This window comes from Lutra lutra, chromosome 2 (genome assembly GCF_902655055.1).
Source record: "Lutra lutra chromosome 2, mLutLut1.2, whole genome shotgun sequence".
Taxonomy (NCBI): Eukaryota; Metazoa; Chordata; class Mammalia; order Carnivora; family Mustelidae; genus Lutra; species Lutra lutra.
Window position 1 is genome coordinate 197,914,771 of NC_062279.1, and position 72,089 is coordinate 197,986,859.

The following is a 72,089-nucleotide window of genomic DNA, read 5'->3' on the forward strand; positions in this document are numbered from 1 at the left end:
AGTGGCCAGTAGGGATATAGAAGGATAATGCAGCAGGAGAGGTGGTAAATGTAGAACTGTGCACCAGAGGAGGTTAGGGTTGACAACTGGTGTGTGTTTGAGTAGTAGACTATGTAAGATTGAGAAAGAAATGGGAAACTACAAACATTTTGGTGCTATATTAACTCCTTTTGTGTGTGAACTATTTGCTTTCCCACCTCTAGAGGCTGGGTTGCCAACAGGATTGATTTTACTGCCTTGAAGACACTTCACAGGGTTTGTGACTGCTGGGGTTCTAATTTATTTATTTATTTATTTATTTATTTATTTATTTATTTATTAAATGATCTTATTCATTTATTTGAGAGAGAGAGAGAGAGCGCATGAGAGCAGAGAGGTCAGCGGGAGAAGCAGAATCCCTGCCAAGTAGGGAGCCCGATGTGGGACTCGATCCTGGGACTCCAGGATTATGACCTGAGCTGAAGGCTCAGTTAACCAACTGAGCCACCCAGGCGCCCCTGGGGTTCTAATTTATATCAGGAAAAAAAAAATTGGCAATGTGTTCCACCAGGTAATGCATGTATGCTTTAATAGTAAAATGTAAGAATTGATATTTGAACTTCTTTTAAAAAGTATTAGTGAGCCATTTGAAAAAATCAAGTTGAAAGATAACTGATGACAGGTCTTTCAAAACCCTTCCAATATGCAACATCGATTTCTGCCAAAGCTGCCTGTAAGCCCATGTTCATCAAAGAGTGATCCGCCAGCAAATGATTATTTAAAATGCACATTCCTGGGCACCCCCAGCCCAAATGTATGAGGGTTTGGGAATGGGGTCCAAGACAAATTGTTGACAAATGGGCCTGGTAAATTTATAGACCCTGAAGTGTGAAAAACATTGTTCTAAGAGTATTTTAATGAGTTACAACAATAACAACAACAAAAATCTCCAGGAGCTAAGGACATTACTGTTTATCCTTTAAAATTGTACAGGGTTTTAATCCTGAAAGGATGAGACCAGTGGTTTTTGACATGTACTGAAACTAGTAAAAGAATTATTAGTATCCCCTTGGGTACACAGCTGCCAGATTTTTAAAGAATCCAAATAAGTTCTGTGGTTTAACTAATAATACTGGACTAATGTTATTTCCTATTCTTGGTAGTTGTCTTATGGTTACACAAAATATTTACATTAGACACAGTGGGGTGGGTAATTTAATAGAACACTTTTTATTGTTTCTGCAACTTTCTATAAGTCAAAAATTAATTTGAAATGAACTGTTTTTTAAGCCCCTAAAGCCTTTGAATAATCCTCAGTAAGTCTTATTGCAGAAATAATAAATTAGTCAGGTATTTTGAACTACTATGGCTGTATTGTCAAGCCTAAAAATTAAATAGCTGGTTATTTTACCAGCAAAATGAGTTTATTAGGAAATAGAATATTGTGATTCAGGATAAGCCAACCAAGGCACACCTTAGGCAAGTCTGAAGAAACAAAGGGAAGGCTTTTCGAGGTCCATCCCTTCGTACCATACCTAGTTCGTAGTATAACAGAGCTACGGTGATTGCTCTCTTCCTAGAGCAGGTCATCCTTCTAAATTTTATTTTAGGCAGTTGAGGGGGGAAGTAAAGAGCTCTTCCTGAGTGTGCTGGGTTTTAGTGGGTTTTTAATCCAAAATAGATGGCCCATCCTGGGACCACCTGCTCCCCTTAGGAGACCAAATATACATTAATTAGTATAAATCACAATATCACAGTTGGATTAAGAATACATTATTAAAATCAATTCCACATGTTTCTTTTTACCTTTTAAAAATTTATCTACTAAAAAATTAAAATACATGTGTGGCTTACATTATATTTCTGTTAGCACTGATCTAGAGATGATAGTCACTTTTATTATTTTGGCTTATTTTTTTATTGAACCTTTTAGAATGTAATGAGACTTTGAAATCTATTCTAAGTTTGGTGGAAAGCCATTATAAGGTTTTAAAACAGAAAATGATGTGACCAAACATATTTCAAAAGGCTCCAAGTGGTGGTTGTGTAAAGCAAGAAACAAAATGTCAAGGCTGAGTAGGAGCAAGAGACAGAAAGTTAAAAGGTCATTGTGGTTGTCCAGGTGAGAAACATGGCTATTGGGACTGCAGAGGTCATAAGAAATTGTTGCAGTCTGTTACGTTTTGAAAGTAGACCTGGTAGGATCCACTAATGGATTAAATGTGGTGGAAAGTTTGGGGTCTGAGCAATTGGGTGCATGGTGATGACACTGAGATGGTAACACTCAGAAAACTATGGAATGGAAGTTGGAAATCAAGACCTCATTCTCAGACACGCCCTATTAGAGAGGGCTTTTAGGTCTATGGGGAGCTGTTAAATAGGCAATTGCTTTTATGGGACTGGAGTTCATTGAAAAGGTTGTAGCTGGAAATACAAATTTTGGCAGTTGAGAAAACTGGAGACCAATTATTGTCACTGAATGGCCAGACACGTTGATTATTCCAATTGCTGTCTAAAGAGAGTTAGCTGCAGATACAGGTTTCCAGTTACTGAAGGAGTAAGTCACAGGGATGAAATGTACAGCATAGGAGATACAGTCAGTGGTGTTGTAATAGTGTGTGTAGTGAGAGATGGTAGCTACACTCACCGTAAGCATAGCATGATGTAAAAACTTGTCAAATCACTATGTTGTACACCTGAAACTAATGTTAGCATTGTGTGGCAACAATATTTCAGTAAACAAATAAACAAATAAGCTGCAAGTTAATGGATATGCCTTGACATGAACAGGAAGCTAATTGTAAATAGCAGAAGCTCAAATGGAATGAAAGATTTTAGGAAGCTACTCTGCTATTATAAATGCTTTCATGTTTGCTTTTCCAGAATGAACTCTATTCCACAGTAGTAAGAACAACTGAAAATGATTACTGAACTAATGAATCTAATGTCTCTGGAATTTTGGAGCTTCAGAGAATAAAGGAAGTAGCAAATGATAGTTTTTTCAAAAGGAAACAGATGATTAATTTACAAACAATGGACAAGTGAGGTTGAGTTTAGGCAAAATTCTAGAGGATGTTATTATACTAAAAAAATTTCAGATGTGGGATATGAGAGAAAGAGAGGAGTCGAGAGGTTTAGAGCCTGAACAATTGGAAGAATGGCATTGACTGAGACGAGGAAGATATTGGGTATCACCTGTTTGGAAACAAGACACGTGGTGTTTGAAATGGTTACTAGACATCTTAATGAAGATACAATAGGCAATTGGACATAAGAATTTGGATTTGAGGAGAGAGTTCTGTGGTAGAGATAAGAATCTGGAAATATCATCATGTAGATGGTATTTAAAACCATGAAACTGGGGGCACCAGGGGGCTCAGTCAGTTAAGTGGCTAACTTCAGCTCAGGTCATGATCCCAGGGTCCTGGGATTGAGCCCCACATGGGGCTCCCTTATCAGCAGGGAGTCTGCTTTCTCCCTCTCCCTCTGCCACTCCCCCTGCTTGCACGTTCTCTGTCAAATAAATAAATAAAATCTTAAAAACAAAAGCAAACAAACAAAACAACCCCCCCCAAAACAAAACATGAAACTGAATGAGATCACCAAGGAAGAGTAACAAGGTCTTAGACCTGGAGTCAGCCAATGTTAGAAGGTCAAGGATGAGGACGGCAAATGACAGAAAATGAGACTCACCTATAAGTACAAACTCTGAGAGTAGTAGGAAATCAGGAATATGCAATGCCCTGAATGAAAAAGAAGGTTTAGGAAGGAGGAAGCAGAGATCAATGGTGCCAAATGCTGTTGATGAGACATTTAAGATAATTTAAGATATTCTACCATTATATTTAGCAACATGAAGACTACCAATGTCCTTGCAAAGAACAGTTTTAGTGAAATTCTGGAGCCAAAATTTGATTGAAATGTGCTTAAGGAATAACAGAAGGACAGGTATAGGAGACAGTAAATATAGACCGATTTCTTCAAAAAGCTTTCCTGCAAAGTCTTGGAGCAGCAACTGGTGGAGAAAGTGGAGTCAAGATAATTTTTTTGGGTGTATGTGTGTTTGTTGTTTGTTTGTTGAAGATCAAGGAAATAACAAAAAGAAAATGACTAAGTAGGAAAGGGAGGGAAGAGTTGCAGGAGCAAATTACTTAAGTAGGTGAGAGAAGGTGGGAGCTGGTATATAGGTGGAGGGATTGGCTTTCAATCAGAGCCCCTGGGGCAACAGGTAGGAAGGCCAACTGTCAGGAGCAGCTGCTGACATGGGAATAGAGGTGGTGAAGGGTTTCTTCAGAGAGCTTCAGTTTTCAGTGGAGGGGGTGAGAAGCGAGATCATCCATGGAGAACAGGGATGGAGAAGGAGGCATCACGGGAACTGAGGAGAGGAAAAAATGTGAAATAGACATCTAAGAGAACAGGAGGGTGAACAGCGAAGGGTCACATGATGTTGGGGAAGCACCAAGAGTCTACTGGAGGCTTGTGATCCTGAATTTGAAGTTAGACCTGTCAGTGTGGTTTTGTGTTTTTCTCTAAACATGTTCAATGGCATGGTATAGGAAGAGAGTAGGGGGAGATTTGGGTTTTATCAGGGTTGTGGTAAAAAGCAAGTGTCATATGGCGGTGAAGCAAGACAGAAGTCCATGAGTCAAAGGTATGTGTGGGGATGGACTGTGGTGTTTACCTAAGCTGGGTACAGCTGTGCCAAAGTGGTACCGATTAATGGGTCAGTGTCGACTAAGGAAAATCTCCTACTTGCATGTCACAGGTCTCTGTCTTCCACTCCACCCTGAGAGTTGTACACTACAAACTTTATTAGGACAAAAAAATTGTAGTCATGATTATTAAAATTGAGATCAACAATATGTATGAAGTATTTCCTTATACTGGAATCCATTCCACACGTACAGTGTAGAAATCGATACAGATGTGTCAGAAAACCACTAAGGACATTATGTATCAAGAAATAAACAGGCACAAGGATAGGATCCTCATATAATCCATACCTTTTATTCTGTATTTGATTGTGTACCCTGTGGGAAAGTGTGGGGAGCAAGATTATTTATCAAGCATTACGAGATACTTGGAGGTACTGTGGTAAAGCCCAGAATTATAAAAATTATAGCATAATACACTCATGAAGGCAATATTATTTTTTTCTGTACAAAGTAATTCCTTTTTAAAAATTTCTCATGTATTGCTATGTTTGCTTATTTTTATTACTACCATCATTCTTTATTTAATAAATCTTTATTGAGTATGTGCCATAAATAATATACTTTCCTATGAACTCTGAAGTTTATAAAAGTGAATCAGTCATGGTCCCTACAGGGGACTGGCTAGTTGTTGAAATCAGATCTATTCACACATATCTAAAAGCCATGGAAAGCGAATATATGTACAGAGAGATTAAAAAAAATGGTAAGAAGCCACCTGCAAAGAATTTGGCAGTTTCTTAAGAAATTAAACATGTGCTTATCAAATGATAATGCACTCTCAGCTATTAATCCCAGAGGAATGAATGTTCACAAAAAATCCTATACCGCTGACACACAAATGTTGTAGTAGCTTTAATCATGATAGTCAAAAATTGTACACAATTCAAATGCCCTTCAATGAATGAATGGTTAAGCAAATTGTGGTATGTCCCTACCATGGAATACTACTCAGCAATAAAAGAAGGAACCATTGACACACATGAATTGGATTGATGTCAATGGAATTATGTTGAGTGAAAAAGCTAACCTCTAAAGCTTTCATATTGTATGATTCCATTTATATACCATTCGTGAATAGACAAATTTATAAAGATCCAGAACAGATTAGTGGTACCAGGTGTTAGAGACTGAGGACAGGTATAGGGAGGAAGCCAGGTGGCTGTGGGTAGCTTGAGATCAAACTATGCTATATCTTGTCCGTGGTGGTAGTTACACAAATCCATGCATGATAAAATTGCATAGAATTAAATACACACATACACATATAACTGCATGTTTTTAAAACCAGTAAAATCTGAATAAGATTGATGGATTGAAGGATGATCTCAATGTCAACTTCCTGGTTGTGGTATTATACTATAGCTAAACAAGATGTTTATCATTGTGAGAAACTAGGTAAAGTATACACAGAACCTCTCTGGATTATATTTTACAACTGTATGTAAACCTATGATTTTCTGAAAAAAATTTTTAAAGTTTTTTTTTGTTTGTTTGTTTGTTTTTAGATGGTAAGGAATTTCAGAATAAAGGATGTTATATCCACTTGAGGGAGTCAAGGAAACTTCAAGGAATAGTCATCATTAAACAAGAAACCAGCTCATTCTGTTAGTCTAATTATCTCTTCATTTCAAAAATATTTATTCAAACTATTATGATCAAGTACCAATTGCTTAAAACAAGATTGCAGTTTAATTACAATAGTTTTAATAGATACCATTTCTGGAGCACCTACTATATTCTAAGAAGTGTGCTAAGCGCTTTCCAACAGTATCTGATTTTAATCCCTACAATCAATCGTTTAAGATAAATATCATTATCTCTGTCTCATAAGTGGGTATATTAAGGCTTAGAGTGTTCAATTAGGTGGCTTAAGTCACACAGTTAATATAAAATCTGGATTACTTCTAAAAATCAATGAGTAAACAACAATAAAGCTGTTTTCTGCATAATAAAAAAACAAATCAATACTTATTGAAAGCCTGTTACATACAGAGCACTTTACTAAGTACTAGAAGGAACTCCCTATCTCTTACACAATTAATAAATATTATTCCAGTCATGACTTCTTAGCTTTCTCCAATGAGTTAAAATAGACATGTTCAAGAATGCTGAAGCTCTTTACATGTTATCTTTCAAAAGAAATTATTTTAAAAACATGATATACTGTATTATCTATTTCTCTGTGCACATTAAGTTTGAACTGTTACCCATATTTTCACTGTGACCCAATCTCTGTTTCTCACATTTTTTTTAAAAGAAAGTATCAAAAATATTTCTCTGAGTACTATGATGTCATTGTCAAATTAAACTTCTAAAATTTCTCCTTAATTTAAGTCTCTTCAAGTTTGTTTGCAGAAGAAATTACTCAATTACCTATTATAAATTTTTAGTTTGGAAACTCACCCCCAGAAATCTGGAAAATATTAATCATTATGTACATTTATATTTATTCATTTTTAAGTCACTTCAGAAAGAGAAATTGTATTTTGTTTGCTTATTTTTTTATAAGAACTTAATACAGAATTTCTACTATGGTTTTTATTACTTCAAGATCCAGACATCAGTTTCCTTAGATCTTTCTACAGCTTGTAGGTGCCACCTAGAGGCCCAACTGCAGAATGTACTAAAACAGGGGAATCCATTTGGAATGGAACACAGAGTGATTTTGTTTGAAATGTATTTAAATTTTTGTTTAAAATTCACCACTTGCATCAATTTTGTTTTTTTCAAAACATCTATTAAATGAAACAAAAATAATTTACGCAAAATATTTCACACTGTCAATTCATGTCAGTTTCCATTTTATTTTAGCCAAGCACCTAAATCTGACCCTTTCATATGCCAATATTATTTGGGTGAGTCAAAGTCAAATTTTTCCTGCTAATGTTGGTTTTCAAAGTGATTATGGTCCAATACAGAACTTGGATGAGTAGCTGTATATGAGGAGGCAAGGGTAATGGAAAAATTTAGTGTAATCTCACCATGTTAACATAGCATAGATAATGGCATGAGTTGTAACTAACTTCATAATGGCCTAGATCATCTGCATGCTGTGTCTCTAACTGCTCAGTAGTTATTTACCAAAACTAAAATTATGAAAGTGGTTAATATTTGGCTTTTACTCTTCAGTTTTGTCTGCAAGCAATTAGTAATTCAGTGCTATACTGGACATAGCAGGGTGCCAGCTTCCAGGATAAATTCCTATGATACCTTCCCATCTCAGTCCAGAGAAGTCCAAGAGGTCAGTGGTCCAATCCTGGGCTGGAAATTCAGCAGCAGGCAAAGGCGTGCCATCATCTCAAAATGGAGTTCTGGCCTCCATTTGCATGACTGTATCTACACCCTAACACCTGGACCTTATTTCCTTCAAGGCTGTGTATTTGAAAAAAACTTTAAAACACAAATACAGAAGCACTTGGTGATAATCCTATTTCCTTCAATATTCTGGACTAATTCTCGTGTCATTCTCTTCTATTCAACAACAACAACAAATCTTAACACATAAAGTATACTGGTTGTTTTCAAATGAATTTTCATAACCTCAGATCTTAAAAGAACTTGAAATGCATTGAGTAGTAGTATTTTCCCATCTTCCCCTTCTTCCTGAACTATCATAATATCAACCAAATGGATGATATTATTATTATATATTGATATCCTCAACAGTGAAATATTAAATAAATATTATTTGCTTTAACTTAGAACAAATACATTATATAGAGTTTGTATAATTATTGTAGGCCACAGGAAAACAGAATCATCCCTACACTTATCTCTGTACTTGTTAGCTAGAAATGAAAATAAAACTGTATCTTGGTTTCTGTGCATTTCCTTAATTCCCACTCTTTTTTCAACATTAAGTATTTGGTGTTCTGGGGTCTGTTTGATTGACCTGTTGTAACAAATGTGATCATTTTCCTCATACCATTAAGGGGGGAAAAAAAAACTCTTAATACTTCTTTGTGCATAAAAATATGTAGTTCTTTCCTTTTTCCATTTCCTTCCACTCTGTCCTGCCCCTTGAAAGTGGAGATTTATTAAGATGAGAGACTCTGGGGAAATGAAAGAAGGAATCACTTCAAGTTGTATATATGCATAAGAAATTTATGTCAACGAGCCAAAATTTTGATGACAAAACTTCTAGAAAACAAGTGAATGCAAATTGGGACAGAACATATCTGCAGAGCAGGATGCTCAGGGTGAAGCAGAGCTAGGAAAGAAACATGCACATCAAGCAGACAGTTTAGTTAGATGGGTCCAATCCGGGTGATCTGCAAGACTTCTTTTGGGATTCTGTCTCTCTGAGAACGGTCCATACACAAACCATGTGTTCCATTCTACTAGGGTATTCTCTCTTAGATACAAGTTTTGGAACGGATCCAGTCCCGGAAAGCAGTCACTCTAGTGTAAACACCGGGCTTATTAGGTTGGGCACATTCATCGCCCCAGCTCACTATTCCAGTAAGATACCAGATATCTCTGGCATCTGCACTAACCAGTGGTCCTCCGGAGTCACCCTATAGGAGAAGGGAGAGATTAGTCATTAATAGTTCAGTTGATTACAGCAGTATTCTTTATTTTTCTGACTTGAGTTTAATGAAAGGGGCAGTTTTCAAAAGTTTTCAGTGTGCTCAAATGCAGAAGCCATACCTCTGTGTCAGTAATTCATATAAGGGAGAAGGTCCATTACCTAGGGTATTGGCTTACATTCAGGGGTCAGCACACTGAGATTAAAGGCACCATCTCTTTGGAGAACAGTATTCTTCTCTGGTATATCTGAGAAGATAATTCCTCATATCCCTTATCACTATGACATAGCTCCCAAAAGAAGGGTGAAGAGTCTATTACTGATAAAAGCACAGACACTAGAGTCAGACACCTGGGTTTAAATCTCAAGTCTGGTTCTTCCAGGTAGCTAAGACCTTTAATTTATATTTAAGGCTCCTAATAATACCTACCTCCGGTGATAATTTTGAAGATTAAGTAAGACGGTAAGTATCAAGTGCTTAGCATAGAGCCTGGCGTAAAACAGAACTTAGTAAAGACATGTTTGAAATCAGAAATTCCAATTGTCTATGCATTGTGAACTCTAGAGGCCTGTTTCTTAAACAGGTCATAAAAACTAGGTACAAGCTGATTTTTCCTCAAAATCCCAGGGTCTCTAATATTGACCACCCACTAAGTGTTCAGCACTCTATGGAGCTCTTAATTAATTACATATTATCTCATTAACTCGTGTAATTCTGGTAACAAAATGTGAAGAGAGGTTTCATTTTCTCCATTTTAACAATAAGGAAACCAAAACTCATAGAAATTAAGTAATTTGCCTGATGGCACATGCTATTCAGGGGCAGAAATGAATTTGAATCCACAGCGATCTAACTCAGAAGTCCAGATTTCTTGACCTGCATTGTGTTAACTTCCCTGTGCATTTACTTTTGTTCATGTAAAAATATTAGCTAATACTAACAGTAACTGAATTTGTAATAATGTGTCTGTAATTTTTAGATCCATTAACAGTAAGTGTTTACCTATACCCTCAAATGTCAAAAGATAGTAAATACATGCACTCAGGTACGTACAAATAAATCATTTTGGTAATTGAAACCCAAGCCTATATGAAAGCACTGATTAGGATGAGGAAATAGAAGATTCCAGAGATCACAAAATTTAAAGCTATCTAAGAAAAGGTACAAAAGAGTCTGAGAAATAAGTAACCAAAGAAAAAAGATAGCAGTGTACTTAACAGCCTTATAAATTGTATCAGGTGATGTCTACTGACAAATATCAAATAGGCAAGGATTGTCCTACTAAAACTAGTTAGCTTACACATGATTAGTGAATGGAAGAGTTAAATCAGTGTAAGATAGAGATTGTGATGGTTTATATGTGTTTTGTCTTAGGTAGGGAAGCCAGGGTAATGAGAATAGAATTATCATCTTCAGAAGAGGAAAAAGCTCTCAATTGAGCTGTTGCACAAGCAGAGGTCCTTGGGGGCTCTACTTTTTTTTTTTTTTTTTAAAGAATGTATTTATTTATTTGAGAGAGTGAATGAGATACTGCACAAGCTGGGGAGGGATAGAGGGAGGAACAGACTTATCCCTGAGGAGGGAGCCTTGGGGCTCTACTTTAATAAAATATTTTAAAAGTACCTGTGCCCTGGACTCCCCCTGCCAGAGAAACACACCACAACTTCACTCCCTTCATGGATCCTGGCAGGTTACACTTTCTCCTCTACTCAGGGCTACCCTCTCATGTGCACTGCCTTGGCCCCAGCAAGCTGGTCCATCCACTCTGTCATTTCTCTGCGTTTTTAACAAATCCCAAGTAAGAAACCAATCACCCTGGGCTTTCTGCCTGCCCACACTATCCAAGTTATTTTTCAAGACACAATTCTGCTGCTGTTGTTAATTCTCTGGATAAAAAGTTGCATAGCCTTTGAGGGATCTGTTGGTCTGTCTCTGGCACTTTTTTCCCATAAATCCTGTTCTTTTCGGTGAGTGGTTTAGTGCGAAACAGGAAGTTTAATCAGGATTACATATCATAAGAGAAACTTTGAAACTAGAAGCCAAACCAGGAAGTTAATTTAGTGGTTACGATATGAAGTAATGAAGGAATAGACGAGGGTGTTAAACAAAAAGAATGGGGGCAGAGATACATTTGGGAGACATGGTAAAAGGGAAAAATATCTCCAAAGACTTAATCAATTAGATGTGAAGAAGATCTAAAAGTAAAAGAAGACTTCATCAATGAGGAAACCCAGTAACATAAAGGAGAAACTTGAAAATGGAAAAACAGATACAGACATACCTCATTTTATTATGCTTTCTTTATTGTGCTTTACAGACACTGTGTTGTTTTTTTTTTTTTTTAACAAATAGAAGGTTTGTGGCAATCCTTTGTCAAGCAACTCTACCAGTGCTGTTTTTCCATTTTGTGTCTCTGTGTCACAGTTTGACAATTCTCGTAATATTTCTAACTTTTTCATTATTATATTTACTATGGTGATCTGTGATCAGTGATCTTTGATGTTACTATTATAATTGTTTGGGGGTGCTATGAACTGTGCCCCATATAAGAGGGGAAACTTAATAAATGTGTGTATTCTGACTGCTCTACCAGCGAGCTATTCCCCCATCTCTCTCTCTCTCTTCAGGCCTCCCTGTTCCCCAAAAAACAATAATATTGAAATTAGGCCAATTAATAACCCTACAGGGGCCTCTAAATATTCAAGTGAAAGGAAAATTGTGTGTTTCTCAGTCTAACCAGAAGCTAGAAATAATTAAGCTTAGTGAGGAAGTATGTCAAGAGCTGAGACAAGCTGAAAGTTAAGCCTCTTGCATCAAACAGCCAAGTTATGAATGCAAAGGAAAAGTTCTTGAAGGAAATGAAAACAGCTACTCCCGTGAACACAGGAATGATAAGAAAACAAAACAGACTTATTGCTGGTAATGGAGTTTCAGAGGTCTGGATAGAAGAAACAAGTCACAACATTATGTTAAGCCAAAACCTAATCCAGAGAAAGGCCCTAACTCTCTTTAGGCTGAAGGCTGCAGGAGCTCAGGAAGCTGAAGAAGGAAAGGTCAATGCTGGCAGAGATTGGCTCATGAGGTTTAAGGAATGGAGTTGTCAGCATAACATCAAAGTGCAAGGTGACAAGGCAGCTGCCAATGTAGAAGCTGCGCTAGAAGATGTAGCTAAGATAATTCATGAAGACGGCTTCACTAAACAACAGATTTTCTATTTTTTTTTAAAGATTATATTTATTTATTTGACAGAGGAAAAAGTCTGAGAGAGCACATGCAGGGGAAGCAGCAGAGGGAGAGGGAAAAGCAACTCCCTGCTGAACAGGGAGATGGATGCTGATCCAAGGACCCTGGGATCATGACCTGAGCCGAAGGCAGATGCTTAACCAACTGAGCCACCCAAACACTTAACCAACTGAGCCACACAGGTGCCCCAAAACAGATTTTCAATGTAGGTGAAACAGCCTTCTACTGGAAAAAGATCCTATCTAAGACTTTCATAGCTAAAGAAGATAAGTCAATGTCTGGCTTCAAAGCTTGAAATACAGGCTGACTCTCTAGTTAGGAGCTTATGCAGCTGGTGACTTTAAGCTGAAGCTAAGGCTCACATACCATTCTGAAAAATCCTAGGAATCTTAAGAATTATGATACATCTACTCTTCGTTTGTTATAGAAATAGAGCAAGGCCTGAATGATTGCACATCTGTTTACAACGTTTTACAAAATATTTTAAGCCCACTGTTAGGAACAACTGCTCAGAAAAAAAGGATTTCTTTCAAAATATTACTGCTCATTGGCAGTACATCTGGTTCCCAAGAGCTCTGATAGAGATGTACTACAAGACTAATGTTGTTTTCATGCCTGCTAACATATGGGCCAAGGAATAATTTTGACTTTCAAGTCTTATTATTTAAGAAATACATTTTGTAAGGCTATAGCTGCCATAGATAGTGATTCCTTTAAAGTAAACTGAAAATCTTCAGCAAAGAAAGCACCATTCTAGATGCCTTTAAGAACATTTATGAGTAATGGGAAGAGGTCAAAATATCAACATTAAATGGAATTTGGAAGAAGTTGATTTCAATCCTTATGGATAAATTTAGGGTTTGAGACTTGAGTGGATGAAATCATGGCAAATGTGGTACAAATGGCCACAGTCGCCAAACTGTGAAAAGAACCAAGATGCCCTTCAACAGAAAACTGGATAAAGAAGATATGGTCCATATATACTATGGAGTATGATGCCTCCATCAGAAAGGGTGAATATCCAACTGTTGTATCAACATGGACAGGACTGGAAGAGATTATGCTGAGGGAAATAAGTCAAGCAGAGAGAGTCAATTATCATATGGTTTTGCTTATTTGTGGAGCATAAGGAATAACAAGGAGGACATGGGGAGATGGAGAAGAGAAGTGAGTTGGGGGAAATTGGAGGGGGAGACAAAGCATGAGAGACTGTGGACTCTGAGAAACAAACTGAGGGTTTTGGTGGGAGGTAGGAGGCTGGGTGAGCCTGGTGGTAGGGATTATGGAGGGCAAGTATTGCATGGAGCACTGGGTGTGGTGCATAAACAATGAATTCTGGAACACTGAAAAGAAATTTAAAAAAATAAATAAAAATTTTTAAAAAATAGCAAAAGAACTAGAATTAGAAGTGGAGCCTGAAGATGGTACTGAATTATTGCAATCTCACCATATAACTTTAATGGACAAGGAATTGCCTCTTATGGATGAACAAAGAAAGTGGTTTCTTGAGATGGAATCGACTCCCAGTGAAGACATTGTGAAGATTGTTGAAATTATAACAAAGGACTTAGAATATAAATTTAGTTGGTAAAGCAGTGGCAGAGTTTGAGATGGTTGACTCCAATTTGAAAGAAGTTCTATGGTGGATAAAATGCTATCAAACAGCATTGCATGCTATAGAGAAATCATCCATAAGGAAAAGTCTATGTGGCAAACTTCTTTATTGTCTTATTTTGAGAAATTGACTCAGCCTCCCAACCTTCAGCAACCACCACTGTGATCAGTCAGAAGCCATCAATACTGAGGCAATATTCTCAGCAGGAAAAAAAATTACAGCTCACTGAAAGCTCAGATGATAATTAGCAACTTTTAGCAATAAAGAATTTTTAAATTACAGTATATGCATGGGTTATTTTATACATAATGTTATTGCATACCTAACAGAGTACAGTCAAATGTAAAAATAACTTTTATATGCACTGAGAAACAAACAAACAAACAAAAACATTTGACTCATTTCATTGTGGCAGTCTGGAATGGAACCCACAGTATCTTCAAGGTATGCCTATAATGTTTCATAATGCCTGTTGAGTTTGAGATGGCACATATACAAGTTTTAATCTTATACTAAAAACTTAAAACTTATAAATGAAAATGTTTTTGGAGTAGGTGGAAATGTGAGACTGAATTGGGCAAGAGTTTAATTCTGATTATGTAAATTTGGAAGTCATTAAAGGGACAACTGAGTTCAGAGAAAAGATAGTTTCTTTCAGTGAATAGATAGAAAAGAGAGAAAATTTCACCGAAGACCTGAGTCTTAATGGATAGTAAGTCTTAAACAGGGAGAGAGAAAGAGAAACCAGGATAAAGAACCAGAAATGAGTGGTAGGAGAAAGAGGAGGGGAAATCAGCACATTTCAGGATTATAGAACCCAAAGAAGAATCTATTTTAAGAAAGAGGAGGTAGCCAAATGTCACTGAGAAGGAGATCCAAGTAAAGATTTTTGCATATGATGTTATTGATGAATTTTGAGATTTTAAAGTATATGGAACTGGTCAAGTGTCAAAAATTGTGAACACTGGACCTAAAATGGGGGAAAAAAACCTGGTGCCAGAGATAGGAAAAAATTGGTTTTCAGAAGTAAGAAAGCAGGGTTTTATAATCACAAAGTGAAACTTTGTTCCTTCTCTTTAATTCCCCAAATTTATAAGGAAAAGGAACATTCACATCAAATACCATCATGGAAGTGGCATTGTAGAGTAGAGAGCATATTTACAGATGAAATTATATGACATCTGGGATTTACTTCAAAATAGATCTGAAAAAATAGGGTGGAGAAGGAAGAGATGAGAAGATTGTGTTAAGATATATAGGGATGAGGGACGCCTGGGTGGCTCAGTGGGTTAAAGCTGCCTTCCGCTCAGGTCATGATCTCAGGGTCCTGGGATTGAGCTCCACATTGGGCTTTCTGCTCGGCAGGGAGCCTGCTTCCCCCACTCTCTCTGCCTGCCTCTCTGCCTGCTTGTGATCTCTGTTTGTCAAATAAATAAATAAAATCTTAAAAAAAAAAAAGATATATAGGGATGAAGTAAAATTGGCCATGAGTTGATAATTGTTGAAGCTAGGTGATGAGCACATTGGGGTTCATTATATAACTCTCTTTACTTATACATACATTAGAAATTTTCTGTAATAAATAATTTAGAATACGAAAGAGTCATACAGCTCTTCCTTTCAGACTTTTAGGAAGGAAGTAACCATAAATAGAAGCTGAAATATTTGAATAAAAATCATAAATGATGATCACAAATGCAAAATTATACGTTTTGGTAATGTTAGAGGCAAGTAAGACCAGAGATTAAGGCAAGAGAAGATCTAGAATATCTAAACTATGATTCTATGACTATCAAGAAGCCAAATAAAATATAATTGATTCTTGCTATTCATAGCAGTTCTTTTTTATGAAGTTGCCATAAACCCTGAATTAGTGAATACTGAATCATTGCTCCAGGGGGAAATAAAGGGTTTGATTTCCATGAGCTTCTGGTCCTATCTTCATCAAATGATCAACACATAACCATATTTTATGTATGTTTCACTTAAAGACACATTAGGATCTATTATTAATTCATTAATGTGGAACTCATAGCCAACAGCACTGTAACTCATGTCTATATGACGCTTACCTAAAACACAAATTTTCTCCATATGGCACATCACAGCCTTCTTGTACCTTACTTCAGCACCACACTTGGGGACTATTTTAAACAGTGAAGTTACCAACAAAAAGCACAAAAATGAGGAAAATGTGGCACTAAATAGACCAAAAAAGAGACACAAATTTATGGTATGAGAGCTGAAACAAGAAGGCAGCGCATCTCCTTTTGGACCTCAGGTGGGAACATGCACATTGGGTGACTCAAATTTTTGCCACTCTGCCAAATTTTTGCCACGAATGAACACAAAAGTGCCTTGATAATTGATTTGGGATTTACAAACAAATTTTAGCAAATACGTGAATTCATAGGCACAGAATCTGCAAATAATGAAGACTATGGGTATGTTTTCATGTGTGTCTTTTATTAAATTGGTTTTATTTTAGTATTTTATTCACAAGATCAACTTGAATTTTCTGTAGAATTTTGTAATGGGAACTATCTATATTGTTCCATGTCTTCCTCCAGGAATAATCAGGGTCTCAGAATGGACAACGAAACACAATGAGTTAGGTCTAATCTTGAGTGTTTGCTAGGAAGTGGAGAAAGGTCAGCTGGGTGAAAAAGTTTAATGTAGCAAATTGAACAATGCTGAATTGACGGACCCAGAGGTAAAAGTTGGGAAAGGACAATGATGAAGTCATCATGGATTAAGGGAAGTAAAGTCAATGAAAGAAAAAAAAATGTAGTGTATATGTGAGAGAGAAAAAACATGAAAAGTTGAAAAAATTCTTAGAAATGAATAATATACCACTGTATGGATCTAGACTGCAAAATATACAGAATAACATGTAATTTCAAAAACAAATTTGAAACTTAGAGGAGTGCACATTGAACATAAGATCTGTCAAATCACAAAATTAAAATTATAGGAGTATTTACAATTGTACCCATGGAATCAGTATTGGCCTTTATTCTATCAGCAATGTAGATGAAGACATAGAGATCATAGCTGTCATAGCAGGCAAACAGTGCTAGCTTATGTACTGGAAAGCAAAAGCAGGGTTCAAAATGATGTCTATGCTCTGGACCAAGATAGAATAGAATTACTTATTTTTTCACCCAAACAAAATTTAAAAGATAATAATTAATTAATTTTTTAAAAACTGGACTTCACAAATAAATATAAAAAACACTGAAAAGTAGACATAAGAAGCCAGGGGACCTAGGAACCTGAGGACTCAAGGAATGATAAAACAATGAGCTCCCTGAATTTACTTTTTTGCTCTACTTATCCTGAACATAGAGCTTATAAAAATGTTAATCTAGCAACCTGCCAACAGATATGGATGAAAAAGTAGCCCCTTGGGGCGCCTGGGTGGCTCAGAGGGTTAAAGCCTCTGCCTTCGGCTCAGATCATGATCCCAGGGTCCTGGGATCGAGCCCCACATCGGGCTCTCTGCTCAGCAGGGAGCCTGCTTTCTCTCTCTCTCTCTCTCTCTCTGCCTGCCTCTCTGCCTACTTGTGATCTCTGTCAAATAAATAAATAAAAATCTTTAAAAGAAAAAGAAAAAGTAGCCCCGTGAAAACCTTTCTTTCTCTAGTCAAAGAAACTAAAGTGGGGCAACCTATGGAGGACAAAAAAAGCCTTTTATTTTTTATTTATATATACTTTTAAAGACTTTATTTATTTATTTGACAGAGAGAGAGAGAGAGAGGGAACACAAGCAGGGGGAGTGGGAGAAGGAGAAGTAGGTTTCCCACTGCGTAGGGAGCCTGATCCCAGGACACCGGGATCATGACCTGAACCGAAGGCAGATGCTTAACAACTGAGCCTCCTAGGTGTCCCTGGAGGACGAAAGCTTTTAGGTACTACCTGCTCTACTCCAACCAAACACAGAAAAACTGTGGCCCTATCCTAACCCCCATCAGCAAAGGCAAAGTGGGGAGCCTAGACTTCTATCCCTACCAGGCTGTAAGAAGGTCCCCTCCTCCACCAGAGAAGGCTGAGTTGGAAACTAAACTTTGATTTCTGCCAGGTGATAATGAAACCCTTCTCTTTCTTTCCCATGGTGACCAGCTGGAGAGCATAGACTATAACCCTGTAGAAATGAGGCCTACCTTTCTCACTTAGGGTGGTGTCAGAGGAGACCTAGTGCAAAGTCAGGGCTATCCCCACTGCCAATAGTAATGAGGCCACTACCCCATGATGTCTGTAGAGGCCTCAAAGGGAGCAGTAACAAGGTTCTCCCGACCACACTGGTATCAGAGGAAGCTTAATACAGAGCCTAAAATTCCACCTCCATCCAGCAGTAACAAAGCTCTTCTCCCTTATTTGGGTGTCAAAGGAAGATGAATAGGAAATGAGGTAAAACCTACCTATTCCAACCAGTGTTATGTGAGAGGAAGCATGCTAAAACAGAAGAATTTAAATAAGATCCAGAGTTTTATAATACTCAAAATGTCCAAGATATACCTGGAAATCACTTATCATACCAAGAACCAGAAAATCTCAACTTGAAAGAGAAAAGACAATCAACAGATATACTGAGATGAGACAGTGGAATTTTCTGACAAAGATTTTAAAGCAGGCATTACAAAAATGTCTTAATGAGCAATTACCACTATGCTTGAAACAAATTAAAAAATAAGAAGTTTCAGCAAAGAAATAGCAGATATACAGAAGGATCAAATAGATATACTAGAACTGAAAAATGAAATAATCAAAAACCTGATTGGATGGGCTCAATAGGATAAAGATGACAGAAGAGAGAATCAGTGATCTTGAAGATAGAATGGCAGAAATTACGCAATCTGAGCAATACAATCAGGAATGGGGGTGGGGGAAATGTTCATCATCACTAGCCATTAGGGAGATTCAAATTAAAAACCACATTGAGATACCACCTTACACCAGTTAGAATGGCCAAAATTAGTAAGACAGGAAACAACATGTATTGGAGAGGATGTGGAGAAAGGGGAACCCTCTTCCACTGTTGGTGGGAATGCAAGTTGGTGCAGCCACTTTGGAGAACAGTGTGGAGATTCCTTAAGAAATTAAAAATAGAGCTTCCCTATGACCCTGCAATTGCACTAATGGATATTTACCCCAAAGATACAGATATAGTGAAAAGAAGGGCCATCTGTACCCCAATGTTTATAGCAACAATGGCCACGGTCGCCAAACTGTGGAAACAACCAAGATGCCCTTCAGTGGACGAATGGATAAGGAAGATGTGGTCCATATACACTATGGTATATTATGCCTCCATCAGAAAGGATGAATACCCAACTTTTGTAGCAACATGGACGGGACTGGAAGAGATTATGCTGAGTGAAATAAGTCAAGCAGAGAGAGTCAATTATCATATGGTCTCACTTATTTGCAGAGCATAACAAATAACATGGAGGACAAGGGGAGATGGAGAGGAGAAGGGAGTTGAGGGGAAATTGGAAGAGGAGGTGAACCATGAGAGACTATGGACTCTGAAAAACAACCTGAGGGTTTTGAAGGGCGGGGGTGGGAGGTTGGGGGAGCCAGGTGGTGGGTATTAAGGAGGGCACATATTGCATGGAGCACTGGGTGTGGTGCAAAAACAATGAATACTGTTACACTGAAAAGAAATAAAAAACAAAACAAAACAAAGCAAACAAAAAAAAGAAGCTCAGGGACCTCTGCGACAATGACAAAACAACTAACATTCCTATTATTAGGCTCCCAGAAGGATACAAAAAAGAAAGTAGGGCTAGGAAATTATTCAAAAAAATAATGGTGGAAAATTTCCCAAATTTGTCAACAGACATGAATCTGCACATCCAAAAAGCTGAGTAAGGATATTTTATTTATTGCTATAAATAAATAAATAAACAAACAAACTGAGTAAACCCAAAACAGGATAACCCAAAGAAATCCATGCCAAGACACAATCAAACTTTTGATAACTAAAGAGAAAGAAAAATCTTGAACACAGCAATAAAGAAATGGCAGATCATCTATAGGGAAAAAATAATTCTAGTAATAGCACATCTCTCACCAGAAATTCACAGAGGTCGTGATCTAAATGCTGAAAGAAAAGAACTGTCAATCCCAAATTCTATATCTGACAAAATTATGGTTCAGGAATGAATAAGAAATGAAGAATTTTGTAGACAGAAAAAGTGAGGGAATTTGTCATTAGCAGATGTACATTAAAAAAAAAGCTAAAGGAAGTTTCTAAAACAGTAAGGAATGGTAAAAAATCTTAGAAAACCAGGAAAGAATAAAGAACAAAATTATGAATAAACAGACTTTCCTTCAACTCTTGAAGGAAAGTGGAACTTGAAGCAAAAACATTATCTAATGTTGTTCTCAATGTATGTAGAGGAAATATTAAAATTTATATCAATACTATCATTTTAAATGTGGAAACATAAAGAGGCTTAAGGCGAAGTAAGTTTTCTATTCTACACTACACTTGAACTAGTAAAATCTCAACACCAGTAGACTGTGATAAGTTATGTATATACAACTGAGAGGAACCACAAAAATTTTTCCACAGAGATAGCCTAGTCAAAAATACTAATAGATAAATCAAAATGGAATTCTTAAAAAAAGCTACATTATGATTCTATTTATATAACACTGTCAAAATTACAAAATTGTAGAGATGGAAAACAGATTCATGATTTGTAGGTGTTAGTGATGAAAGAGTGATACAGGATTTACATTGGCCATAGCAACTGCTTTCTAGATAATGTCTCTAGAGGCAAAGGAAACAAAAGCAACTTCATCATAATAAAAAAGCTTCTGCACAATGAAAGAAACTATCAACAAAACTACAAGGCAACCTCCAGAATGGAAAAGATTTTTGCAAATTACGTATCTGATAAAGGGTTAGTATCCAAAATATATTAAGAACTTATAAAACTCAACACCCAAAAAATGAAAAATCCAATTTAAAAATGTGCAGAAGACGGGGTGCCTGAGTGGCTCAGTGGGTTAAGCCTCTGCCTTCAGCTCAGATCATGATCCCAGGGTCCTGGGATCAAGCCCCACATCGGGCTGTCTGCCCGGTGGGGAGCCTGCTTCCTCCTCTCTCTCTCTCTCTCTCTCTGCCTGCCTCTGCCTACTTGTGATCTCTCTCTGTCAAATAAATAAATAAAATCTTTAAAAAAAATGTGCAGAAGACATGAATGGACATGTTTCCAAAGAGGACATACAGATGGATAACAGACATATGAAAAGATGCTCAGCATCACTCATCATCAGGGAAATGCATATCAAAACCACAATGAGATAGCACCTCACACTTGTCAGAATGACTAAAATCAATAATACTAGAAATAGCAGGTGCTGGCGAGGATGTGGAGAAAGGGGAAAAACACTCTTTCACTGTTGGTAGGAATGCAAACTGGTGCAGCCACTCTGGAAAACAGTAGGGAGATTTCTCAAAATGTTAAAAATAAAATTACCCTGTGATCCAGCAATTGCTCTTCTAGGTATTTACCCAAAGAATACAAAAATACTAATTCAAAGGGATACATGCACCCCAACGTTATAGCAGCACTATATACAACAACCAAATTATGGAAACAGCCCAAATGTCCATCAACTGATGAATAGATAAAGAAGATGTAGGAGTGTGTGTGTGTGTGTGTGTGTGTGTGTGTGTGTGTGTGTGATAGAATATTACTTAGCCACAAAAGAGAATGAAATCTGCCATTTGCAATGACACTGATGGAACTAGGGAGTATTATGCTAAGAGATACAAGTCAGTCAGATAAAGATAAATGCCATATGATTTCCTCATATGCAGAATTTAAGAAACAAAAAAAGCAAGCAAAGGGGAAAAAAGAGAATGTGAGGTAAACCAAGAAACAGACTCTTAACTATAAAGAACAAACTGATGGTTACCAGAGGGGACTGGGTGGGGGGATGGTTGAAATAGGTGACAGAGATTAAGGAGTGCACTTGTGATGAGCATGGGGTGTTGTGTGGAAGTGTTGAATCACTGCATTATACACTGGCAACTAATATTACACTGTATGTTAACTAACTGGAATTTAAATAAAAGTTTAGGAAAAAAAGAAAGTGATAGAGAAATAGGTGTTACTATAAAGGAGATCTTTGTGGTGATAGAATAATTCTCAACTGCAGTGATGGTTACACAGATCTGCATATGTAACAAAATGCCATTGAACTAGAAGCACACATTGCACCAATGTCAATTTCCTAGATTTTATTTTGTACTCTAGGAATTTGAGAGATAACATTTGGGGAAAATGAATCAAAGAATATGGGAGATCCCTCTGTATACTTTCTATAGCTCTCTAATAAATTCAAAATAAAAAGTGAACAAAAATTCTGCAGCATACTACTAGGTCAAACCACATACCTGGCACGCATCTCTTTTTCCTTTCAAGGAGCCAGCACATAACATTCTAGGAGTTATGGCACCATTATAAGATTGGGGTTCATTACAGGTTTGAGTGTCTATGAGATCCACCTGTACTTGCCAAAGATGATTTTGACTATTACCTAAAGGGAAAAAAATAGTCTTTATATTTGTATATGTACATATATTCTATAAACCTCAGGAAAATCAAAATTATTGGATGAGATGGCAATATAGAATATTTTTTTTCAGGTACAGTCATATTTTGGGAAAGAATTACTTCCTAACTACTTTAAATGAAAAATTAGGTACCTATAAGAGAATCTCAAGTTGTTCAAGTGACTTCCATCCCGTGGCAAAACTTGGAATCTTATCTCAATAGGGAGAATGGTGACCTTATGATTCTCTCATCTTCACAATTGCGTATATTAATGATACCCAATCTCTTACATGGTTAATACCCTATTAAAAAGTTCAGCCATGTGGCGCCTGGGTGGCTCAGTGGGTTAAGCCTCTGCCTTCAGTTCAGGTCATGATCTCAGGGTCCTGGGATCGAGCCCCACATCGGGCTCTCTACTGAACGGGGAGTCTGCTTCCCTCTCTCTCTCTGCCTGCCTCTCTGCCTACTTGTGATCTCTCTTTAAAAAGAAAAAAAAAAGTTCAGCCATGTTTATTGGACACCTTACCAAGCACCATTACTACAGTAATAGTGAGGCGCTTGATAATAACCTATAGCAATGAAGGAATGTGTGTGTCTTCTAAATGATCTAGTTCACAAATAGGGTCAGAGTTGCCCAGGTCCATATTACCAACCTGCCAGCATATTTTGGCATAATGACACTCCATTCTTTAAATGCCTTAGAATACCAAATTGAGTTACTATGGTTTGACTTCTCTTCAAATGCTCACCGTCATTTTGCAGTGCTCCAAATCCTGTCACAAACATCTCACTGCCTGGGTGAAACTCATGGGATGCATCAGGGAGACAAATCCTATGTACTGCATTTGTGTAGGGAACAGGGCTAGAAAGCTCTGCAACTGAAATATCATAGTCATGTGATGGATACTTATATTTTTCATGGACAAATATTCTTCTAAGGCTTCGTTTCATCTTTGGAGGGTCTATTGTTACTCCAAAGGAAACAGTCCATCTGTCTGGGTCCTTATACCTGAGGGAAAAGTACAAAGAATAAATTCCACTTTACCATACTACCAATGTAATGACATATTAATAATAATTTAAGCTGTTGGAGTCAATATAAGTTTTCTTTTTAAAATTACAGTTTCTATGTATAGAAACAAACTCTTTCTAATCTGAGAATCAGGCTCAGGAGTACCATCAGGTAGAAAAGCCACAGTGGCGTGGTTGTTGGAAGACACATGCCACTCTGCATCTGAGTTGTTCAGCCCAGATCGTAGGGCTTTTTGACATTTCTAGGAGTCAGTGACCCCAAGAAACATATAGGAAGCATATTTTGTACAGAATGAAAGAACCAAATGTATTTTATGCACCATGTTCCCTACCCACAAACACACATTTCTCTGAAAACTGAAAGAGCTATGCATAAATATAACAAAGTGTTACTATCCTATATATATACCTATATATCCTATATATATCCTATATATCCTATATATATATATATATCCTATAGTATATATCCTATATTCTATCCTATATAGTATCCTATATATATCCTTATATCCAGGCATTTTGCATTGGGTTGAAAGGTCTCCATTCTTTGGCCTACAACTAGTCAACTTACTCAGCTTTATAACTTACTACCAAATTTCTTCACACTTAATTCTTTCTTGCCACATGGTATTTCCCCACTGAGATGAAACCGACTATCCCCAAACCCATATCTCATAGATATACAGCAACAATATATATATAACTCTTTGACATCAAGCTCAAAGTCAAAAGATGACGTTAACATTTCTTTAAAACTCTTGCTTCCTTTGACAACTTATTATTTATTTATCAATGGATACTTTATCTACATGTACTTTGAAGCCATTTCCATTTCCAGACTATTAAACCTCTTACTAAGGATTATGAGTGCCCCCTCTGTGTGACATATATTTTATCTTTATATTAAACTCATCTCTTTCCAACTTCTTGAGGTGGTTCCTTCCTGGCAAGCCCCACTGCACTTTGCTTATCCCCAGTCGTTCACAAACCAGTCATTCAGGACTTACGTTCTAAAGCAGTGAGCAGCACTCACAAGCCATGTGCTATTAATTAAAGTTGCCCCACAGCGATGGATTCCATCCCATTGCAGGCTAGCTTGCCAAGGCCATTCGCCCTCTTCTACCTGTGTCCCACCAACGATCCGCAGACTCTGACTCGCAGTTTTACTCCTCCTTGTCCCGCAGCCTGCCAAGAGAGATGAGGCCTTACTTAACTGTGCTTTTAAGTATCAAATTGTGTCACTATCTCAAATTTCTTTTGTACTTTGTGCTCCAACAGTATCAAACATTTTCTCTTCTTACTTTTCCTTTAGGTAGAGCGGTTCATTAATTTAACAATTACTCATCTTGTAAGATTTAAGTCAACCATTACCTCCTCTAGGAGGCCTTCTCTAACAATTCCTCTGCCCCCAAACTGGATTAGTTATGGCTCTTTTGATTCTTCCATCATTGTTGTCATCTTCATCATCAACATCATCATCTGTGTGTGTGTGTGTGTGTGTGTGTATAATTATACACATAGCTACATATGTCTGTCTCTATATACATGTATATATGCTAATATAGTTACCAGTACTAATTATATATACTAGTTATATGTATTATATATAGACACTACTTATATATATTATTTATATATAATAACATACAATGTGTAACAGGTTTTATTATATATATACACTAGTTACATATACATATATACTATATATACATTAACTCTCTATATACATATATTACATAATTTTATATATAACGTATATAAAGTTTATAAAGGGTTTCTCAACACTGACACTATTAACATTTTGAGATGGATAATTCCCTGTTGTGGACAGCTGTGCTGTTCCTCGCAGGATATTCAGAAGAACCCCTCGCCTACGCATATTAGATGCCAGTAGCATCCCCCCTGCGATCATGATAACCAAAATGTTAACCAGGCATGACCGTGTGGGAGTCAAAATTTCCCGTTTGAGAACCACTGCTTTAGAATTATGTGTTCATGCATTAGTCTCATACATCTAGTGTCATTAGAGTATGAGCTGTTTGAGACAGGGATTATATCTCATTCATTTTATATCCCTTTTGCCCAATATAGCAGTAGCACACAACAGTTTCATAATAAATATTGGTGGAAAGAATATACACCATTGAGGGTAACAGGATTATTCTTGTTTCTCATGTTCAATCAAGTTTGTGAATTAACCGATATTCTAAGCTGGTGAGTAGCATATTTCCTTCCATCTTTTAAGATAAATACATTATGTACTAATTCCACAATTATCAAATGTATCCTCTAACTCATGGCAGGGTACTCTGCTGTAGAGGAAGGGAAAGACTAGGCCTGGAGTCAGTACTTTTAAAATATGGGTGAAGATATTATCTGAGCCTTTAGTAATTTTATTGATATATACTCCAACCCCATAATTGCTTAAATTTCCATAATATGAGATTAATGACATCATGCAGATTTTATTTAGTGTAGAATAATAATAAGTTTCTGCCTGTAGCTAAAAAATACCAACTTAAAGATGACTTCATATAATCTTTAAAAAATGTTTATGAGAGGGTATTGTAGATATCTGCTATTAGAACATTGAGTCTTTTCTCCCTTTTTAAACAACGGTACAACTCATTTCCACTACACACCTGCTGGGCAGCTATATATCCACTCCATAGTTCTCCAATTTTTTTTTGTTCTTTAGTAATAAAGTGTGTCTTAATGATAAGATAAAGCATCCTGCGCTTTGCACAGACCAATCAAATTTTATTCTGACCATGTAATATCACACAAAGTAAGCCTAAATGACCTAGTGTTAACTTTTTACATTCCGGTAATGCAATTTTAATAAATATATTACACTTACAATTGTTTAGAAAGTTGTCTGTTTCTGTCTTGTTGATTTCTGAAATACACAGAAATGGTGAATAGAACAGGGCCAGCACATCAGAATTTCATAATGCCTCTGAGTACTTCAAATAGGAAAGGCTGATTAATTCCATTATAAGACAGAACCTCTAGGTTTAAAAAAAAAGAAAAAAAGCAACACTGTTAGAATATCATAGACAGAGCGTGTTCATTGCCTTGGGAAAAGGGAGGTCCAAACACTGTTTCTTAATCTTAAACATTAGCATGGATAATAGTCACATAAGGAGCATCTTTAACCTGTCAATTCCTGTTCCTCTTCTCAGTAATTCTGATTAATTGGTTTTGAGATGAAACCCAGAAATCTGAGTTTCATACCAGAAAGTAAGATGCAATATGTTCTCTTTGTGGGGAAACGCTATTCTAAATCATAGTATTGATTCCCGAAATGCAACGATATTTTTACTGACTATTACTTCAAGTTTTTTCTTTTACTGAATTCATAGGAATAGTCTCATTGTATAACATATATGAGCTCCAGGTCCATAAATCTGTTCCTCATTTAAAAATAATGTTATACCTTTCTAAAAATTTTTCTTTCTGCTGAAATTTAGAAAGACAATTTTGGCCTCTTTGCAATTCTACCCCATGGCTCCTTAACTTATTGACTTTTCAACAATCAGGCCCCAATCCTATGCAAACACTAAGCCAACTAACAGATATATAAATCTTTAAACATTTGGATGCCTGGGTAAGTTAAGCTGTCGGTTAAGCAACTGTCATCAGCTCAGGTCATGATCCCAGGGTCCTGGGATCAAGTCCCATATTGGGCTCCTTGCTCAGGAGGGAGCCTGCTTTTCCCTCTCCCTCTGCTGCTCATCGTGCTTGTGCTCTCATACTCTATCTCTGTTAAATAAAGAAATGAAATCTTTAAAAAAACAAAACCAAAAAACAACAAAAAAAATTCTAAGCATTTAATGTCCTTATTCAATAGATTTCCAAAGACTGAAAGTGTTCTCTTTGAATATGCCAGAATAGGAGTTCTAAATACAGAAATTTCAATGTTAATTATTCTTTTAGTATTTAATAGTATTGATATGCTAGAAGTCTATAGTCTAGAAATGCTTCTTTTTGACCTTCTCCATTCTGGCTACTTTTGGGGGAAATGGCTCAAATAAGGAAGTGGTCATTTTTCTCAGTAAATATTAAGTACTATCACCACTGATCTCTCCATTTCAAATAACCTGTTCTTCTCTATCTCACCCTCTTCCTAGTTTTGGATTTGCATGTTGGTACTACTAACAGAGCCAGCTTAATGGATGTATATCTATATCGGGTCCTGGACTCAGCATGATTTTCTACTTGGTTTAATGCTCACTGTCTTGAAGTTCTTGATATTTTCTTATTTTTTATATATTTTTTATATTTTTTTTAATTTTGTAACTTGTACTTTAAAAGTGAAGTCTGATAGAATAATGGGTGATGGATGGCATGAGCAGAGGAGATACACACAACAAATGTGTCCCTAGATTCTTGGCACCCCATTTGCATACATCATTTGTGATACCCTACGAACTCAAGAATTCCAGTGGATCCACAATGTTCAGCAAATTCAAAATACAAGATAAGTGTGGATATCTACCACTAAGGAACCAGGGAGCACTGACTGTCCCAGGAGGCCATGTTTTCTGTTTGAAGCAGAGCTTCCTTAGAACTCAGAAAGAAGGCAATAGCATTCTACTAAACACAAACCACCCAAGGACTCTATTATAACCGTTTTTGCTCCCATTTCTTCTTTATATTAGCCAATAGCTTCTGCTGAAAATAATGACACAGAAGGACTTTCCAGTTCTTTCTTGCTTAAGCTAAAGGTAGAGAGCAATGATAAAATGTGCACATTAATAACAAAGGAAATAAAAATTGTCAAACTAGTCTCGTATAGTGTTTCCATGGTTCTGGGACGAGTCAAATTCATGCATGTGTGAACTATGAAACACAGTTGTACACATACTTAAATGCTTTTGCTTTAATATTTGAAATTGATATTTTTCAGTATGAAGATGGATAATATAACTATTGCTAGTATTTTAAAATTTTAATTTTTTCATTTAGAATGGCATTGATTAGCAAACAAAAAATACCATGACAAGTCCAGAGAGACTGTAGAAAAAAGAAAAGTCATATTTTAATACACTTAACAATACATTTTTGTTGCTTTTTGAAAAGTCCAACATTTTGCACTAGCTAGTTCTAATTACTCAAGCCTTCCTTTCTAAGCAAGCAGGGTAGGTGATCATCAGGTCAGGCCTCAGGTTAGATCTATCAGCTTTTATGCTAGCACACTATGTTCATACTTTCTACTTGTTCCATGTCCAATACTGTGTCCACTAGTCACATGTGCCTACTGAGTTCTTGAAATGTGGCTAGTCTAAACTGAAATATGCTATAAATATAAAGTACACACTAGATTTCAAAGCCTTAGTACAAAAAAAATATAAAATGTCTTAGGGATATTTTTTCTGTTGACTACTTGTTGAAATAATAGTACTTTGATATATTGGGGTAAGTGTCACATTATTTAAATGAATCTCATATGTTTAGTTTTGCTTTTTCAATGGGCTACTGGAATATTTCAGATCCTATGGTTAGCCCACATGATATTTCTATAGCATTGTTCTATAGGACACAACTTGACTCTTAACCAAACTTTTACTTCTACTGAGGATCTTCTGTGTTTCTTACTTTCTAGTAATGAGGATCTATCCTTGCTTATTTTGTTCTCCAATACCCAACAACAACAAAAAACTCAAACTATTTAAATTAGTTGTAAACTAAGCATGAATAAAATAAGTATAAATAAATTATAAATTTTTCATTGGTGAATGGACTAAGGGAAGAAAATGTAACAAGGTTTATCAATGAAACTTGAAAACAAATATGTGGATAGCATGAACCTTTCCACACATCATACTCTCAGAACATAAAATGGAAACAATAAGATGAAAGAGAAAAATATACAAAGCTACTTTCTCCATTTATAATTGGCTGTTATAGCTGAAGTGTAAGGTCCAATGCAGGAAAAGAAACCAGGCCCAGAGGTAAAGACAGACTTGCATAGGAGGCATAAGTTTAGGGTAATATAAAAAATAAATAATTCATTATGACCAATTTAATCCCAAAGAAATGTTCTGTTGGTGGCAAGAGTCAATAATTGAAGGACATCCAAAACAATTTTTTAAAAAATCAGTGCCTAAGGGGCATCTGGGAGGCTCAGTCATTTGAGTCAAGTCATGATCTTGAGTCATGAGAATAAGCTCCATGTAGGGCTCCATGCTGGCTGTAGAGCCTGCTTGAGATTCTTTCTCTCCCTCTGCCCCTCCCCTCCTCTCTACCAACCCCCCATCAGTGCCTAAGACTAAAATTAAGATGGAGCTGTTTTATATAAGAGAATTAAACTAAATAAGAGAAATAAACTTACTTTTAATTTCAACTGATTCAGGATCTAATTTAGGGGGTCCTACAGCATCTTGTAGCTTTTCAGGTAGAACTTGTTGGATAACTTTGTCAATGGCTTCAGGATCCTCAGTAGAGCGAAATTTAAAAATCAACAGCATATGAGCCAACACGCCATGTTCCTCTTGACTGTGGACCAATAAGATAAAAAAATATATATGGCTTTAAAAGATATAGTTTGGAATTAGATTTACGGTAATATCACAATCTATTTTTTTTTGATCATCCATTTGAAACATGCACAAAAAACAAACTTGTAACATAATTTAAAAGATCCAATTTGGGGTGTCTGGGTGGCTCAGTTGGTTAAGCATCTGCCTTCGGCTCAGGTCATGATCCCAGCGTCCCAGGATTGATTCCCCACATTGGGGGGGGTCCCTGCTCAGTGGGGAGTTTGCTTCTCCCTCTCCCTCAGTCTGCTGCTCTGTCTGCTTGTCCTCCCTCTTTCAAATAAACAAACAAACAAACAAACAAATAAATAAATTTATTTTTTAAAAGATGTAAAATTATTTTTAAAAATCAAAATAAAAGATCCAATTTAGGGGTGCCTGGGTGGCTCAGTGGGTTAAAGCCTCTGCCTTCGGCTCAGGTCATGATCCCAGGGTCCTGGGATCGAGCCCCGAGTCAGGCTGTCTGCTCCGTGGAGAGCCTGCTTCCTCCTCTCTCTCTGCCTACCTCTCTGTCTACTTGTGATCTCTGTCAAATAAATAAATAAATAAATAAAATGTTAAAAAAAAAAAAGAAGACCCAATTTATTTTCTTCTATATTCCTATTGCTTACCACATATGAAACTTCCAAATCGGTTGCCCTGATAGAAAGCTAGTACACTCACAGTCTCCCTAAACCAAAATATCTAGTTGTTAATATAAAAAGACACTCTCTTGTCAATCATTTAATGCTATCAGATATAGTGTATGGTCAATACAGAGTCAACTCTGGCTTTGGTTTTTAGGTTTAATTCTCTGTGGCTTAAATCCAATCATATCTCTTAAGCAATGTCATGCTCTCCTAAACAACTTCTAAACCTAAGGATATTAGAATGCTTAACCAAATTGTCTTGACTTCACCTAATTATATTTTCAAGATAGAGCATTAATCAACCTTAATGTTTTTAGAATGAATTACTTCTTGGAATCATCCTTGACTTCTCTTTCTCATTCTTAGTCAGCTACTCTACCCCTTTTTCTTCACATGTAATCAGTTCTCAGAGAGTCTTACTCCTTACTATACAATGTATTGACTCCTTATATAAACTGTAAATGGGAATATAAATTAGAGCCTCACTTTTAGAGGTCCATTTTGTTTATCAGTTATACATTTGATGATCCATTCTCTCTGATACAGCACTCTTTTCAAATATACTCTTGTGTGTACAAAGAGATTTATGCATATGTTTATCATAATCTTGTTTTTAAATCAGAAAAAATATGTAAAACCCAAGTGTCCATCAAAAGGACATTGGCTGAACCCCTGACATTATTTGTAGTGAAATACTATATAACGAGTTGTTGAGAAGATGTCTTGTGTTCCTCACCTCCTTTCACTCACTGAGCAAATCTGTACAACATTTATTTATTCTGTCTTCTTTCTCTTAGACTATTCCTATACTGGCTGACTAACAGAAACAAAACAAACAAAACCCTCTACCCCAGATATTCAATTTATCTCTCACCTTCTTATCACAGCAAACCTTCTTGAAAGGATAAATTACACCCTGCCTCATATTTACTTTCTTGCATTCTGCTTCCTCCCTTTCCATTCTACTGAGCCTTTTCTCTACACTAATTGACTTCATTATTGACATATCCAATGAATTCTTTCCAGTCATATTACTTGGTTTCTTGGGAGTATTTTGTCAATGCTGTAAATTTTTATCTTTCATGTCAGTCGTGCCTTTCTCACGATTTCTTTTTTTTTTTTTTTCCTTCTCCTTCCCTGTATATTACCTAGGATCCTATTTTTTCCCCATCTCCTTAACTATTTTTTTCTTCAGGCTTTCTTCATCATCATTTTTTCCTTGCATTACCCTTTTTCTGAGAAATTCCGCTTACATCCACATGATCCAGTACTCTTAGTTGATAATGAACAAGGCATATCTTCAACTCAGTTCCCTTTTCTTCCACTGAGTGAGACCCTATTTCAGGTTCATGTGGTCCCCTAGTATCTCAGCTCAACATCTTTAATACTGATGTCATTTTCCCTACAAACTTGCATTTCTTCTTATTGATTTCAGAAGAAATACTAATGAGTAAGAAGAGTACTAGGAGGAAGAAGTAAACAAATTGGAAAGTGATTTGGAAGGTAAAAACCTGTAGAACTTAGTTATTCATAAAGTGTGAGGGGCCCAGGAAATGGAGGAATGTAGATTGATACCCATGTTTCCCATTAGTGTAATTGGGTTTTACTTGAGTTAGAGAGTTTTCTGTGGAATTTCCACGTGGAGATGTGCATAGGCAGGTATGTAGTTCTAGAAATCAGAAAAACAGTTTGGATTGGAAATAGAAATTTAGATTTCAAAAGCATATGAAGTCATGTGGGTGCATGAAGATCCCTTGAGAGATTGAAATTTTAAGGCTGGGAGAAGTAGATACAGATCCAAGAGAGAATAATATTTCAAATGCAGGAGAATAGATGTCAGCTAAGTGATAGACTGAGAAGGAACTCTTGGAGTTTTTGTCATTGAAATAATACTGGAAACAGCTTTCATTCTATTTTTGAGAAATTCAAATAATTTGTATTTAGACAATATATTATTTAAGATCCTAATATAGTATTTTTCTTAAAATGGTGTGCTCTGAAATTCTACTTATTGATGGTTGACTATTAGATCAGATTTTCTTAGGTAAATATTTGGAACAGAAAGGGGTAGAGAAGAAAATGGAGAAACAAGAGGTTAAGAACACCTCATCTACTACACTATTTTACATAGAGGACGATTGGCTACTAAACTAAGGGATATGGCTTAGGTCCCTATTTATGCTAATTAGTTTCCAAAAAAATTATTCGATCATATAGCCACCAATAACACCTCTGTCTCTTGAAATTATTCACCACACAAATGCTTTCTTATAGGTTTAGAGAATATATAAAGCAAATTGTAACCTGTGACCTAGAACAGTTGTCAAGTGAATGTTGGTTTAATTGAATTATATGATATCACTAACATTTCAAACAGTACTTATTACTGACCAAGTTCACAGCTTTAGTTTTAAATTATATTCAGAAGTCAGCATTTTAGTTTTACATACCTGAACCTGATAATGTGAGACTTGATAAATTCTTCCCTCAAAGGAGATTTATGAAATGCATCTTTCACCTGTTCCAAAAATGTTCAAAATATGTCAGTAAGAATAATTTCTGCAAGTCAATTTACAGCTCTAAGGAAAATTTAAAAACAAAACAAAGCAAAACAGAAAGCATTAATCAACATTTCACAATGCACTCAACTTGAAGAATCTTTTCTGGTATTCTACTCAGTGATTTCAAATGAACTCTGTGTTAGAAGTTATAGTATTGGGGAGACAAAGTAGTGGGGCCAAGAGTGACATCTACACTCAGAAAGATATTAAAAAGAATAAACATACTTTTTTTTTTTTAAAGGAAGAGCAACTGTGCATACCCTGAGAAGAGACTTCCATTGTAAGTGAACAAAGGAAATGAAGTAATTCTGCCAACTGATAGTTGGGTCATGGATATGAGTGTGTGACAGTGTCACACCGTTCTTCAAACTAGTGAAAAATTTGCCAAATATCCTAGCATAACCTGCTTCCAACTCAGTATTAAAAATGCTCTTAGAAAGGCCCATGTGAACTAGGATACTCAGTCTACCTAATATGTTCTGTTAGGTTTACTTCAATAAGGTAGAAAAATGCATCTTGTGGAGATATTTCTTACTACTATAATTAAGAATTCTAACCAACTTAAATTTTTAAGTTAGGAGTCAAGGTAAACATGTCAAATATTTCTTGGTCTCAGTGTGTGAGACCAAGAGACTAAGTAATCTGACAATGACTAGAAACCAGGCTCTTGCTCTCCTGGTCTAGACCGATAATTTTTCCACTTTTAAAAACATTTGATTCATTTCTGAGGATGAATGTTGAAGCCTTTAAAAGATGAGCATCCAGGGGCACCTGGGTGGCTCAGTGGGTTAAAGCCTCTGCCTTCTGCTCAGGTCATGATCCCAGGATCCTGGGATCGAGCCCCAGATCAGGCTCTCTGCTCAGCAAGGAGCTGCTTCCCCCCCCCCCCTCCTACCTGCCTCTCTGCCTACTTGTTATCTCTGTCTGTCAAATAAATAAAATCTTTTAAAAAAATAAATAAGTAAAAGATGAGCGTCCATGTGTCTCCTATAAACTTATGTACCCAAAAGTAGTCCAAGGTCAGATATTTGCAAATATAAAAATACTATTCAGGTATGTGTCTGAATAGTTTCAATCTTATGGTCTTTTGCTCATGGTGTCTTCTATAGGATACAGCAGTCATATTTTGGGTCACCCTCACATTCCCAGAATTTCTGGACTCTGTTGATTAAGACTGTAGCACTAGCTATGGAAGAGTGAGTGGGAGGGACATGAAGGAAGGGCTCAGGTCACTTGCATCAGCCCTGCAAGACATACTCTCCCAAGTCATGTATTGTCAGTTTTGTTTTACTTCTTTCTGGCAGGGCTGCTTCCCATTTTTCAAAGAGAAGCAAGATCAGTTGAATGGATATTATGGAAGCTAGGTACCAAAAAAATGGATATAAAGTGATAACAAATGCCCTAGAAATGGAGGAAAAAAGTGCTTACCATCGACTCAATTTTCTGGCTCATTTCTGTGAAGTTTTTAGAACCCTCTCTTCCAAAGTCGCCATAGAGTTTGTTACTTGTAAACGACAATGTGCTATAGTAATTGTAGGTCTTCCTTTGATCTATGAAGGGAGAGGGAAAAAAATCATACTGTTTATCAGATGTATGTAAAGCATCATTATTTCCATGTTTGGTGATTGCTAGAAAGACTGAGACCAGAAAGAATGGCCCTACACCAGATCATCATCTCTATCACCTTGCCTTGAGCTTCATGGTTATCTCAGAATAAAAGACAACAGCATTCATCATTATAAGATTTAGAGTGTAAAATCCATAAGAAATGCTTGCTGTTCCTATGGGCTAATTAGTAGTGTATTATCCATTCCTGAATTAGCCAAGAGAGGCAGCAAGTCACACCATCTGAGCATAAAAACAAGAATGGACTTGGAATTTTCCCAAGAGTAAATGCACTTTTATATTCCAAAAGTAGATTTCTCCCAACTCAGTAAAATTACATATCAATTTTGGCCACAAGGACCATAGTGTAGGAAAATTTATTTGGAGTAAAGAAGATGAGGGTAAGGATGAAAATGTTTGAAGTTCAGCTAGGGAACTAGAGCTGCCATTTGGCATAACCTTCCAGGGATACTTGGTTTCACCTGGCTCCTTTGTCACTCCACTTATTTTCTCCCACCAGCCACAGAGGTTGTCTTGTCTTGCCATTGTGTACATTTTCTGCATCCAGTTAGACAGCCCACATTTTTGGCCCACTGAAAATTAATATAGCATCCATCTACACATCTATATATGAAACAAGTATGAGCCCTAAGAAGATTCATTGGGTCTAAATTGGGCCTAAGAATCTGCATTTCTAACCAATTCCCATATGTGATAATGCAGGTGATGGGACATAACCCGTCATAGGGAAGTTAGTGTCTAGAGAGAAGAACTGACTCTTCCACATTTTAGTCCTTTTTTTTTTTTTTTAATTAGATTGAGGGCACCTCAGTGGCTCAGTCAGTTAAGCATCTGCTTTCAGTTCCGGTCATGATCCCAGGGTCCTGGAATCAAGCCCTGCATCTGGCTCTCTGCTTAGTGGGGAGTTTACTTCTGTCTCTGCCTCTCCCTTCTACTCATGCTCTCTCTCTGACTCTCTCAAACAAATAAATAAAATCTTTAAAAAAATTATTAGATTAATAAACTTGAAATTACCATTCTAGAAGCCAAAAATGGTCAAACACCAATGATTTCATATACCTCAACCAAATTAACAACTTGTGTGTAGTCAATATTTTACTTTGCTCAATGGACTCAAACAGGTCACTAAGTGTCAATATTTCCCAGTTGCTAGAATTATATGGCATGTGTAGTTGTTGGAAAATATTATTGGGGACTATTAACAGAAAATAAGAAAATTAAGGATGAACATTAGTTTATTGACAATTTTCTGAAAAAGTTTGTGAATCTGTAATCTACAAGTATGTTGCTCATAATAGAGTCACCTTCTATCATTCAATTCACAGAGGGACAGAAATGCAGTCCCAAAGTTCCCTGAACACCAGCTGCCACACACAATGCTCTGTGGTCCTGGGCTTTATGCCAAAATAATGTTTGTTTTTTCAAGGTAAGTCACCTCCATCTTAATCTGTCTGTTTCTTAACTATTTATTTTAGTTTGGTTACTTAGGTATGCCAACTCCTAAATGCTCATGTGCTGTATCCACTCTGTTCTTTGTTTCTATGTCCGAACAGAGGGCAAGTCACATATGTAAGACAGTAACCCATATCACAACAACTACTGTTTATTCAGGTGTGCTGTGTGGGCAGTGTGGAAGTTGGGTGTTCCATATTACTACACTGATCATTCAAACAATAGGATGCAGGAACAGGTGACTGGAAAATCTTGCCAGGTTTTCATTGTATGCATGTGAGCAAGATGGCTTGGGAAGAGGCAAATGGAGAAGCAGTAAGAAACATTTTCTCTCACTGAGACAATGAGACCTCTAGCTTTAGTAGGAATTCTTTGTGATGTCAGACAAACCAAAGTATGCCCCCTTTAAAATATCATAGGTTTGATTCACTAATCTTTATCATTCAGTATTCAATAGATATTCATTATTTAATATGTGCCAAGATCCTTCTAAGTTCTGGGAATATTAAAAATGAACAAAACATAGTGTTAAGCATCTGTGGAGAAGAATTATGACGTTTACAATATAATGAGACTTGATATATTCCTAACAGAACTGCAGAATTATAAAGTTATTTTAGCCTTTATTTTTTTTTTCTTTTTAATTAAAAAGACAGTCCACAGAAATAACCAAAATATAGATATTCCAAAATTTAAAGACTTGTGTGTGGGTAAACTCAACCAAAAAAAAGTCTTTATTTTAAATATATTTTCTTTACCCAGAAATGATCTACCTTGCTTTAGAAATTGAGATTGGAATTGAGATTATGTCTATCAGTGGAGGACGATAGCCAATTTACAGATCACCTTGTCTCTTTACATGAAAGCAACTTGTGCAAATTTCCAATTAAATTAGAATCAAGTAATTAGCTTCTTTGGTTACAGTGTCTTGAACATCAAAGCATTAGATAGTCACTAAGGGAGATATTAAGCCAATAGGTCATAGTGGAGTCAACTAATTATAACTTCAGGCAGAGTAGAGGGAAACTTCAGAAGGGTTGTTATACCCTGGAAGAACAGTCCTGAAGTACCCCGGGGACCTTTCTAATAACAGAGCAGACTCATGGTTCATCTAGCTGTGAGATACCTGATTACCACAGAATGAACCTCTTTATAATTAACCTTCTCAGCATATTCTATCCTCTTTAATCACATGCAATACATACCAAGATGAGATTAAAAACAACAGAAACAGACACTTACTAAACAATATGTAATTATGAGCATTTTTCCAGCTTACTAGTACAGAACAGAGACAACTTCTTTATGATCCTTGATTATGTAATTATTTTTTGGGCTCTCAGGATGTCAGTAAGTTGGAATAATTTTAAATCAAGGTGATTGCTCTGCATCCTCAAACAACTCAACACGTTCAACTCTAGCTCTCCCATGGTCTTCCCCTATTTAATATTTGATTATCGCTTACTAATGAACATAAAAACTAGCATGCTATTCCCAGCAGGAAGCATTGCTACATCAAAGATAGAAGAAAGAATCCTCCTTGGCTTATAAGGATTATGTGAGAGAGACAAGGCAGGTAAAGAATGTTTTGTACCAGCTTTGCCAATGAGTTGTAGTCATGAATGAATAAGCCTGAGGCAAATCAAAACCACAGTGCACATCAGGAAATATTTGGGGGTAAGTCACATGATGCCAGGGCAGCCCGTACTTACTGTATCTCACATAATGAACGGTAAGTCCAATGCACACGGCCAGGACAATCAGGGAGATAAAGGTGATGAGGCCAATAACCCAGGGTTCCAAACAAGCTCTCTTCCTGTTCTTCACCACAGCTGGCCTGAAAAAGCAAGCAAATAAATGGGTTATATCACAGGGCACACCACACCCACTCCTTGGGTAAGGTAGATATTTCTGGGGAATTCAGGACCCTCATGTGGTAGAATACTGTTTAGGTTTGGAACAGATTCTGGTTCCAGGCTGCTGAAGCCAATTCTGGCTCTGGTTGCCTGATCTTAGACAAGTCATTTGACATCTCTCTGCCTGTTTCCTCATCCATAAAGGGAAGATGATTGTGATAGTACCTATCTCATAGGATTATTGTAAGGATTAAATGAATTATTATATATAAAGTGTCTACAACAGTGCCTGGCATGTAGAAAATACTAAGTAAGTGTTAGCTATGATTTATTGAGCTGATGATTATGTCCAAAATATTGAGTTAGGCACAATCAGAGCTATGAAAATGTTTAAAGCCTGGTTTTACCACTCTAAAATCTTAAAAGGTCTATGAAATATGTTACAGCTTGATCCATTCTGTTCCAGATAAAATTTCTATTTCTACTCTATTTTTCTGAATTATTTCCAAACAAACTTTGAGAGTACACATAAGAGATTACCGGAATTCCCTTCTAGAGAACCCGAGTGCTTGTACTCTAAATCTTAGTAACACTACAGGAAATCCCTTCTGCATAGGATTCCCTCAACCTCTCCCATTTTTTGCTGCTTTCAAAAACATGTTACAGAAAAATGTTGGTCAGTTGGGTTTTTGTTTAATTAGTACAGTTGCTATTTCCTTGTGTTTTAGTAGTTGCTAAGCAAACTCAAAAGCTAGAGAAAATAAAATAATAAGTCAGAGTTAGCTAAGGAGTTTGAATATGAAGCTGTTATTTTATATTTCTTGAGATATATATCATGCTGGTAGAATCACTGGCAAGTATGCTTATCTCCAGAGCACTGTCTGATATGTGAGGGCTGGGACAAAGTGTGGTGTGATGCTGGAGGAGCACAGGGAGGTCAGTCACAGTAGAGAGGATTCTCAATCCAGCTCTTCCCCTAACAGCTGTGTGACTTGGACAAATCATTTAAACTCTGAGCTAAGTTCTTCATCTGTCAATAAGGGACGGTATAGACATTCGGTCTGAAGCACATGGTTGATTTTGAGATCCTGAATGAGATCATGAACGTGAAAACTTTCTACAAGGGGCACCTGGGTGGCTCAGTGGGTTGAGCCTCTGCCTTCGGCTCAGGTCATGATCTTGGGGTCCTGGGATCGAGTCCCACATTGGGCTCTCTGCTCTGCAGGGAGCCTGCTTCCTCCTCTCTCTCTCTGCTTTCCTCTCTGCCCACTTGTGATCTCTCTCTGTCAAATAAAAAAAAAAACTTTCTGCAAATTGCTCAGCTACTTTTGCAATAAATAATTTCTGCTTACAGGAAGCAAGGGGACTCAGTTTCCAGTTATGTAGGACCAAGATGTGATATCATTTTGGGACCTATCACGTCATAGCTTGGCTCTGCCTCAATGTTTTGTTCTGTTGGAACTTTGTCACAGAAGTCAAGACTGTCATCATTACTACATGACTCTGTCCCTCCTGAAGGCACTGAGATACAGTGAAAGGCTCTAGAGACTCTATCTGATCTCCTGTATTGTTCCTGTGATTTTCCTATGAGACTATATAGCCAAGGACACGTCATCTTCCTCTCCCCAATCTCTTCAATGTTCAGTCCTCCCTTAAATGATATTCCAAACTCCTGATCCTACAATGGCAATTACTGCAAGATAAAAAGATTGCTCCATGAGGAGGTCATTAATTTTTTATGTGCAAATGTGCCTAAAAACCCTAAAAATTCATTCCTGTTCCTTCATCTCTGAATACTTGCTATTCACCTGTTGCAGAAGAAAGAAGATGTGCATAGCAGACGTAAACAAAACTTTGGGGGAAATATGGGGAGGAAAGGGCTTCTCAACTAATGTCAAAACATGCCAGATGAAGACTATGAATTTGTAATTATAGCAAATGTGCTGTAATTAGCAAAAATATATGATCCCTGTGTAGAGTTGTGAAATATGGCAGAAGTTCTAATTGTTCTATAACTTTTGATCAAAACAGACAATTAAAACAACACAGCCATTAAATTGATGGGGTAAATCTAGAAGTATCAACATGGAAATAGCCAATGATATTTTACATTTTAAGGAAAAAATGTTGCAGAAAAATATGCATTGTATGTTCCAGGTATTTTTAAAAATAATTAAAAAAATTTTTATTTATTTATTTGATAGAGAGAGACAGCATGAGTCAGGGAAGGAGCAGAGGGAGAAACAGACTCCCTGCTGAATAGGAAACCCAACTCAGGGCTAGATCCCAGGACCCTGAGATCATGACTTGAGCTGAAGGCCGTTGCTTAACTGACTGGGCCATCCAGGTGCCCCCATCAAAAACATTTTGAATAAACTATGAGGAAAGTCTGATTTTGAGTCCTGCCACCAACTTACTTATTGTATAATCTTATACCAGTAGATTCAATTCTCTCTCTTATATTTTCCATGTCAAAACCAGAGATAATAATTTCAGACCCCACCTAACATGATGAACTATGTAGAGATAAAAACAGTAAAGTTTTTTCTTTTTGTTACTTTGAGTTCACAAGCAGAAAATTATCAGCAAGGTCTATTATTATTATCATCATTATTTTAATTATTAATAATAATGGTAATGACCATACTGAGATGTTTGTCATTTGAGACTTTAAATCTTCCCTTCCCAGTCTGAATGGCATTGCTTTGCAAACTGATTCACCCTGTTTCTTAATTACTTTCTTTTGCTCTCTCAGCAAGAGATTAAGTAATGAATTACTTCAAACTACGTGTGGTAGAATTGTGTTAAAAAAGATAGGAAAAATGGAGGAATAAGTCCATTTTACATATCAGTAGACAATTACATAATTAACCCCTCCTGTACACAAGTCCTTGTGATTATTGTGGCCTTTTGAAACTTATCTGAACCTTTTCATGTAAAATCACCTTCAGACTGGATAAATTCTAATAGCTTCAATAGTGTCAAATTTATTTCTTTCTATGATTTTTCCTTTCAATTTGTGGAGAGTTGTGAGTAGATGATGAATATAGCAGTTAAAATACAGGTACATTTTTATAAACCTAAAATTGTCAGAAGACAAGTAATATGTCCAGAGTTGTATCCAGAGTTGTACTATCACTTCTTCATGTGTCATTTTAAGAATAGTACTAAAAAGGAAAAGCAGCAACAACAACAAAAGGGCAAGGGCAAGGGCAAGCAAAAGATACTAACACAAATAAACCTCATGGCGAGCCCTGGAGAGTAAGTCCTGGCTCATAGGGCTTCAGAGGAAAGTTTATCAGAACAAACACCTGCATAAAACCACCACTGTAGACTGATTAACAGTAGGTGACAAATTCTTTGCTCATTCTCAGTAATGGTAAGCGGCAATGATATTCTTAGTCTTCATGTTTCACCAGCCCAATCCCGCTGAGATGTTTTAAATGAATATGTGTACATTATCTATAACGTTGGTGGTCCCAAAGCATTATTATCAACTACTTAAGCCAGAAGTCGGCACACTCCTCTGTAAAGTTCCAATAGAAACGATTTTAGGCTTTCTGGGTCACACATTCTCTGCTGCAACTACTTAGCTGTGCCCTTGTAGCCATAAAGCAACCATTGACAAAGCACAAATGTACGTGGTTGTGTTCCAATAATACTTTATTCCTGTGCACTAAAATTTGAATTTCATCTAATTTTCTCATGAATAGTTTTCTTCTTTTAATTTTTTTTCAACCATAAAAGTATAAAAATCATTCTTAGCTCAAGCACTGTACAAAAACAGGTGGTGGGCCATAGTTAACTGATGGTTGACTTAAGCAATAGTCTACAAGTCAATGCTTATTGTGTTGGGAAGCTGTAATAGTCTTTTCACTTTCTAGTCTCATCTGCATGGCAAATTTAATGTAGTCTGTCTCCAATCCCATTGCCACTGACTTTATTCTGGAATTCTCACTAAATTGTGTCCTGTAGCTTAATATCAGCTTCTCTTCTGTCCTCTTAACCTCTGAATCATTCTCCATTCCAGTAAGCTATCTTTCTAGAAGTGATGTAGCCAATGGCTGAGACTAATAAAACCCAAATTGGCCTTAGTTAGCCTGGCATTCCTCTTTTCCCCATTAACTTTCAGGCTCTTTGCCTTTGTTTCTGTTTGCTTCCTACCTGGAGTAACAGGATTTATGCTTTGTTTGCATCTTAAAAGCTCATCTGTATTTAAGAGCCTGTTCAAAAAATCCCCTCCACTTCAGTTAGGTCTACCTTGACCATCATGTTGAAGTACATATTTTGAGCTCCTTAAGGGTAGGGAGTGAGCCGTACTATCTCTATATTCTCAAACCACATGCTCAAGATAGGTTCACAGAAGGAACTGAATTGAAGTTGACTAAACCAGATTAAACTGATCATTTGTCAATACCACAATATGGGTCTCCATGTCTCTCAAAGCAGTTCTGGTTTGCCTTAGTTTTAGAAAAGCACAAGGTATATACATACAAGGAAAGACAGGTCAGACATTGTGGAGAATAATTATTATTTAAGTAAAACCTGATTTCCATAAAACACTTTATATAATGATCAAGTTTTGTGGTTAATATTTCTACATTACATGTGTTTAAAACACATGATTTTCCAACTGTGATTTGATCCATCCACTGTAAAGTGTTATAATAGTACAGAAAGTGATAAATGCAAATGAGGGGACATTAATTTCAGGAAACACATTATTTTTTTTTAAAGAATTTATTTATTTGACAGAGAGTGAGAGAAGGAGAGAGAGCACAAGTGGGGGGAGCAGCAGAGGGAGAGGGGGAAGCAGGCTCCCCGCCGAGCAGAGAGCCTGATGCAGGACTCGATCCCAGGATCCTGAGATCATGACCTGAGTCGAAGGCAGAGGCTTAACCCACTGAGCCACCCAGGTGCCCCTCAGGAAACACATTATTTGGGGCTATTGCATGTCTATGCATTGCAATATCAAAACAAAAGCATAAAGAAAGATGTCACAATGATGTAACAACCTAGTACCTTATGACATTGCTAATTCCCTAAATCAGTGCTTGGGATTTCAAATATCAGTCAATAAGCATTAATTCAATTTTTATTATGTTTTTGTCACTAGCTTATTTCTTTAGCTGATTGAGTTGTACCCACTTGTCCTATCCACACAAATACTTCAGGTGATTTCTTCTCTGTGGAAGACTCATAGCAGCAGGCATTGGAGAGCTCTTTAATCTTTCTTACACCTTGTCAAATAAGATTATAAAAATATACAGGTTGGAACTAAAATTTGTATATGTGTTCATGGATCATATATTTTCATTGCTTTTTCTAAAAATAAATAAATACAAATTACTTCTAAAATTGCAAAGAACATATTTCTGTCCTGTTAACTGTTACATAAACATATTTATAAAATATCTACTAACAACAGCGAGGTCCTTGGACTGGATTATGTGTGCATTCTCAAGAATGATAACTACAAATAATTCTCATACAACAAGATGGGAGTCTAATTATCAGAAAACCATTTCCATTTTCTCTTTACAACACTAAGATAAATGGTGAGTTCATTGTTTTTATTAAAAATGTTTTAGTTTATATTACACCTTGTTCTAGATAGCTTAAGATAACATAAGGAGAAAGATATATAGAGAGATATATAGAGAGTATATATAGATATGTAGAGTAATATATATAAATATATACATATACATATGTGTGTGTGTATATGTGTGTGTGTGTGTGTGTGTGTGTGTATTTACAAAGACTGCATTAATTCCCATCTAGACATTTCCTTAAGTCAGGCCACAAATTTGTAGCTTTCCAGCAGCCAACTCAAAAACAAAAATAAAAAAACAAAGCAAACAAGCAAACCCTCTTTAGGTACCTTTCTCATGGCAACCATAAGATAAAAACAGTGAACAATTATTCAGTAACAATACAATTCTTTTCCTCACAAAAAATTACTATGTAATGTAATGAACTGTAGTCTCCACAATATTCCTACCATTGAAACCAAAATTAGTTTTGTAATACTCTTAGTGTTTTCTTCAATATTGGCAAATGACATCAATTACTATTTAGTAAAAACAGTTTGACGGTGTGGGGAAGGGGAGCAGTATGAATCATTCATACCAAACTCTATGATAATTTTTAAAAATATGTAACAAGCTTTGAAGCTTTTGAAATCTTCTGCACAGCAAAGGAAACAGTCATCAAAACAAAGAGGCAACCCAGAGAATGGGAGAAGATATTTGCAAATGACACTACAGGCAAAGGGCTGATATCCAAGATCTATAAAGAACTCCTCAAACTCAACACACACAAAACAGATAATCACGTCAAAAAATGGGCAAAAAGTGAAATAAGTCAAGCAGAGAGAGTCAATTATCATAAGGTTTCACTTATTTGTGGAGCATAACAAATAGCATGGAGGACAAGGGGAGATGGAGAGGAGAAGGGAGTTGAGGGAGATTGGAAGGGGAGGTGAACCATGAGAGACTATGGACTCTGAAAAACGATCTGAGAATTTTGAAGGGGTGGGGGGTGGGAGGTTGGGGGCACCAGGTGGTGGGTATTGTAGAGGGCACGGATTGCATGGAGCACTGGGTGTGGTGCAAAAATAATGAATACTGTTATGCTGAAAAAAAATTATTAAAAAAAATGTCAAGTTCAAAAAAAAAAAGAAATGGGAAAAAAATGGGCAAAAGACATGAACAGACACTTCTCCAATGAAGACTTACAAATGGTTAACAGACACATGAAAAAATGTTCATTATCACTAGCCATCAGGGAGATTCAAATCAAAACCACATTGAGATACCACCTTACACCAGTTAGGATGGTCAAAATTAACAGAAGAGGAAACAGCAAGTGTTGGAGAGGATGTGGAAAAGGGGGAACCCTCTTACACTGTTGGTGGGAATGCAGGTTGGTGCAGCCACTTTGGAAAACAGTGTGGAGATTCCTTAAGAAATTAAAGATAGAGCTACCCTATGACCCTGCAATTGCACTATTGGGTATTTACTCCAGAGATACAGATGCAGTGAAAAAAGGGCCATCAGTACCACAACGTTCATAGCAGCAATGGCCACAGTTGCCAAACTGTGGAAAGAACCAAAATGCCCTTCAGCGGATGAATGGATAAACAAGATATGGTTCATATATACAATGGAGTATAATGCCTCCATCAGAAAGAATGAATACCCAACTTTTATATCAACATGGATGGGACTGGAGGAGATTATGCTGAGTGAAATAAGTCAAGCAGAGAGAGTCAATTATCATATGGTTTCACTTACTTGTAGAACATAAGGAATAACACAGAGGACATCGGGAGATGGAGAGGAGAGGTGAGACTGGGGAAATCGGAGGGGGAGACGAAACATAAGAGACTGTGGACTCTGACAAACAGATGGAGGGTTTTGGAGGGAAGGGGGTGGGGGGTTGGGTGAGCCTGGTGGTGGGTATTATGGAGGGCACATATTACATAGAGCACTGAGTGTGGTGCATAAACAATGAATTTTGGAACTGTTTTGAATTATTGTTTTGAATTATTGAATTATTATTGTTTTGAATTATTTTGGAAAAAAATAAAAGAATAAAGGAGACTCAATATTAAAAAAAATCTAACAATACTTCCTTAACTATTATTGAAATGGCTCTGTAATGGGATTTTCACATTATAAAGTATCTAAAGGTTATTGAAATTGTAGGCATAAAACATAGTATTACTTAGTACAGTAGTAAGTACAGTACTTACTATAGTAGTAAGTTTTTAATAAACATTGTGAATAACCATTGTGACAAAAAACCCTACCACTCATGAACTTTTAACTTAAGCAAAACCCATAACTTAACCATTCCTATATTTAACCAACCATAACACTCAAGTGATAGTATCTTTCCTCCCACCTACTTTTAAAGGAAGTTGTGAAGATCACATATGTGATCATCAGACTTTGTTAAATACATGTATTATATTTCTGGCAAGTATCAGTGATAACTCAACAGTAAGGAATGTCTCTGATCTCCACTGTGTGATGAACAAGGTATTTATTAAGTTCCCAACCAGATATGGTACAGCACAGGAAACTACAAACTGAGATTCAGGTTGACACTTTGCCTGACCTCCAGAAATATGTAATCACAGACAGATGTGGTGCCACAAAATTTAAATATATTATTAAATAATTAGTATGGGTTTATGGACTTATAAACTGAGCTATTTTCATCCTTAATTCTACTAAGATATTTGCTTTCTTTTCTTCAAACTCTTTTTACTTCAAGATAATAAACTGCCACAATCTGAGTAAGGAACTTTAAAAGCAACAGTTTCCCACAGAAATGTTGACAAAGGATGCCATTGCAGCCAGTCATGGGGAATTGTACGCACTTAAAAATATATTTAAAAAAATAAGAATTAACAGGGAGTGTGTAAGTATGTGGTGGCAGGTATTATCAGAAGAAAAGTAGTTGAGAAACCTAAGCTCAGAGACATTTTCAAGGTTAATACATAACATAGACTTTCAGAAACTTTTTGTAATGTTAGATGTCTTCCTACCAAATATTTTTCATAACTTTGTTTAGACACCTCCTACGAGAGTTGGCGTGATAGAGTAGAATTAGCTCTAAACTATAAGTCCAGTGACCTGCATCTTAGATCTAAAGATTTCTGCTTAAGGATTAAGTCCTTTCATCTAAGTCTGAAAATTCTGAGATGAGAAACCTGAAAGCATATTCAACATCACATAGGTTCCAGCATCCCTTAATCCCCAACTTGTGTGATGTTGAGTGTCCTCTCATTTTCCTCATCTGTTAAAAAACAATGAGGATTTTAACTGATCTAGATACTCTTTAATTTCCATCAAATTTAGTGTTCCGTGCCTCACATTACTTAAAAATGCTTAATATATTATAATTAAAATTCAGCAATTACTAAACAATTAGCTTTAACATAATTTTTCAAATGTCTCATTTTTCTGGTTGCCACATGCCAGAGAAGTGGAACGAAGTAAGGAACTGTAAGTGATTTTAAATAATTCACGTTTCATATGAGGAAGTCATAAATTTTATTACTTGCCTCCTAAGCCAGTTTTAAAATCCCTAGAACCATGAAATTTCATTTTATGTAAAACAATAATGGCCCTTAGAATTGGAATGTGTCAGTTGAAAGACACATGCTTAAAGTCATAGAGTATAGTCAAGAGTATCTTAAAATCAGCTGCTAGAGAACATTACATAAAAATATTTTATCATCTTTCCCATATAAACTATATGGTATACTCCGGATTGCTGTTTTCCTGGCAAACACTGTAAGCCACACACAAAGAATCCCTCCAATAACCTAGAAATTCCTTTTTATAATAAAACCCTACTGGAATTAATGTATCAATGAAGGGCAATTGGAAAATGCATGGATTCTATTAATGTTTATTTTCCCAGAAGTGAGATTTCTTGATTAATGAATTTCCTGCCCCAGCTGCTGACCTGTAATAGGTGGAAGTATTGAGTCTTAACTTTTGAATGGAACACCAAATTAATACCATAAAACTATAAGAAAGGTGTTATTTTATCCAAAAGAATAAAATATCTTCAGTTACCAATGCTAGGGCCTTAATTTACATGTACTTGCTGATGACTACCAGATCCATAACTGCAGCTCAGATCACTTGGCTAACCTTCAGACCCATACATCTACTGCCTTCTTTTCATCACAACAGCATATACCTCTAGTCATTCAAACTTAACATGTCTGTAGTAGATCCTTGTCGGTGTCTACCCCAAATAACTTTTTCTTAATAATACAATCTTTGATATTTGTTGAGCACATAGCCATCTTGGAAAATAGAATAGTGTTCCTTGTCCACAGGCCTATCTGCCTGCCTCCAGACTTGTTTATACTAATTCCATTTTTTATAAGCCACTGTTACCCTAAATTTCTTGTCCCTCATATATAGCTAAATCTAACGCTATTACAATATGCAAAACAAATTAGTTGCAATCAAGGTGAATTGCCACTTTTTTGTAATTATCTTTGGGAAACGGTATCTTTCGGAAACTAATTTTTTATAGTTTATATGGGAAAGATGATAAAATATTTTTATGTAATGTTCTCTAGCAGCTGATTTTAAGATACTCTTGACTATACTCTATGACTTTAAGCAAATGATTTCAATTTCTTACTTATTGGATAAAGGTCTGGGTTTTGGCCTCCAACACTTTGGATTTAGTCCTGGCTCTGCCTCTCACTCACTAGGTGGGTCTGAAATTACTCACTCTCTCAGATTCTACATTTCCCCACCCATAAATGGGGCTACTGATAGGACCTAAGTATAGGGTTCTTCGAGGGTTAAATGAAATAATGCCCACAGAGCAATTGGCATCAGGCCAGGCACACAGTCAGTGCTCCACAAATGTTGTCTGTTGTCACTATATCCTCCTTCATAGTGAGAAATTAATTTGCTTTCAAAGTGGGTTGAAAGTCCCTCAAATTGCCTCCTGTGTGCCTAAGGGGATAAGGAGAAGATAGAGCAGTGAGGCTCCCAAGATTAGTGCCATTTCACCCATAGTAACTCTGTTCCATGTGTCAAGGGTTTGCATTAGGTCTTATGTGCAAAACGGAATTCAACTAAGAAAGACGTATGTTCCAACTCCAGCTCTACCAATCACTTCCTCAGAGATTTGGAAATCTCTGTCTTCCTAATCTTTGGTTTCCCTACCTGTAAATTCATGGTAATATTAAAATTATCTACTTTACAGTGTTGCTGATAAATACCAAATAAGAAAATAAATGGTGGAATCAACTATACAGAATATACACTTGTTTTTTTTTTTTTTCCTGTTATATGTACCCTCTCTGGATTTTGCTAAATGTGACCTGGCATGTCAGTTTTTAAAATGAACAACTAATTTTTAAAAGGCCATATATTTCTATACATCTTCAAATGTAATAGTGATAATAGCAATAGTATTTCCTGAGTCATGTGAACATCTGTGTTAATTTAACCCTTCTACTTCATGGTATTGGATTAGGTTTACAGGTGAACAGGAAGAACAGATTCTATCTCTAGTGCTGACTGACGCACCAATTCCTGTAACCACATGCAAATTACCTAATCTTTGAAGGTTGTATCACCTACTTTATAGAACACCGATAGCACTGCTTCCTGTCTACCAGCCTTGGAGGTCCACTGAGAAGACTATTCATTGAATAATAGCATTGTTCCTTGTAAATATAACTTTTATATCTTTTGACACAATCAGACAGTTAAATCATCCTAGCAGTAGAACTACCAAAGTGGATACAAGAGACGTGAGGATGGTTACACCACTGTAGTTAGGAGCATAGGTTTGGAGTCAGATGGACCTAGATTAATTCCCAGTTCTGCCATGTATTACCTCTGACTAGATAATGTTATCATCTGAACCTTAATTTCCTCATCTATAAAATGTGTATAATAATATAACCATAGGTTGTTTTAAAGATTAAACACTTGTGATGTTTTAGAACAGTAGTTGGCTCATAGAACATGTAAAACAAATGACGGCAATTGTTACTTTGTTCTGTACTGACTCACAGTTTAACTTTAAACAAAGTGATAAGTTCTTCTATATCTGCTTTTGCAGCTTTGAAAAAGAGTTATCCTCTGACATTTTCAGATGAAAGATTGGAGGGTAGAATTTAGTCATGATACATGGTACTTTGGATTCCCCTTAGTTCTATTACCTCAGAATTACTATTCTAAAAATCTCACAAATTGCCCAACCACACAGACCATATATGTAAGTGGGAGACGTTTTGGCACGCAGATTCTGGCATGACTTGGTGTCCCTACACCCATTTTTTTCCCCTCAACCTCTTAGAAGTTTCCTATTCTCTAATCCATTAATTTCCAATGTATTAAATTATGTTTGAAATTGTGAGATCATTCTTCCTAATTCCCCCCCACCATCTTTGATGAAAAAATGTCTGAAGGAGTGCATTTTGAGAAGTGCTTTGTGCATTTCCTCTAAAACCTAATGCTGACCAAGCCATGAAAGGCAGTCAGAGCATGGACCATCTTCCATCTTAGATGACTGCTCCACAAATGCCCAACTCACCCCATTCTCAAGAACTAAAGCCATCAGGCATACTTATGAATCTCAACGCTGATATTGAAACTCATGATTTTGCCTTTTTTCTTGAATTGTTCTATTTATTCCCTCCTTGTATCGAAGCAATGACATATTTTTGGAGGAAAGCAGACAACAATGAAAAAATAACAATAAGGTTCATTGAGACAGTTACAGTTACCACAGACTGACGAATCCTTCCATGATACACTGTACTAAGTGAACTTGATTTTCATGAAATAGCAAATGCTGTAATCCTTTTAAGAAAACAGTGATGATGCAATTAAGGTGCTATGCTCTCAGTCACTGATCACCTTTAAGATAGTGTAGAGAGTTAGGTCATATTTTCATCTTATTTAAATACAAAGACAGTTTTAAGAAAATCTAAGAAAGGGCATTCCATGCATCTCTAAAATGTTTCTTAAGTAAAATTATACCACCACCCTTCCTCTTTCAGCATGTATGTACATTATTTCACATCAACCTGTGTATGATCTGTTTCTTTGCCTAGACAGTGTATAGCCATCTATGACTATTAATACATCTGCAATTTCTCTAGGTCTGTATCTGTGTGTGTACGTGTGTGTGTATTCCTTATCTCTGTCAGAATGCAAACTTTCAAAAGACTCTTCCTTTAGCTCTGCACACGTGATAGACAATGTGTTCACTATACACCTTAGAGCCAGGAAAGCCAAGCTCAGATTCTACATCCAACACTTACTAATGCTGCACAGCCTGAGTTGCACTGATTCCGTCTTTTAAAGGAGTTATTGCAATAAGTGTTTCTCAAGGTATTTCCAAAATTAAATGAGATCGCATTTTACAAAATGTACTATACATAATAGGTGTTCCACAGGTAGTTTTCTTCCACACAGAATTTAATATACAATGAGAACTCAATAAAAATTGTTACATGGACCAGGACTGATGGTAGCTGATGAAGTGAGGCCCTGTCAAAACTTGGAGCAGGATCCCATAGCAGCTCTGGGCCTAAACCTCAATATGGTAACCCTTCGGTACCACTACTGACTGACTTCAAGTTGGGATGGGGAGGGGAGATACGCTTGGCTGGCTCTATGTTAAGGTTTCACTGAAAACAGATTTTTAATTTAAACCAACATCTTCTCTGTTAGACATAAACTCCCCAAATCATGTTTTGTACTCCCATCAGTTTCCCATACTTCCTGAATTTATCCTCTCTTCCTTAATCATCACTACATTGCATAAATGGATGCTCTTCTCCCTTGGAGGGAAAGGTGACTAGGGAGAGATCACCACCCATTAAGAAATAATTATACCAATTTAAATAAAACAAAGGGCTGCCTCTTCTAAAAGCTGACCTATTTCATTTCTGCTTTAATTCCTTTCTATCTTACATGTTCCTTTCTTTTTTATGACTTTATGCTGTACATTTCTCAAAATTTAGTGTGACTAAGAATTACTTGTGTAACTTTTAAATAAAAATATCATTGCCATGTCTCAACCAGAGATCCATGAGAATTTCTGGGATTGGAACTAAACTTTTCTATTTTTAATAAGCACCCAGTGATTCTAATGGAGGGGATCCATGGCCCACACACAGACTAAGATGTAGCTCTGATCTTACTAAGTAAAAATTAAAGTTGTCCATTTTTTTAGATTTGAATATTACTCATTTCATCTCAGTCTATCTAAATTTATGTAGATATTGTCTATAAATTCATTCTGCTTATCCTTAATTCTTATCAGTGATTGCTGGTAACTACAGTTGGCATATATACTCATCACCAATAAATATTTATTTAATAAATATATTCTTCTCTTCCCAACTCTCTTCTCCTTAAACTTATTCCTGATAAAGTTTTCTTTAACCTTCTGCTCTCTGTGTGTGCATTTTTATAAAATCCAAGTGTTATTCTTTTCATGCTGAAAGAATAGCAAAAAAATAAGAGTTTGAGGGAAATGGAAGAATATGAAGAATAATATTTACCTGGTCCGAATGTCTTCTTACCTTTAAATTCTAAAATATTGGTTTTCATTTAGAACAGGTGAAGTGAGGGAAAGGGCTCTTAGAGATTTGGCTAAAGAGGAAGGAGTGTGCCATTTGATAAACCCCACAGTGTTTCTTATATGCCTCCCCAATTACGAACAACATCCTTAAAAAAATTGTCTACATATTTCAATTACATCTCTTTCTTCAAAGCATTCCAGTTAGCGCACTTGGTCTGGAAAATGTGCATATTAAATTTAATCCCTTTCCACTCTAGCCCATTTTCTTAACATCTCCTAGGTTGACAAACATAGATATGCTCCACTTTTTTATAGAGTTTTAGACCAGAAAGGAATTTTTTTGTTTGTTTATTTTTTTTTCTTTGAGAGATTATCTTCCCTCTACTCTGAAGTAGGACCAAAAAATAGGTGTATCTTTTGCTTCAGATTAGAGAGTACACTCAGAAAAATGCATCCCAATACCCCCACATAATAACTACTCTACACAAATTCTAGACTAACTGATATCTAGCATAGACAAAGCCTGAAATCCATTTAGTATCTTCAGTTTGATAGTGATTATATGTTTAAATAAAACCTCTCTTTTCTATAGCACTATTCTTACAGATAACGTAGTAAAAAGGGTAGGACAGAAAAATAAATCATGGATTATGAGGAAGTACTCACAAAAGGCAGGGAGGCTTAAGAAGTCTGACTAAATTTGTTATGTCTGTAGCTCTTAGTAGCCTCATTAACATGTACAGAAGAGTATTAAACTTTTCATAACAAGTATGTAGAAAACTTTCTATTAATGACAGAGCCTGAGTGTTTTTCCCTATTAAGAGTCCACTGGAAGTTTTACATTTCCAAACTGTTTTCTTCTCAAACTAGAAGTTTTTTTTATAAAATGATATGCCAAAATATGAATTAGAGAAAATAGAATTTTAAACTAAAGATAAAATATTTTTCAGAGCCCAAACTAGTACATGGAAACCTTATTACTATTTAATTTCTAACTTTTAAAGAAAACAATCTCAAAATAATTTTGACTTATCTGTTAGAGAAGTGATTGTGGTCAGGTACATCATTGGATTTATTTTTTAAATCAACTATAATAATTTAATCATACTATCTTCTTAAATTATTTCTTACTCTTGAGAAACATTTACAGTTTTTTAAACAGAAATGAATGTAATTTTGATCTGCATGACCTCAGATTTATTTTTTTCTCATGTATACCTTTGAAAATAAGAGTATTTTCTCAATAAAACAAAGTCCAAGCTAAAAACATGTTCTATTCTTGAAACTAGCTAACTAGCTAACTAAAAGACAGCTGTCAAACATGATGTACCTTTATCCTTTGTTAAACTTATCTGAAAGTATATAGAAAAACATTTTAGGATGAATCCTAAGATGACAAGGAACACTAATACAGAAAGAAGAGAAATGTACTTCTTGACATAATTGCATGTTAAATATCAAAAGTATGTTTCTATATTAAACAAATAGTAAATTAAAGATCCACACATTCCCTGGTGTGGTTCTTGCCATTTTAAACTACAAGTAATCTCAAGACAAAAGAAAAGGGAACTCACTGATACATTGCTGACCAGCAGGGAAGAGTCCTGTGGAGACCAAGGTCTGCAGTCAAGTGCGTGCATCCAGGCTATATCAGCAATTTCATGGGCTGGATTAAGGTGAAGAAAGAAGTCACTCATGATCTAAATAGAACCAGTCTGACGGGTCTTGACTGGTGTGATGAGAACTGTGTGTGTGACTAGTAGGACAAAGTCAAATTTTATATGGAGCTGGAGAACATAAATAATTTATAAGCACTTTCTAGGAGCAGGAACTTAAAAGCTATTGCCTTAAGATTATGCTAGCTTAAAAGTGTTCATGTAAACCCAAATTTTTATAAAGGTCAGATGTTTAAATTTAGAAGAGATCTTAAAATCACATTGCTTTGCTTCCTCATGTTTTCAGTGAAGAAATGAACTTTTAACTTAAATGTTAAATGACGGTCAAAATCATATAGTTTATGACCCACAAACCAGGAGTAATACCTATATTTTAAAAATTTATCCAACTTGGGGCACCTGGGTGGCTCAGTGGATTAAGCCGCTGCCTTCGGCTCAGGTCATGATCTCAGGGTCCTGGGATTGAGTCCCGCATCGGGCTCCCTGCTCAGCAGGGTGCCTGCTTCCCTCTCTCTCTCTCTCTGCCTGCCTCTCCGTCTACTTGTGATCTCTCTCTGTCAAATAAATAAATAAAATCTTTAAAAAAAAATTATCCAACTTGCTTTCTACTCTAGCCTGCATATAATGAAAGTTTTCTTTTGGTATTGACTATAATCAGCAGTTGAAAATACAATAGAGATTAGAAAAGTATTAGTATATTCAAATTATGTGAATTCATTCTTTCAGAAAAGTCAAGTTGTTTATAAATATTAACCCCCAATTGAGACAGTATATTTCTCTCACTATACTGGAGACAAGCATATCAGCCAACTCTGAGTCGTTACTGTCTTACTTCTGAAAAGCAAGTAATGTACTTAAAAAGTGTGTGTTTATACATGTATATGCAGATACCTGTGTATTTGTGTTAGGCATAATCCTCAAATCACCGTCCTTAATCCCCATAAATGAAATTAGGTGTTCTTCCTCTGGGCTCTTGTGATATCATAACCCTTACTGCATTGAGTGAGAATTTTTTGTTTACTTGTATCTCAACTCTACTAGACTGAATTGTTAACAGACAGTAATCCTATTCTTAGTATATATGGGACCACAAAAATACGCATGGAAAGAGAATAAGAAGGAAAGAGGAAGAGAATATGTGTGATCAGTTCTAAAAAATCACCATAAAGAAGGCAGATTAGTACTCCTATTCATTCATTCATTCATTTTTTGGGCACTGTTGAATATTGCCACACATCCATTTTGCCAGTGGTTCATCTAAACAGATGCAGAAGTTGGGATCCATAGTAAGTGTGTGATTAGGCTACCAAGAATTAGAATCACTCTCTGGCAGTAACCAAGAAACCTGTATGTTGGTACACATTGTTCTTGGGACTAGAGAGAGCATCAAATGTACCCTTTTTATTCCGGCCAATAGATCACTTAAGACTGAAGAATAAATAGCCGTACATTTACCTGAAGCTATTAAACATATAGGATCAGGTTTCTGTCTACTCACTTGAAAATATAATTTAGCCAGAAATAAAGAGGCAACAATAGTAAAGTAAAAACTTCCAGGTTACAAGATCAAATTGTTCCTACTATACAGCCTTTAAAAAGTGAAAGCCTCACTAATGAAAGCCTCACTGGCTTAATAATGCTATATTCTATTTTACCCCATATTCAATGAAAATATTGATTATATTCTTGTTTTCAAGGAAAAACAGATCCCTCTTTAGTGTATCCCTGGGCCAAAACCTGGTCAGACTCATATTAACAGAATCTTGTGACTTTTTTCTTTACTAAAATCCAGATTCCAAACTCAAATAAATTATTTATATGGTCCTATGGTTGTATATACTTAAGGTTATGTGCACCTAAAAATATAGATGCAGAAAACGAGAGGGCTTTCATAATTTTTTGAAAACATTATGGATATATGCTAGAATTACAGAAAACCAGAGATTAAGGATATGCAGATAGAGAACGAGTGGATGTCAACCAAAAGATAATCAATCCTAAATATATCCTTCCTACGTTAATGGCCTTCGTTCAGGCTACTCAAAGAGCATTTGTGTGTGTTATCAAATTTCATGATATTACATATACTTTAGTAGACATTTGAAGGATAGAGAAGGAAGGAGGAATCAAACATTAGACTAAATTATCCACCAAATGGAGCATTTTATATTCAGGTATTTCTTTAACAGTTATTCTTAAGAGTTGTAAGATACAAAAACAAAGTCAATCATTTTTAACTTTATTGGTCTCTAAGAGGAAAAAAAGGATTTTAGAGCAAAAGTTTGTCTTTCATTCGAATATTTATTTTCTTGATTGCTGTTTTTCTAAAATCATTAATTTTATTTTGTAATCCTTTTGCCTTAAACTGGTGTAAAGAAATGTATTTAAAGAGTTATCCTCCTCTTTGTGACTGAGATCAGGGCAGTCTGTTTTCCCTGTGTCCTTCCATGAAATGTGGAAGCAGAGTCAGGAGAAATATATTTGTGAATTTGAGTCCTCCAGAAACCCTCAGTAGATACGTTACATCGCGAAACTAGTAAAATAACAAGTTGACCACAGGTATTTTTACTAGCCAACAAACTATTCCACAGCCCTTCCTATACTTAGCAACGTCATAACAGTGAGGCATCTGATGGCCATAAGCATGAGTATGCTAAAGAAGTATAGTGTCAGTGTGGCTAGTCATGGATTATTTTTATCATTGTTTAAATATCCCCTAGCTTGAATCAAGTTCTTTTATGCCTGGTAATATATGCATGCTTATGCATAATAATATAATTAATTTATGGAAGCCCTCAAAGTTATACCTAGGTTATGTAATGCCAAAACAATCCTTTTATTGGTCAGTTTATTGGGTTGTGCATTACAGACTGACCAATGTTAAACCTGTGAATGAGTGAGTTATCAGAGTAGACACAGTTATTGTCATTTGTGGCTCCATTTCCTCCTATCATGTATTGTTTTGAAGGTTCTTGTGCACTTTAATTTGTTCAAGCTGAGAAAACAAAGAACATCAATATAATTAACCTTTGGACTCTATCCAGTAAGAAGAGATCACGTAAGAATGCTGCTGGGGAACCAGCTATCTCTGACTCTCCTTTCCTCTGTCTTATTTTCTTAGCCAAAATGTGATTTATTTTTCACTAACCTATCAGTACCTATCTCTGAAACCTTTCCTTTTGCCCCTGTAAGCCCTTTCTATTGAACACCATCATGCTGTAGTTGTTTCTCAGCCCATTCCGTCCATTACTTTTTCAATGGAGAAGACTACATCAGCTAGCCCAGCCTTGTCTTGTAACCAGGTATTGTACTCACTAGGGTTCCTGGTATTGCGTTTAGGTTGCAAAGGAAGAGGTAGATGAGGATAGATGACTTCCTGCATCAGCTGGTTGAAGAGTGCCACTCCCACTCTGAACATCTGGCTGTTCTCTGCAAAGAGTGTACTGTATTTGAAGCAAAGCCATCAAACACAAATGCCATTGATGGAACTGTTTGCCAAAGAAATTTCTGGTCCTTCCCTCTCCCTTTAACTGCATCGGGGAAGAATCCTTATCTCTAACTTGGCTTCCACCTGTTTTTTTTGAAGTGTTTTTGAGTAAGGGACCTGGGACAAGAAATCTGTCATGTAGTTAAGTATGCAAGAAATCTTATTAATCCAGTTTTGTTCAAGAGTTGCTTATCCAGATGATTTTTTAAAAGTCAGGTTTAGTTTCACAAGATCCTTTTTTTTTCTTAATTACTTAAATAGGAGAGAATTTTATATAATTATTTTTACAATAAATTCAAAGAAGCCTGAGAGCATAAATTTGAAGCTAAGGTTGGTGATGGATTTTTTAGGAGATATGTTTATGCTGTCAAAAATGTATATTTCCACTGCTCTAGCTTGATCCACAGGAGAACTCAAAGTACCTACTTAGAGGTATCCATGTTGCCTAGATGAACTTTCTGAAGTAACTCCTCTCAGAGGACGTTTAAATGAACAGAACAGGAAATGGTCTGAGTTCATAGCCTTCACAAAGGCCTGGGGAGTTAGTATCCTATGTTGTTGATTGAAGGAAGATCACATTTACTTTGTTAAACCAAAAAGGCAGCTGGCAGAATAAATATTTTATCAAAACTAAGGAGCTGGGGGCACATCGGTGGCTCAATTAATTAGGCTATCAATTCTTCATTTCAGCTCAGGTCAGATTGTGAGGTTGTGATATCAAGCCCCACGTCAGGCTCTACACTCATGGAATACGCTGGAGATTCTCTCTCTCCCCCTCCTTCTGTCCTTCCCCCACCCCACCCCCATCTTTCTTGCTCTCGCTCCCTAAAATAAATAAAGTCTTTAAAAACTGAAGAGCTGGATGAAATCATGTTTTATTGCTTGGTTACTTTTTTTTTTTTTTTTAAATCAGAGAGAGAGAGGGAGAGAGATCGAGCAAGCACAGGAAGACAGAGTGGCAGGCACATGCAGAGGGAGAAGCAGGCTCCCTGCCGAGCAAGGAGCCGGATGTGGGACTCGATCCCAGAATGCTGGGATCATGACCTGAGCCGAAGGCAGCCACCCAACCTACTGAGCCACCCAGGCGTCCCTGCTTGGTTACTTTTGTAATGTATCTCAACAGGAGCATAAATGCAAAATAGTTATTTTTACTTCAATCAAAGCTTCCAAACATAATGTGTTGAATCTCCTGTTCATAGCCCTTTATAAAATCTTGGCACATTGCATCATTTTCTACTAATTTCAGTTATTAAAATTTTTGTCTAGTTTAAAACTTCAATTGTGAATCTGATGTAAATAAGATCACTTTCTTTTTCCCCTCAACATAAGCTTGAACTGTGATGCTGACTGCTTGGAGTAGAGAAGTTGGGAGGGTTTGGTTCCTCTCTCCTCCCTACTCAGCTCTAGTTTGGGGGTCAGAGAGGGAAGATAGAGGCAAAAAACTTACATAATCAAGCATGTTTTGGTATGCAGTGGCATGCCAGGTCTTTCTGTGGTTTAATCCAGTTTTGTCTATGGGTAATAGATTCTACTACTGAGAGGTCTGTGCTGGTGTGGGTGGAATTCAGCTTTACCCTAGCTCTCTCAGTGATTGAGGAATTCATCAGGGAGAATCAATCATGTCCACTTTGGGCTCTGACACCAGTTCTTCCCCTAACTCTTTCTCTAGCTGGATTTTTCCTTAACTTAGAAACTATCTTGCCTCTTTCCTTTCCTTCACGTTGCTCTGTATATAGCTATGGGAACAACTGAGATCACTTTCCAAACCTTAAAGAACCACAAAATACTAGGGTTTGTTAGAGTAGGCTCTTTATTCCCTGTCAGTAACAAATTCTAGACTGCATCCCTTCCTACTCTGTTAGTGTAAGCTACTCTATTGAGCTCTTCTTTAAAAATCTATGACTAAAAGTGAACAGCCATGTTTGGTCCACAAGTGGCTCCCCAACTTCAGGTAGCAAGTACTTAACTTCTCCAAGAAGACTCTTAACCACAGGACTCTGCCATAGCAGCTCCAGGTACACTTGTGTGTTCTGTAGCTTATCATCCATCCAGCTGAGGAAGGAGAGGTCAATTTTTCCTCTTGCGTGTACACACACACACACACAAACACACACATGATCTTTACACATGATTCTCCCAGTGGGCTTCCATTATTTGGCTTCAGTAAGAAAAAATAACCTCTCTTTTTCCCTGAGGAAGATGAATAACCTTTTCCTATGAACACTGTGCTCTCCAGGAGTTTGCTGTCTTTCATACTATTTTCCCTAGTTTTCTCTTTATACATATTGACAGCTGGGCACTGGGTGTTGTTAGGAGGACAAATTATTTCACCTCACTGTGTGCTTACCTTTGGTGGGGGACAGTGTGTGGTCCCAATTTTTGGCATCTCTTCAGAGTTTCTCATAGGGAGGGTGCTACTCAGATCTACTTTTTAGTTACAAACAACTGAAAAAGTTCTATTTAATATCCTGAACACTTTCTTACAAATATATCTAATTACTGTCCCTAATTTCCATAAGATTTTATACTTCCTGGAGTATTTTTTATTTATTTATTTTATTTTTTATAAGCACACAGTATATATATTTTTTAAATATAAAGATTAGGTAGTTAACAGTGCAAAATTGGTTTCGGGAGTAGAATTCAGCGATTCATTACTTATATACAACACCCAGTGCTCATCACAAGTGCCCTCCTTAATACCCATCACCCATCTAGCCCATTCCCTGCCCACCTCCCTCCTTCAACCCTCAGTTTGATCTTTATCATTAAGAGTCTCTTTGACTTTTCCCTCTCCTCTTTTCTCTCCCCACTTCCCATATGTTCATCTGTTTTCTTTCTTAAATTCCATATATGAGTGAGATCATATGGTATTTTTCTTTCTCTGACTGCCTTATTTCACTTAGCATAATATACTCAAACTCCATCCATATCATTGCAAATAGCAAGATTTCATTCCTTTTGATGGCTGACTAATATTCCATTATATATATCCACCATATCTTCTTTACCCATTTATCAGTCTATAAGTCCAAGAACATTTGGGCTCTCTCCCTTGTTTGGCTATTGTTAATAATGCTGCTATAAACATCAGGTGTATGTATCCCTTTGAATCTGTATTTTTGTATTCTTTGAGTACGTAACTAGTAGTGAAATTGCTGGATCATAGGGTAGTTCAGTTTTAAACATTTTGAGGAAACCCCATACTCTTCTCCAGAGTGGTTGCACCAGTTTTCATTCCCACCAACAGTGTAAGAGTGTTCCCCTTTCTCTACATCCTCACCAACAGCTATTGTTTCTTGTGTTGTTAATTTTAGCCATCTTGAGAGGTGTGAGATGATATATCATTGCAGTTTTGATGTGTATTTCTCTGCTGATGAATGATTTTGAGTATCTTTTCATGTGTCTATTACTTATCTGGATGTCTTTTTTGGAAATGTGTCTATATCTTCTGTCCATTTGTTAACTAAGCTATTTGTTTTTTTGGGTGTTCAGTTTGATAAGTTCTTTATAGATTTTGGATACCAACCCTTTATCAGATATGTCATTTGCAAATATCTTCTCCCATTCCATAGGCTGCCTTTTAGTTTTGTTGATTGTTTCCTTTGCTACACAGAAGCTTTTTATCTTGATGAGTCCTAACAGTTCGAATTTTTATTTTGTTTCCCTTGCCTCTGATAATGTTTCTAGTAAGAAGTTGCTATGGCCAAGGTCAAAGAGGTTTCTGCCTGTATTCTCTTCTAGGATTTTGATAGTCTCTTCTCTCACATTCAAGTTTTCATCCATTCTGAATTTATTTTTGTATATATTGTGAGAAAGTGGTCCAGTTTCATTCTTTTACATGTGGCTGTCTAGTTTCATTCTTCTGCAAGTGACTTCCAGGACTTTGTTAAATAGTAACAGGGAGAATGGACATCCTTGTCTTGTTCCTGACCACAGGGGAAAGAGTCTTAGGTTTTCCCCAGTGAAGATATTAGCTGTGAGTCTTTTGTATACTGCCTTTATGGTGTTGAGGTATGTACCTCTATCCCAACATTGTTGAGGGTTTTTAATCAAGAATTGATGCTGTATTTTGTCAAGTGCTTTTTCTGCATCTATTGAGAGGATCATATGGTTCTTTTTTTCCTGGAGTATTTTTTAATCATGATGCTCCATCATTTCTTTTGATCCATTAAATGTGTCTACTATTAATCCAAAATTATTTGGCTACTCCCACCTTATCTCTAAATACTAAATGTTGCTCCTGTTTGCTCTTAACCCCTGAATTCAATTCTGCTTCATTGTCTTTACATTTGCTGTTTCCACTTTCTAGTATTCTCATTGGTTTTCCCAGCACTTACTCTATCACTTCACTCAAGTCTATGCTCAAAAATCATTTCCTTAAGGGCCATTACATCAAAACAGTCTATTCCACTAATATCCCCCATCACTCTCTATCCTTTAGACTGCCTTCTTTTTCTTCGAAGTATTTACTAATAGTTAAAATTATTTTCAGTTTCCTCCATTAGAATGAAAGCCCTTAAGACTAAAAACTTTATATTGTTCACTTTAACTCTATCCCTGGGACACTAAATAACACCTGAAACATGAGAATTCAAAAAGTTGTTGAATGAATGATTTATTGAGCATTTCTTTGTATCCAATCTCTTTGTGTCACAATAGGAGAATACTGGTACAATTAGATAGCTGGTTCTTACACTCAAGTAAAAATAGGAATAGGTAACACTTACAGAATATTTGCCTGAGCCATATCCTCTTCAAGGCACTTCATATATGTTTTAATCTTTACAACAAGCCTGTAAGTAACCATTATTTTTAACTCCATTTTGCAGACAAGGGAACTACAATACAGGGATTTGTGTAATTTTTGTTACTTTTTATTTTATTTTGGTAAGAACAGTTAATGTGAAATCTACTCTTTTAACAAAATTCTCTACATAATCGCCAACATTTGCTATTTCTTATGTTATTTATTCTAGCCATTTTGACAGGTATAAAGTGATGTCTCATTTGGTTTTTTATTTCCATTCTCTGGTGACCAGTAATGTTGAGCATTTTTCCATATGTCTATTGGCTATCTGTATGTCTTCTTTGGTGAAATGTCTATTCAGGTCCTCTGCTCATTTTTTAATCAAGTCATTTGTTTTTTTGGTGTTGAGTTGTATAAATTCTTTTTATATTTTGGATATTAACCCCTTATCAGGTATATCATTTGCAAATATCTTCTCCCATTCAGTAGGCTGCCTTTTTGTTTTGTTGGTGATTTCTTTCACTGTGCAAAAGCTTTTTATACTGATATAATCCCAATAGTTTAATTTTGTTTTTGTTTTCCTTACCTTAAGAAATAAATCTAGAAAAATGTTGTTACTACCAATGCCAATGTCAGAGAAATTACTGCCTATGTTCTCTTCTAGGATTTTTTAGGTTTCAGGTCTCACATTTAGGTCTTTAATCCATTTAGAGTTTTTTTTTTTTCTTAATTTATTTGACAGAGAGAGATCACAGGTAGGAAGAGAGAGGGGGGGAAGCAGGCTCCATGCTGAGCAGAGAGCCCGATGTGGGGCTCGATCCCAGGACCCCTGAGATCACGACCTGAGCCGAAGGCAGAGGCTTAACCCACTGAGCCACCCAGGTGCCCCTAGAGTTTATTTTTATGTATGGTGTAGGAAATGTTGATCCAGTTTCATTCTTTTGCATGTAGCTGTCCAGTTTTCCCAGCACCATTTGTTGAAGGGACTATCTTTTCCCCATTGTATATTCTTACGTCTTTGTCATAGATCAGTTGACCATATATATGTGGATTTATTTCTGAGTTCTCTATTCTGTTCCATTGAACTACATGTCTATTTTTAGGCCAGTGTAATATTTTTTTATTACTGTAGCTATGCATTATATCTTGAAATCTAGAATTTTGACATCTCCTGCTTCATTCTTCTTCCTCAAGATTGCTTTGAATATTTGGGATCTTTTGTGGTTGTATAGGAATGTTAGTATTATTTGCTCAGTTCTGTGAAAAATGCTGTTTATATGCCACATTTTCTTTGTCCAATCATCTGTTCATGGACATTTAGTCTGTTTTCATGTCTTTGCTATTATAAATAATGCTGCAGTGAATATGGGAGTACTAATATCACTTCAACATCTTAATTTCAATTCTTTTGGTTAAATACCCAAAAATGGGATGCTAGATCATGTGGATGTGGTAGCTCTACTTTTAATTTTTTGAGGAGCCCCCATACTATATTTCATAGTAGCAGTTACACCATTTTGCATTCCCACCAACAGTGTGCAAGAGTTCCAATTGTTCCACATTCTCACCAATATTTTTTCTTTTTATTAGTAATAGCCATCCTGACAGGTGTGAGGTAATATCACATTCTGGTTTGGATTTGCATTTCCCTGATAGAGATACAGAGTTTTGTTTTGTGTTTTTCGGTCATTTGTATATCTTCTTTGGAGAAATGTCTATTCAAATTCTTAGCCCATTTAAAAAATTGAGTTATTAGTGTTTTTGCTTGAGTTATAGGAGTTCTTTATATATTTTGAAGATTAACCCTATATCAGATAAGTGTTTTACAAATATTTTCTCTTATTTCGTAAGTTGCCATTTGACTCTATTGATGATTTCCTTTGCTTGGAAGATTTTTTGTTTGATATAGTCCCACTTTTGTTGTTGTTGTTGTTGTTGTTTTGCCAGGACTTATGTAACTCAACCTAGGTGACTCGTGATAATTGTCTAAGCTGGAGTTTGAGCCCAGTCAGTCTAGAACTAGGTTATAGGCTGCATTGTTAACTACCATAATTTAGTAGTGCATTTTTTTATGCTTTTATATACTTGGTGAATGACAATGTAAAAGACATCTTTTTAAACTTTTTAAATTTAAATTCAACTAATTAAAGAATAATGTATTATTTGTTTCAGGGGTGCAGGTCTGTGATTTTTCAGTCTTATATAATACCCAGTGCTCATTACAACACGTGCCCTCCCTAAAAGACATCTTCTAATACCAAAAGTGTCCAAGTTAAATAAACTTAAGTTGTGCTGAATTAATTGAAATTGAACTGCAGAGGGACAACTGGGTGGCTCAGTGGGTTAAGCATCTGCCTCCAGCTCAGGTTATGATCCCAGGGTCCTGGGATCCAATTCTGCATTAGGTTCCTTGCTCAGTGGGGAGCCTGCTTCTCCCTCTGCCAGCTACTACCCCTGTTTGTGCTCTCTCTCTCTGATGAATAAATAAATAAAATCTTAAAAAAAAAGAAATTGAACTGCAGAACCTAACAATGACTATTTAAATAAATTCTAGCAAGTTGTGTTTGGCACATATGTCTCTGTTTGGCAGTTACAAGATGAATTTAACTGTAATGATGGAAAAGGCTAACTTCTATTGCAGTCTCTTTTAAGGAAATAACTGTGTTTTTTTTCATCTTTTATTCCTCAAAGCATCTAACACAATGCCTTGAACAGCTGACTTACCCAAAAGCATTTACAGAGTGACCAGAAATATTATTGTAAAATATGTTGTTCTGCTTGTTTAAAACTGGACCTAAGTGAACAACTCTTTTGGTTTCCTTCTAACATCACAAACAAGGCTATTTGGATCTCTGGAAGCCATAGCTTCCTGTTACCAACCCAAATCCCAATATATTACAGTAATGTGTTTTTCTATCTATTGGTGAATCTTTGTTTGGGCCTAATAAAGTTGAAACAAAATACACAATTGATAATGAGATCGTGTCTTATGCGTGGAATATCTGGAAGTATGGGATATAAATTATTAAAAATGTAACCCCAAACAGGCTATCAGAATGGATATGCCATTTATTCATGGTCTGAAAATATTTAAGGGAGAATATCAAGTATCAAGAGTCACCTTATAACATTTTTATGTCTGCGATATACCTGAAATGGAAAAGAAGGGAGGGCTAAAGTTGGAAAAGAAAAAGTCTAGACATCAAACAGCCTTTTGTTTAAGTAACTTGAGGTACAAATCTATATATCTGTAGAAGAGCACAGAAAGGATAGGGTAGAAACTTTCTTCATCGGTTTTCTTATTCAGGCCCATTACTCAGCCCTGATCAACTGTAAGTAGATGAGGCCTATCTCTCTCTCTCCACCTTAAAGGAGTTCACAATGGTTGGATGTGTTTGTTACTGAATTACTCAAGAGGAAATGAGTATCATATCATATTCACCTAATCAAGACAATTTCAGAATGATTGGTAATGTCACCATCATTACCTCATTCTTTTATTGAGGAAAAAAGGAGGGAAAATAAACTTAAATTTTCTGAAATTTATCATTAAAATCAAAGTAATCAAAATAATCATTAGCTATGAAAATAAATTAAATTTGAATACATTTAATTCATATATTTGTTAAAATATCTATTGTATTTAAGTGCTATACTGAGTTCTGAGGTTAGAAGATGGACTAATTAGTCACTTTCCACAAGCAGGAAGTCATAGTAGGAGAGGCAGCTGTAAATGCTCCTCAAGTAGTATGGAAACAAAGGGCTAAGGGAAGAAAGACAATGGGGTAATTGATTTTGCTTGGCAGAGATTTTACAGAAGGACAAGAACTCACAAATAATTAAGATTTCACCAGGATAACAAAGAAAGTTCATTCCAGGAAGAAGCAGCAGCATAAGCAAAAATACTGAGACTTGAATAGAATACACAATACATTTGTAAGATGTTCACGAAAAAAGTTCAATCTGAAAGAAATACAACTTTTTTTTTCTAATCCACCCCCCTAAGTAATCAAACTCTTTATCCTAGTCCCTTCTTGATGGATCAATGTAACAAGCAACCCTGAAAATAAGTGCCTATACTGAGTGCTTTTTGACAATCCCCTTACTTCCAAGAAACCATTCTGCATGGTTGAACAAGACTAAGTTTTCATTCATATATAGAAAATTACCACTAGGCCACTCTTTCCTTGTCTTTCCTGTCATTATACTACTTCACATTCTTGGAATGCATTCCTGAGCCATGTAAGGGACCCTGCTCTCTGCTTTGTAAGACACAGGACTTCACATAATGTTGCATTTCTTAGCCTGTTTTATAATTTTCTGTCCTACATGACAGTGTAGGCTCCTTAAAGACAGAATTGTGTCCTTCTTTCTAACTATAGTATTCCTAAGGCCTGCCCAAGTGCCAGACCCATAGTTGGCACTCAACAAAAATCTATTAAATAAATGAGTGTCTGCATGCTTGTTGTTTTGGGGGTCTGAGATCCTCTTGCAGGGTACTGGGTCAGGCCTGGCCAGGACAAGGATCAGTAGGGCTGGCAACTGATGATTAGTTCCTAGAGTAGGACACATAGCTGAGGAGGTCTGTGGTAGAAAAACAACAGAACCGAATTTGAGCCATTGTTCTTAAAGATAATGGAGTTTCAAAGTCAAGAAAACAAAACCAAATGGCAGAAACGGAGTTCTAAATGAGGAGAACCTTAGGCTGTGCTTCTTAAATAGCAGACCTTGTTTTCACAGGAGTATTTGTCAGGGTGCCTCAGAGGACAGGAAGCCATAAGACCAATGTGGGCCAACTTCCTACAATGACAGATTTATTCAATGGTGAGTAATTTAAAACATTCCATTTCTACTAAACATGGAATGAAATGCAAATTTTCACATATTTTAAAAATAAAAATGAGATGGGGCACCTGGGTGGCTCAGTGGGTTAAAGCCTCTGCTTTCGGCTCAGGTCATGATCTCAGGGTCCTGGGATCGAGCCCTGCATCAGGCTCTCTGGTCAGCAGGAAACCTGCTTCCCTCTCTCTCTGCCTACTTTTCTGCCTACTTGTGATTTCTCTCTCTGTCAAATAAATAAATATGATCTTTAAAAATAAATAAATAAAAATGAGCTTTCAAAGTAACTTTAGCTTTCAGTGAGCCACTTCATTTGTATGCCCAAATTCCTAGAGGTATGTGCTTTTCCCCCTGATATTAGGAGCAGTACAAATTTCTGAGAAATATAAGTAGGGTAAGAAGCTGAACAAAACCAAATTTTTGAATACACTGAACATAATTCAAGAGGAATTTTTAAAAAAAGATTTTATTTTTTTATCTGTTTTAGAGAAAAAAGGTGTGAATGGGGATAGAAGCAGAGGGAGAGAGAAAAAAGAATCCAATACAGATTCCAGGCTGAGTGAGGAACCTGATGTAGGGCTCCCCTGGGGACTCAACATGGGGCTCAATCCCATGACTGCAGGACCATGATCTGAGCCAAAACCAGGAGTCAGAATCAACTGGCTGAGCCACCCAGGCACCCCTTGAGAAGGATCTTAAGCAACTTATGAGAACAATATTGGGCTGTCCTTAGCTTAATTTTACTGATTTGCATAATGGTGAATTCTATGGATTAGAGAAAATGTTAAGTAGGACTAGATCTTAACTTTTTATTTTTTACTAATATCGACTTTTTAAAATAAACTATTACCAAAAAATGCATAAAACAAGATTTGGCACAAATTGATCATGTTGTAGCTGGGCAATGGATACTTGAGGCTTCATTATACTATTCCCTTTATTCTTTTAATGTACTTGAAAGCTTTCGTACTAAAAATTTAAAGAGACAAAAACAATGTGTGCTTAGTTATAGAATAATGTTATATGCAGGTAAGAAAAAAGGAAGAAAATGTACAAGAAACATAATTCCATCACCCAGATACCACCATTTTGTAGTATGATTTTTAAAACTACTTGTAGATAGCAATAGATAGATAATTTTTTTAAATCTAAAAGAAATATAATTCCATTGCCCAGACACCATAATATTGTAAGGTTAATTTTCTAGTCTACTCGCAGATAGAAATTAGATATTTTTAAAGTTGTATTTGACTCTGTAAACACATTCTACCTTATTCTCTACTGGATGGCAGCACTCTGGTTTGGGAAATGGTGAGTGAGCCTGACTGGTCTAAAGAGAATAACATTCCCTCTGCGAGCTATAAATTCAGAAACCAGCAAATGATGTAATTCTCCCAATGATAAATGAGGAAATAGTTGCTAGAGACTTCTAGAAAAGTTCCCTCTCTTCAGTCTTTACAACAAATGAAAGCCATTCTCTATCTGAATGTGAATGAGGAAACAAGTAGTCATGCCTAATTGTACCTATAATCTATTTTACAATTATTTGGGGAACCAGCCATAGGATGAAGCATATTTTGATGACAGAGCAAACAGAAACCACCTGGTTCCTTGATAACATTGTTGGGTCACTGAATCAGCCAACCCTGAGTCATGCCCTACATCCGAGCTAGATGAATTGAATTAATATATCTAATAACTATTATTATAAAAACCAATGTATCACTTTTAATTCACTGTATCACTTTTATTTCATTTTAAAATAAAAATTTCATTTAAAACATTTTAAATGAAATTTAAATAAATAATAAATAAATTTTAAAATATTTCATTTTATTTCATTTAAAAATGTATCACTTTTAATTCATTTTGAATTGGATGTTCTGTTACTTGCTGCCAAAACTCTCCTGACACCACGCAGCTTAGTCTTTTTTCTACTTTAAGATGTATGGTGAACATATGTCACATGTGTCAAAAAATTCAATAAATTCAATTCTACAGCATCATTTTGAATGCCTGTATTGTACTCCATTGCGTACCTGTACCTTTGCATCTCCAAAGCGTATGATGCAATCTTCTTATACTGTCAAATGCATGAAATGAAGTTCTTCAGCAGTGAATCCATTAAGGACACGCCGGTTCCAATATCAGTATCTTTTTTGAAGGGAAACTGCCCTTTCACTGAATGACCAGTGTAATAAAATAGCAACTATGTTAAAAGTTATTTTATCTAAATTTAAGATTTGACATCAAGATAGTAACTCTTTCTTGTGAATCCAGAAAGTTTACATGGTATTTTCTCTTTTCCACCTATCGTGAGCACACTCTGAAGGCACACACAAGAGTCGTGTCTATCCACAATGTCAACTTTGTTCAATCGAAAAGCAAAGTTAATCACAAGTATAAAGCAGTCTCAAGATTCCAAACTCAGTGACATTTCACCATGTGATTAAACTAGGCTTCTTACATAGCACACAGAACAGGACATGAGACAAATTACACAACAAGCAAGAAGGGCCTTGGAAGTTAACGAACCAAACATGAAGTCAGTCTGTGGACACAGAGCTGAGACGAGGCCTCGGTCCAGTCTGAGTCAGTTCCAGCACCTACTGCTTCTTATTTTCAAGCTGTGAAGGATCTTGTTTTTGTTCGGAGATCAATCAGGCAGAGCCTTTGATGTTAATTGCCTTTTTTAAGTGGTCAGACATAGAGAGAGCTCATATCTGAAGAGTTTGACAGTTTGCTGCCCAAATCATCCCCTTTCTAAAGGAATTTAATTGGTCTTGGGCCCTGGCAGAACTCCTCTGGTTCTGCTCGTTACCAGTTCTAGGGTGTCAGCCGATGCTGGTCCAGGCATATCTCGTAGCTGCAGTACATTTAACTGTTTGCATCATTGCTTGACACAGCACCCTGCTTGACATAGGAGACTCCATTTTGCTTTTACACCACACTTCATCTAAGAAAAGGTTACTATACCCTGAAACTAGAACAATTCTGCCACCTCCTGTAGAAAGCTATGCAAAGCTCCTCCTCTCTGAGCTCCAGGCAAAGACAGGGTTCGGTGGCAAGAGTTTTGTCATGACTGTTTTCCCAGCATATTCATGCCCAACATTTAGAAGTGTCAGAAACTAGTGCCCTCCAAAGGAACTGGCTATTGTAGGGAAAAGTAGGTTTTGAGAAGGTCCCATTTAGGTTTTTTGTTTTTTTTTTAAACTTGATATGTCGTGTTAACCAATTTTCCCTTGACTGGATGCCATCTTCTCAAAAAGGGTATTGTATTACCAGATTAGGATTAGGATTATCTGAAGAGAATGGAAAATAATTTCTTTTAGTTATAGCATTCCTATCTGTATCAAAGACCCCTAATATGGGTAGAGAAATTGTGAAAAGAGGCAATAGTTCATATGTGAATAGCCACTTCAATAAGTAGTTATATCAAAAACCACATCATAATTTTAAAAAATCATTAAACCATAAATATTGCAAAAATCAGTGCAATCAGTGCTCTACTAAATTTGACTAGAGTTGGTGCCACTTCCCTGGTTATTTGCCTTTAATTTGAAGTGGTTCGCCAAGATCTCACTCGTGTTGTTTTTTATTTCATACATAGACAGGTTAACTTATGTCCTATTTATACTCCTTTGTTCTAATAAAATAGTGCTACTTAATTGGCAATGGTCCTAATTCAGATTACTTTATGCATAGAAAATTAAAATTATTGGCAAAAAATAGAACCACAGTGGATGTTCATTACAATGTACTCTTTTTCTTTTTTTATTGGTGCACTTTCATTTTTTTTAATTGTTTTTTATTTCTTTTCAGCGTAACAGTATTCATTGTTTTTGAATCACACCCAGTGCTGCATGCAATCCGTGCCCTCTCCAATACCCACCACCTGGTTCCCCCAACCTCCCACCCCCTGCCCCTTCAAACCCCTCAGATTGTTTTTCAGAGTCCATAGTCTCTCATGGTTCACCTTCCCTTCCAATTTCCCTCAACTCCCTTCTTCTCTCCATCTCCCCATGTCCTCCAAGTTATTCGTTATGCTCCACAAATAAGTGAAACCATATGATAACTGACTCTCTCTGCTTGACTTATTTCACTCAGCATAATCTCTTCCAGTACCATCCATGTTGCTACAGAAGTTGGGGATTCATCCTTTCTGATGGAGGCATCATACTCCATAGAGTATATGGACCACATCTTCCTTATCCATTCGTCTGTTGAAGGGCATCTTGGTTCTTTCCACAGTTTGGTGACCGTGGCCATTGCTGCTATAAACATTGGGGTATAGAAGGCCCTTCTTTTCACTACATCTGTATCTTTGGGTAAATACCCAGTAGTGCAATTGCAGGGTCATAGGGAAGCTCTATTTTTAATTTCTTAAGGAATCGCCACACTGTTCTCCAAAGTGGCTGCACCAACTTGCATTCCCACCAACAGTGGAAGAGGGTTCCCCTTTCTCCACATCCCCTCCAACACATGTTGTTTCCTGTCTTGCTAATTTTGGCCATTCTAACTAGTGTAAGATGGTATCTCGATGTGGTTTTAATTTGAATCTCCCTGATGGCTAGTGATGATGAACATTTTTTCATGTGTCTGATAGCCATTTGCATGTCTTCATTGGAGAAGTGTCTGTTCATATCTTCTGCCCATTTTTTGATCTGATTGTCTGTTTTGTGTGTGTTGAGTTTGAGGAGTTCTTTATAGATCCTGGATATCAACCTTTTGTCTGTACTGTCATTTGCAAATATCTTCTCCCATTCCGTGGGTTGCCTCTTTGTTTTGTTGACAGTTTCCTTTGCTGTGCAGAAGCTTTTGATTTGGATGAAGTCCCAAAAGTTCATTTTCACTTTTGTTTCCTTTGCCTTTGGAGACA

General features: G+C 36.4%; 1 protein-coding gene across 1 annotated transcript; it reads right to left on the reverse strand.

The window, feature by feature from the left end:
* Positions 1 to 8,780: 8,780 nt before the first annotated feature.
* Positions 8,781 to 54,097, reverse strand: LOC125094386 (transmembrane protease serine 11E-like). The gene is made up of 10 exons (XM_047719972.1): positions 54,033 to 54,097; positions 38,215 to 38,339; positions 34,853 to 34,974; positions 33,314 to 33,381; positions 30,030 to 30,193; positions 26,553 to 26,591; positions 24,700 to 24,877; positions 23,407 to 23,666; positions 22,498 to 22,640; positions 8,781 to 9,211 (listed from the first exon to the last, which is right to left on the reverse strand). The coding sequence occupies exons 1-10, from the start codon at positions 54,038 to 54,040 to the stop codon at positions 9,050 to 9,052; spliced, it is 1,269 nt and encodes a 422-aa protein (XP_047575928.1). The 5' UTR covers positions 54,041 to 54,097; the 3' UTR covers positions 8,781 to 9,049.
* Between the last annotated feature and the right edge of the window lie 17,992 nt (positions 54,098 to 72,089).

Bases quoted from the DNA above. Each gene is read 5' to 3' on its own strand.
- LOC125094386 (XM_047719972.1), bottom strand. The intron at 26,592-30,029 runs GTAAGTTTATTT...TGTGTATTTCAG, and splicing joins TGAATCAGTTGAAATTAAAA to AAATCAACAAGACAGAAACA. The intron at 23,667-24,699 runs GTAAGTCCTGAA...CTTTTCCCTCAG, and splicing joins GCTGCTCACTGCTTTAGAAC to GTATAAGGACCCAGACAGAT.